The sequence below is a fragment of the Aegilops tauschii genome, chromosome 3, assembly GCF_002575655.3.
Source record: "Aegilops tauschii subsp. strangulata cultivar AL8/78 chromosome 3, Aet v6.0, whole genome shotgun sequence".
NCBI classification, from domain to species: domain Eukaryota; kingdom Viridiplantae; phylum Streptophyta; class Magnoliopsida; order Poales; family Poaceae; genus Aegilops; species Aegilops tauschii.
In genome coordinates, this window is record NC_053037.3 from 973,477 (window position 1) to 1,045,565 (window position 72,089).

The 72,089-nt window shown below is 46.8% G+C and overlaps 2 protein-coding genes and 1 non-coding gene across 3 annotated transcripts; all 3 read left to right on the forward strand.

Moving 5' to 3' along the window:
* Positions 1–16,803: 16,803 nt before the first annotated feature.
* LOC109776587 (transcription factor bHLH168-like) lies at positions 16,804–21,413 on the forward strand. The gene is made up of 4 exons (XM_020335247.4): positions 16,804–16,887; positions 16,970–17,155; positions 19,989–20,339; positions 21,220–21,413. Exons 1-4 carry the CDS (start codon positions 16,861–16,863, stop codon positions 21,283–21,285), a joined length of 630 nt encoding a protein of 209 aa, XP_020190836.2. The 5' UTR covers positions 16,804–16,860; the 3' UTR covers positions 21,286–21,413.
* A 1,216-nt stretch (positions 21,414–22,629) lies between these two features.
* Positions 22,630–22,766, forward strand: LOC120962218 (small nucleolar RNA Z247). Its single transcript, XR_005753060.1, has one exon. It is a non-coding gene; the product is annotated as a small nucleolar RNA Z247 (small nucleolar RNA).
* A 45,816-nt stretch (positions 22,767–68,582) lies between these two features.
* On the forward strand, positions 68,583–71,147 carry LOC109769324 (transcription factor bHLH168-like). The gene is made up of 3 exons (XM_020328076.3): positions 68,583–68,768; positions 69,987–70,379; positions 71,082–71,147. The coding sequence occupies exons 1-3, from the start codon at positions 68,583–68,585 to the stop codon at positions 71,145–71,147; spliced, it is 645 nt and encodes a 214-aa protein (XP_020183665.3).
* Positions 71,148–72,089: the final 942 nt, after the last annotated feature.

The following is a 72,089-nucleotide window of genomic DNA, read 5'->3' on the forward strand; positions in this document are numbered from 1 at the left end:
CCGCTGCTGCCATCGTCCCTCTTGCGGCCTTGTAGTCCCTATGTTCATTGATCTCTTTCTTTTTTTCCTCAAGCCACTTCTTTGCTTGCTCATCCAAAAAGCTTGTGTCTGCAAACCTTATCCTCGGATCCTTGATGTGTCGAGCAAGTTGCAATCTCTCCTTCTCAAGCTCTAAAGATAAAAAATTCCAGGCCTTCTCGAGCTCCCGTTTGAGAAACGCTTCTTTCTTCTCCAACTCTATCTTCTCCCTCTCAATTGCCAACTTGTTGCTCTCCATTTTTAACTTGTTGTTCACCCTCTCCCGATCCCAATACATCATTTCTTTTGGGGATCAAACATGAGCTTGTACAACTTATCTTTCCTTTTCTCCTTTGTGGAAAAAATGAACGTCCATATGGTGGACATTTTTGTCACCATGGCATCACGGGAGGCCCTAACGTTCTCCCACTTGTTTCCCATCACTTGCCGGTTATTCATTAGCATGGTGGATCTTTTTCATTCTTCCCTACAACTTCCCCCTCTTCGTCATCCAACCCAATTAATTGGAGGGGGCTTGAGCCCTCAATCTTCCTCTTGCCGTCTTCATATCTTTGAGAACTTAACCGCGTCCGTTGGAGCTGTGGTGAGTCACACACATCGTTGTCCACCGCCTGTGTTGGTTGCCTGAAATCCGTTTGGAATCGTCCTCGGTCGCAGGTGGTGTAGAAAGCGGCCACCTTTTCAGGGGCAGGATGGATGGGGCTGGGGCGACCAGGCGCAGCGACGGGGACACATCATTGTCAACTTCCACAACTTCTAACTCCCTGTGTTGTCGCTTACCTCTACAACGCCGCTTTGTATTGAAGGCGGTTCAGGGCGGATGCGACCTCTCACTACCAACGCCATTGAAGCGGCGCGTCGGCCGAGGGCGATGCCCGCTCCACATCCGGTTGAACACACCTCCTCGCCGCATTTAAACCTAAACCCACGAGGAAGCCGTGAAACCTACTCCGGCCACAACTCTATTCAGGAGCGGGTCGTAATTAAACGCAACGTCGGCCGAGCTCCTCCTGTCCTCCCTCTATTTAAACGAGGCCGGATGTCGTGCAAGAATTGCATCACTCCGCCGCTCCCCATCTCCTCCTTCCACCATTTTGTTCACCATTTCGATGGCATCCGACGAGTAGCAAGAGAAGTTCTCCGGCATAAAAGCTGGCATGGTGGCCCGCCGAGCCCAACGGATACGAGTGAGGCTGCTCGCTACTCAACCTCTGTCCCCGAGGCCAACCGAGCAAGTTGCCGACCCAATCCGGCGCATGGTTCAGCAACTCGCCGCTCCAAGCCAGCTCACGGAGGAGCGGTGAGTTGCTCTAGGCCGACATGGTGGGGAGCACGAAGGCGTGGGCATGGACGACGACGCTGCGTCGTACCACCCCTCTAGGGGCTACGACCGCGCAATCCACCGTCAACGCGCGCGTAGCCGCGCCATGAAGGCAGAGAAAGAAGCCGGGTGCGCGGAGGAGATCGACCAGTCAGTGGCCAACACATCCGCATCCTTTGGCAACTTCGAGGGAAAGTAGAACACGGGAGGCCGCCACCGCTTGGGTCCCAGGACGGTCACCGCTGGCGCGTCACCAGCTTGTAGAGCCAGTGACGGGCCCGGTTTCTTCTTTATCTTAAACCACCCTGTCTTGGGCATCCACGGAAGCACCTTTCCCCTCCGGCTGAAGCACCCTCTTCGCCACACTCCGTTGGATGGCGCAACCATACATAGGGAAGATACGGGGGAACAAAATGCCTTCAAGACTCCCAGCAGTCCGGTGACGAAGGAATCCGCCGCGGCCGGCTGTAAACTAGTGTAGTGTGTCCGTGTCGTGGGAGTTGAGCTCCGCATGACCGTACTTGGATATAGTTTTAACCTTTTTTTGTTAAAATGTCTCCAAAATGCAACCGTTTGCGTCCAGTTTGTATGAAATCCATCATGTTTGTATAAAATCCGGAGGAGTTTGCATGAAATCCGGCCATGTTTGCACAAATTTCATCCGGTTGGTTTGAGTTGTTGTGAAAATATATGCGACTAGCGTTGAATGGTTGCCTCCTTCATCCGTGTCTGCGGACTGATCTTCCTGTCCATGGACGTATGCGGGTGGTTTTCTGCGGGTTGCCCCTTATGGCCATCAGCATCAGGAGGTAGGCACCATAGCCATCGTCAAGCCCATCCAGTGTACTACTCTGTCCACGTGCTTCACCCTTAACAATCTGGTCTCACAAACGATGTACTTTAATGGTACAACCACGGAGCAGAATAAAAGTGGAGTATCAACTAGTTTTAAATCAAATCTACAAAATCTAATCAGACACATACAAGTAAAAAAAGTTTGAATACATATGGCTGCGCGTTATAAACGTAGCGGTTTTTGCCTATTTGAGATTTGTAACTGGTGTCGAATAAACATGCAATCATAGAGCAAACATAAATCGTCTGAAATTACAAAGACAAACCATCTGACTATACAAAAAAAATCTTGTCAATTGATTGGAAGGAAATCTGTTGAGAAAGAAGGGAATCCAAATTTTTAAGCTGGGCTAACTTTGACAAGCCTAGCTAATAATAGTAAAATAAAGTTCACGCTCCTACTGCAAACTCTTCATTTCCAAACAAGGAAAGAAACAAACTAAATGGGATGCATGGCCATTGCAGAGGCCCACTCTCCATAATATTTCCAAAAGTTGTAGTCGACATGCTAGCCAGCGGTCCTTGTTGGGTGGTCCAAGGCCAGCAAAAGATTTTCTATGGCGGTATCTTATCTAGTCGACATTCAAAATATGGTTTTGATATGCTTCTTATTATAGAACGTTGCCTTGAAAGAACAACAACAACAACAACAACAACAACAACAACAACAACAATAATAATAATAATAATAATAATAATAATAATAATATCCGAACTCATGAAGAGCTAGTTTATCTACATTGGTGTTGCCGCAGTGGACATCCACATTGTTTATAAGTAATTGCGACACATACTCTCTTGATGTGTTCTCCATAAACAAAAAATAAATCTATAATAATTAAGTTAAGTTCGCGCTTCGACTACAAATATCTGTTTTCACACAAGGAAACAAACATAAAAAAGGTTGCATCGAGGAGACACACCCTCCATGATAGTTCTAAATGTTGTAGTTGACATACTAATTAGCGGTCCTTGTTGAATGGGCCAAGGCTAGTGCATAATTTGTAGCAATCGTACCTCATATAATTGATGCTGTTTTTTTACCCTAGCTAGCAAAACTAATCCTATTGTGGAATATGGCCTTGAAAAGTAAAAAATATATATATCAAAAACCCCGTGCATATAGCTGAGTTATCTACAATGGCATTGCCTCCAATGGCATCCAATTAATTTAGAACTTATCGCGACACATACTCTTTCGATGCATTTTTTTTCTAAACATTGTCCTTTAGGACTACCCACATCTAGTTAGCATCACATTCTTGTGTAATTCTTTTGCCCTATAGCTAACTGCTTGGCTAGCTATCTCTTTCCATATATGACCAAATTTATAGTATTTGAGTAATTTCAATTAGTTGACATCAACTCCCTCGGGTCTAAAAGACAGTACATATGAATGGTTATTGCATCATCATAGGTATATATGTCTTGGCCGCCAACATTCAGCAAGCGTAGCAACCAACATCTATGAAAATTAAAGTTAATTCAAGTGGTGCAAGCAAAAAATATATCATTCCTCATTTTCAAAGTGGACAAAAGTAAGGCAGTTGTAAATATTATTCACATGACCATTTTTCTTATTACTAACTCAGTGCCTAGCCACTTATTCATAACTATCAAATCCAGATATATGAACTATAACAACCAAGTCTCGGCACACCATCCTAATGACATCACAGTAAAAAAACAAAATGATTTTTCTTTTCGTGGGATGGTCAAAAAGAAAATGTTGGCATTACTTTACGTTGGTGTGTCTTCAGGTTAGGTGCTTCCGATCTACGCTCCTCTTCGTTGGCGACGGTTGCTATTCTGCTGCGCTAGTCCTATGGAGCACGACGACTTCCCGACTGTCTACTACAACAAATTTTGCATGGTTCCGGCAAGGAAGGGGCGATGACGGCAACGCGTCTTCTGCTCGCTTCAGTGCTTATAGTCGTCGTTAGGTGGTCTACGAATCTGTATGTAATTTTTATTACTTTTGATTTGGTTATACTGTCATGATTGAAGTTGAATAGAAAAAAAGTTTTCTAACTCACACCATAAGAATCTTTTTTGCTCTCCAGCCAGCAATCCTTGTACGACTGGCTCGAGATCTTCTTTGCTAGCAGTAATTTTTATTCTGGAGAAGAGCAACCACTCCCACTTGCCCTCAATCATGCACGTCGTTCCTGTACCGCCCATGGCCGTAGAATTATACGCTGGATCGTGTTTTAACCAATAGATCCATACACACGCTGCTGTCACCTTTTTCACCGCATTGAATGCAGTGTCGTTGAAATTTCTCGATCGGTGCATGCACCCTCTCCAACCAATAGCATCTGGACGTACTGGAATCCACTACCCTGGCCACATATGCACACCTGTTATATACACGCATTTTCTTTGAGAAAATATGCATACATATATACTAGCATATTTACCGAAAATGCCAAACGGAGACCGAGCTTCATGAAGGCCTTTATTTGAAAACTTCAAAATTCAATCTTTTCAGTTTAAAAAATTTCTGAAAATAAATACACATATACCTAAATACATAATGTACATGCAAGGGGATGCAACTGTCGCAATATCAGTACCATATTGCAATGCTAATGCAGCTTGTGGCAATACATGCATTCAACTGCAACAAAATGAGTACCTAGCGCGATGAAACGAAACTATGGCAATATGTAGATCCTATTACCACGAACTGGAATTTTGTGGTAAGATAGCATTTTAGTGCAACAAAAGATAGCTGTAGCAATAAATTTTGTTGCAATAGACCGGAATCCTTGTAGTGTCTTTTTCAACAAATCGGATGAAATTCGTGCAAACAAGGTCGGTTTTCATATAAACATGACGGATTTCATATCAACATATCCGAATTTCATAAAAACATGACGGATTTCATTACATTTACATCAAAGCGGCACTAGTCCGGCTCTAGAGGTATAATTAATACCTAATCTAAATGGTCGCCAGCACCCGTCCCCCCGTGTCTGGCCATCAGCCCTGAGGACTGAAGCTTCACCATCTCGAGTTTCGCCTTGGTGCTCACCAGCTCCGCCTCCGGATGCCCGGGAAGTGAAGCTGCCCGCCTTCACATCGCAGCCAAGCGACTAATCGACTGAAGATGTTGAGACCACCAAGCTTAGCGTCGATGGGAGGGGAGGAGCGGTGGCCTTGCTGGGACACCAGCGGTGGCGACCAACCGTGCACTACTCTTCCTCGCTGCCCGCGTCGCTCTCGGACGTGCCGGCTTCATGGTCGTCGCGGTGGGGCGCGGACTCGATGATGTCCTCCTCCTGGTCGCCTGTCTCGCCCAACACCGCCTCGCCTGCGTCGTCGCTCTCCTTGTAGGCAGCCGCCACCGGGCGAGGCAGGTCTCGCGGGTGGAGCGGTAGGACTCCAGCAGTGCCTCCTACTCCGTCAGGTCCGCGTCCGGCGCGACAGCCCTGCTGGCGGCAAGTTTCTCCTCCGTCTGCACATGCTCCTGCAGGAGCTGGTGGTTGTAGGCGGCGGCCGCCTGCCCCTCCCAGAACTGCTCCTCCCGCTCCTCCCACACCATGTCCATGTAATGGGCACGGGCCTCGCCAATGGTCCTGGTGCAATGCACCGGCGAGGTTGGCGCGGAGAAGCAGGGTGGCGGCGGCAGCATCGTCCATTGGGATGTCGTCGTCCTCTGGGTGCCTGCTGGCCAGCCAGCCGGCAGCAATGGCGGACATCTCTTTCTTCTGGTCCGTCGTCAGCGCGTCCCAGAGAGCTTTGGCGGGGGAAGGATCCACGGTGGGAGTGGTGCGGAGAGGGATCAGAGGTGGATGACTGCGGCTATGGTCGGGGCAGTGGTTTATACAACAATGATGGGCGGTGGAGGGGTGGACGGGTGGCACCGGAGGAGACACCTCAGCAACCGCGTGCCATCAATGTGGGCGGCAGATGGACGGATGGGCAACTGTCATGTCGTTTGAACATGCGGCAGTTGCCTGCACCGGGAAGCGGCGCGGGCGGCGCTCTCTCGACTGGCGCGCTGCTTCAATGCCAGCACCACTGAGCTGTCGCGTCCGCTCTGCCCGGGCATGAATTCGGGAGTTGACGCTTTGGAGCGGCGCTGATCGAAAACGCACGGGAGGGGTGGACTTTTGGTGGGCCAGGGCGGTCAGAAGAGGGTTTGGGAGCGGTCCAGACTCCCGCAAAGCCCCACCACATTTGTTTCCGGTTTGTGGGTGAAATGGCGTCCTAGCCGGCTTGCGGACCGATACAGGACCGTGTTGGATGGCTTCCGCGGTTCAGACGGTTGCGGGAGGTTGATGCCCTAATACCAGAAAGACAAGTTTGTGTTGACTTTTACACGTGTCTATTATAGATAGATGGAAGAAATAGGCGGTAATAAACGTGAAAAAAGATAGAACATCAACAAAGTTACACATGCTAAACACCTGGCAAAACTAGATATGTCGACCAACTATATATGGCGAATGGATGGCGAGGCGGTACATTCACTGCAATTGTCTTCACCTATCTTCCGCTGCTGCAAAACCCCAATTATTGATACACAAATGTGTGTATACAACCAACAAAAGGCGGGCTAGGATCCAGATGGCTACCACCGGACCACACTAAGATAGCAAAGCTAGCTAGCTCACACATTTAATCAATTCAATTGAGCATGGTCCTTATTTTGTTCAGCACAGTAGATCGATGTGGATGCATTGGTACCTAGCGAGCGCTGTGGATGGATATTGCTTCGGCTTTTGTGTTAGTTGCATACTGATCTGGACTGCATGCATGTGCATATCTATCGGCCCTGTCTGGATTTCGTGACAGAGATACTCCTCGCTAACGCCGGTAGGATATCCATCCGTCCATATCCGTGACATCCAGCAGCTAGCGAGCTCCCACAAAAAATTGATCCAGTTTTTCGTGCTTCTTTCCGGGCCATGCATCCATCAGATATTTTTCATGCATGTGGTAGAAAACCATTCATTAATTGCACATTTTCCAATTGGGAAAATGATGACGCCAATATATATAAACCACCCATATTAAAATGCAAAGGGAAAAGATCATCCTTCTATTTTGATGACTAGCTAATGCGTGGGTTAGTTGAGTTTCCAAGAAATGAAATAAAATAATGACAAAGACACAATAGGTGCCAATTATATATGCGGCAAAAATTCATATCCAAAATTAAAACACAACTCATGAAACAAAAAAAATCTAACGACAAACAGTAAGAACTTCAGATTGGGCGGTCCATTCAGCCCACTAAAACACAATGACAATTTTTTTTTTGTTTCTCGAGCTATATATCGAGTTTGGTTTTGACATTTTGTTCTCGAAGGGCCCTTGGCCGATCTTTATTAGAAAGAAAAAAGAAGTACAGCGCGGTTAGCAGTCTAGGCGAACTAGAGCTGTAAACCAGAGTCCGACAAACCCCAAAATACAACGATTACTACACGGCAAAAATGCCAATGAACTCGCTAGGAACCAAGGTCCGCTATGCAGCCTGCTGAGCGCCATACTGTTATGTCCTCCCGTATCAAGTCTAGGACTCTTTCAGCACTGCTCGCCACTTGGTCAAAAACTCTGGAGTTCCTCTCTTTCCACAGCCTCCAGTGCAACAGAATTGTAATAGTGTCGAAGTTCCTGCACATTGGCTTGGGAATGCCTGCTCTCACGCGCAGCCACCACTCCTCCGTGCAGCCGTCAGAGTCATACGGTATAGCAAAATGTGCCCCAATCGAAGACCTGAACAGACACCAGAGGTGCTGGGTGAAACGGCAGTGAACGAATAGGTTTTGACATTTTGTTACATGCCAGATCATAGTATTAATATTTATTACATAATTTTGAGCAGCTATTAAATATATCAAAGAGGTGATTGCACAAATACACAATATTTTGGGTCAACGTAACAGGAAATCACAACCCTTTGGGATTTTAGCATTAATACTATCGCTTAGGATAAATTTGACATGTGGGTCCCATGTATTAAATGAATAGAGGAACAAATAGCCTAGCTGAGTAAGCTCTCTGACAAATTACAATATTGGAAGTTTCAAATAATCTAATTTTTTCCGAAACAAATCTGAAATTCTTAGGGTTTATAATAAATCAGTCCATCTTTGTTGACCAATCAGGGAAATTTCAGCACATTTGCTTAGCTGTTTTAAGGTTTCGACAGATCTTGTATGAAAAAAAGGGCGAGGCAAAACATGCTATAAATTTCCCAGATTGGTCGGCGGACAAGGTTTGAATTACTGGAATTTTCAGATTTTTTATTCGCATAAATCAAATTTATTTGAACTCTCAATATTTTAGTTTTGAAGGGGAGCCGTGTTGCATCGGTAAAGTTGTTGCCTTCTGACCATGAGGTCACGTGTTCGAGTTCTGAAAACAGTCTCTTGCAGAACTGTAGAGAAATATTGCGTACAAAACCCAAAGTGGCTGGGTCCTTTCCCGGACACTGCACAAGCAGGAGCTGCATGCACCAGACTACCTTTTTTCTCAATATTTTAGTTTTCTTGGATGAAAGCTTATGTGCATTAATTTGGGCAGGGACAATCTTTTCTTACTAAAAGAAGAAAGAACTACTAGACTTGCGTAGAGGATCTGGATCTTGGATACTAGTACTACAAAAGAAACCGATGGATTGGTACTGGTGGTGATCAACCGAAAGTACCACGAGAGGGCGAAGTTACATGAAGACAGACAGCCACGGAGGTCGATGGAGTCATGGAGAGCTCTCCTCTTGTTACAATGGCAGCAGAGAGGGCAGGACAAGGAGCAAAACACCAAAAGATGTTCAATGCGTGACTAGTGTACGTACGTACACTTGGTGTTGGTGGTGCATGCGTCACCCGTGCTCGCGTCACCAGCGCCTACGCACGCCGCCTGCTCTGCTTGCTTCTCCGGTGTCCCTGCCACGCCATCCAGTAGCTAGCCAGCTTCCTTCCGGAAAAAGATCGATCAAGTTGTCTATGATTCCTTGCGCGCCATGCACCCATCAGATACTCCCTCCTTTTTAAATACTCCCTCCGTTTTTTTAGTCTGCATACAACATTTGATCAAAGTCAAACTTTGTTAACTTTGACTAAGTTTATAGAAAAAATATCAAGATTCATAATATGAAATCAATATTGTTAGATGCATCATCAAATTAATTTTCATACCATATAGCTTTAGTATTGTAGTTGTTGATATTTTTATCTATAAAGTTGGTCAAACGTTATAAAGTTTGATCTTGACCAAATCTTACATGCAGAGTAAAAGAAAACGGAGGGGGTATTTACCAGAGGCAAGACAAACAGCAAATGGAAATACTATCTCAGAGAAGGATTGTGGGTTGCAGAATTAAGGACTATACAGAGCAAAGCTATCAAGATCAGACAGTGGATTGACCAAAACCTAGGACGGGAATAATTTAATCCTTTTTATGTTTCCTAGAGCTGGGATTGGTTGAGTTTTTCTTTTGATTTCTCTCTGTATAATCCCAGCTTGCATATATCGAGAGGCTGCTGCGGCCGGCAGGGAAAGAAACACAAGATACTTCTATCTACACATTCTTGTCCATGCGCGTGTGTGTATCCGTGTCGTTTTTCTTCAACGGACGGGTCGGCTGCAGAGCAAGACCAGCTTGTCGCACGCGCGCGCACACCAAAACTAGTTAAAGTGTGTGACTACCAGTGCAGACCTACGTCACCTTTGCTTGCGTCACCAGCGCTTACGTACGCATGCTGCTCTGCTTCTACCCACCAAAAGTACTCTCTTCACTTGCTGCAAAATCTTGATTTCCAAACAAAGAAACAAAATGATTGCATCGAGAAGGCCCACACTCTATGATATTCCATCCATTTTAAGACTACCCACAGTGGGAGTAACATAGGTAATAACATCACACATATCTAGGTTAAATAGATGATGTGACATGTAATAAATGAAGAAAGAGATGATAGTGGTAACATAGCTAGTTACTACTACTATGAATAACATCACACATATCAAGGCAAGATGTGTCTATAGCCTAATAAATGAAGTGCTCCATGTTACTACCCATTGTGGCTAGTCTAATTCAACCAAGTTTGCCGATAACAATCTAAACTTTCACAATACAGGGGTATGTGTGTGTGTGTGTGTGTATATATATATATATATATATATATATAGTATGAAAATATATCGAATGATGACTCTAATGGCATTGAATTGATATTCTGGATAATAATTCTTCTTTTTATAAACTTGGTCAAAGTCTAGAAAGTTTTACCCAAGATAAAGCTAAGATGTGGAGTACATAAAAACAGAGGGAGTACTTCCAACTGTCACAGTCGATATGCTAGCTAGCAATCCTTCTTGAATCGTCAAACGCTACAAATGATTTGCGGCAGGGGCATATCTTCCAACCGATGGCGGTCTATACACCCTTCAGCGCGCAGTGGCGGAGCCAAAAAATATGTATGAGGGGGGCCAAGTACTGTTAAAACAACTTGGGGGAGGGCCAAGCTATTGAAAAATGAAATTTTAGTAGGATATAGTGATCAGTTCTGGCACTGTTTCTTAAAAAATTGTTAGGGGGGCCATGGCCCTTGCTGCCCATGTCTCCGCAACTACGCATGGCTAGTGTCGTAGCATCGTGCATGGCCATTCACAACAATTCCATCTTTGCAGCATGCTAGGAGAAGCGGTCTTTGCCACTCGTGACATTTCGGCCCTCAGAACGACGCCCCAAAGAAATATGCCTTTTTCTTTCTAAGAGAAAAAAAATAGAACTACATGACATTAATAAGATCTTGAAAATAGATTGCTTCGCAGCAAATCCAAAAATATGAAGAAAAAAGAATCAAATCTCGATTTCACTAGTATGAAAGGAGAAAAAATATAAAGTTTGCACGGATCTCAATGTCTGCTCGACAGTTCTCGACATCGACTAAAACTTTAGAAACATATCATTGCCCCATGGCTTAGCAAATTGCTCTGAAATCTGTCACAATTTTTTTTTTGAAAAGGAGGTTCAAACACACAGCTTCTACATCACATATGCACATAGAAAAATTAATTATATTATTCAACAAATCATGACAAAATAATATATGTACGAACCCGAAGCCACCTTCGTGACGACATTTGTCGCTACACCTACAATCCCGATGAGGGAGTCCTGGATTAGGGGGTCCTCGGACAGCCGGACTATATCCTTTGGCCGGACTGTTGGACTATGAAGATACAAGATTGAAGACTTCGTCCCGTGTCCGGATGGGACTCTCCTTGGCGTGTAAGGCAAGCTTGGCAATACGGATATGTAGATCTCCTCCCTTATAACAGACTCTGTGTAACCCTAGCCCCCTCCGGTGTCTATATAAACCGGAGGGTTTAGTCCGTAGGAAACAACAATCATACCATAGGCTAGCTTCTAGGGTTTAGCCTCTACGATCTCGTGGTAGTTCAACTCTTGTAATACTCATATCATCAAGATCAATCCAGCAGGAAGTAGGGTATTACCTCCATCGAGAGGGCCCGAACCTAGGTAAACATTGTGTCCCCCGCCTTCTGTTACCATCCGCTTTAGACGCACAGTTCGGGATGCCCTACCCGAGATCCGCCGGTTTGACACCGACACCCGACAATGGGAGTGGCCAAGATACAGGTCATCGCCCTGACCTCACACCGAAGCCCCACCATCAAAATCTGAAGGCCTCACCAAGCCATCCACAGGCGAGCCGTGAGCAGAAACTGGACCAACACACTCTTAGCATGAACCGCATGTGTATGCTTCAATAGTCGCCGCCACCATTTTCTGCCGACCCGTCTTTAGGACAGGGGTGACAACATTGACCTTGACAGGCATGCCATTGATATCGCAAGGCGCCAGACAGCGCCACTGCCCTTCGCATTTCTATTATCCTACGTCCTCGGCCGAGACCCGCCGTCTTTGATGTGTTAGATGCCACACCACTCCACCTCATGACCCTTCTGACGCCTACCCCTAAACGACGCCAAGGGACAACGGTGCCGCGCGTCGTCATCCACGAGTACATTTTTCAACAAAGGGTGAATTTTATTGGCTCAAAATGAAGTATCAAGAGAATACAAACATAATGAACGCACACCTGGCGTCTGCATATATAGGTAGGACGCACACATCCAACACAAACAAACACACACACATAAAAAATGCCGGCAAATAGCAAAGTCATATAAGCGAACTGTAACAATGACCATATCTACAATGAGCGAGTACATGAGAGCTAGACGAGGCCTTGAACAGAGTTACTGTGCATAGAAGACGCCATCGTCCTCCAAGACCGACGTGTACATGAAAACTAGGCTTCTAAGAAAAGATTTGATATGAAAGGAACAGATGGGTACGCAGATCCACGCATGCATGCATCCACATCTAGCACACCACACGAGATTGGTACCGGTGGAGATTCACAGGCCTACTATTGCTTGGATCGATCGATGGAGAGGCTGCGGCAGGGAAAGGAAAGAGATATCTATCTGCGTCAAGACAGACAGCCACGTAGATCGATGAACAAGTGTCAGCGAGCGACCTGCTGCTTCTACGTCTGGCATGTGGCAGAACAACCAAAAGCAGTTAAATGTTTGACTGCTGCACTTTGTATATGGGCAGACGTCACCCTTGCCTGCGTCACCACCGCCTACGCATGCAGCTCTGCTTCTCTGTGTATATGGGCCGTCAGGAGCTAGCCAACCATAGACATCAAGCAAACCCACAGCATGCACTAATCTGTCCACGAGCTTGACCCCTAAAAATAAAAATCGTGCCTGACCGTTCATCAGTCCACTAGACTTTTCAAACACTTTCAGTCCACCCGAAACCCAAAGAGAAAAAGGTCGATTTCACAAATAAAAATTGCAGTTGCACATTATAACCTACAAAGACGATAGTTGCACATCTCTATAAGTGCAGTAGATATACGTTTGAAGTGCAACTGCAGCTGGGAATAAAAGAATTGACTAATCCGAGGGCAAATCTACAAAAAGAAAAGAGCATGTTAAATATTTTGAAATGTGCGAATGGTGTGGGATTCATGTGCAACCCTAGAGTAAATTATTCGCAAAAAAAACCCCGATAGTAGTAGATAGAACGTGTGAAATCGCTAAGGAATAATCAACTAGTAGCAACAACAAAAATTCCAGTCACCTAATAGAAAAAAATCTGTTAAAACATGGGGACATCAATCCTTTAAGCTACGAAGATCTTGAGAAGCGTAATAATGAAATTATGATAACATTTCACTACAAATTCTCCTTTGCAAACAAGGAAACAAACAAAAACTGTTGCATCGAGGGGACCCACCCTCCCTGGTACTTCCAAATGGTGTAGTTAACATGCTAGCTAGCGGTCCTTGTCGGATGGTCCAAGGCCAGCAAACGATTTGCAGCGGTGATACCTCATCTAGTTGATGGCAGTTTATCTACCATTCAATATGTAAGGAACATGCTGGGCTTGAAAAGGAAAATTAAATAAAAACTAAGCCCTCGTGATAGATACTCTCGGAATTTATAAGTTATTGTGATAGATACTTTCACAGTCTGTTCTCTCTAAACATTGTCCTTTAGCACTGACCACATCTAGTCAACATCAAGTTATTCTGTAATTCTTTTGTCATATAGCTATCTTCTCAGCTAGCTATTTCTCTCCAAATATGGCTACACATATAGGGTGGTGGCAATTACTATCTGATATTGATGCACTCGGCCCTATGAAAATTTATCGTTCCGCCTGCTAGCGAGCTAGGAATGTGATACCTTATATATAGATGTACTCCCTCCGTCCGGTGAAAAGTGTACACATAGAAATTTTAGGAAAAAATATGAAGTGAAGTAAAAAATACATTGGAAATGTGCAATCCACCATCTCTCTCCTTCTTAATAACCAACAACCAATTAGCTAAGTGCATGTAGAAACTAAGGAGGCCATATGTAGAATGTTATTGATCTTTATTACCGTGTGATGAGATAGAAGTATTTTCTTTTCTACTTCAAAGTGCATTGGGAGGATAGAAGTACACTTTTTTGTGGACAAATTTTAAAGACAAACGTACATCTTCGCCGGACAGAGGGAGTACATCATATCACCGTCTATATATGTGCCGGCTGTCAATTCACTTACTGATTTTGTCGTGTGGGTTGTCGGTTCCATTGTATGCATGTTGCTCCGGTTCGACCATGTTGGTTGTTATTTCCATTGGAAATAGACATCAATCAAGCCCATCCACGGTATTACTCTATTCACAGGCTTCACAGTTGTTATTTCATATGGAACAGTCGAGTACAAATATGCAACAGTCGAACCTCATGCCTAGCTAGGTTACTTACAAAGGCATTGCCTCCAAGACCATGCCTAGCTAGGTGTATTTTTCTGTAATCAATGTCCTTTAGCACTAACCACATCCAGTCAGCATCATGTTATTGTCTAATTCTATTGTTCTATAGCTTTCTGCTTGGCTAGCTATCCCTTTCAACTATATGGTTAGACTTACAGTACTCATATACATTACACTTGAGTTAGTAATTGACATCAACGCCATCCGTTCAAAACAATACAATGTTCGACCAGCTAGGTAGGAATATATATTTTTTAGAAAAGGAGGATGACCCCAGCCTCTGCATCTGGTGATGCATACGGCCACTTTATTAATTATTCTCACAAGACCTTACAAAGTCATACAACAGTAAGACTAAAGCCACCGTCTAAGCAACAACTGTCGCTACTCCTATCCAATTGATGAAGGGACGCTGATAGTCTGGGCCTAATACCAAACAGACATCACAGTCAAACCTAAACATCTAAGACCTGAGGTCCCAACCAGGACGCCTGCCGGGTATGGGGCACCTACAAGTCCTGCATACTCCTCAACCAGGACGCCTGCCGGTTATGAGGCCGCCACAGCCACCTGCCACCAATCCATCTTCAGTGTTGTACTGCCGCACCACCTTGCCCGGCGTCTCTGCCATCGACGCCACCACGACGGCTGATAACGTCACCCTCCTGCGCGAGTCCCTCGCCACACATCGGGCGCCGAGTCTCCACTGCGCCACGCCGCCGAGATACGCCACCATTAATGTGTAGGATGAATCACCGCTCCACCAAATATTCCGTCCACTGGTCCCTCGAGTCCGTGTACACCTCCAAGAATGACGCCACAAGAGGGAAACGACACAATAATGCCGCCGTCATCCGATCTACTGATCTAGGTTTTCCCCCGGAGGTAGCAGATAGTGGCCTGGAACATCTCAACAGCGATGCCTTCAACAAGGGAACGACACCGAATAGTGCCGCCATCGCCGGCCTCGGCAGCAGCCGCGAGCAGGTCTTCACCCAGATCTATTCCAATGGCCTCCATCAAGCGTCTTGTGCACGGATCGTCCACCACCGCGACCGCCGCGTCGCCCGTCGCGAGTCCACAGCCGCCGACACATCCTCCGCCGTCCGGGGCCGCCGCCCTGGGATCCAGCCCTCGCTGGCCGCCGGAACGAAGCCACCGAGCCCCATCGAGGGCGGCCAACGGGGGCGGAGAAGCTAGATCCGGCCAAGCCCGGCCAGGATCCGGCCTCTCCCCGCGCTGAAGCCACTCTTGCGGCCCTGCATCTCGCCCGCACCTGAGGCGATGCAGGCAGCGCCGCGCGCAACGCCATGGAGAGGGGGAAACGCCCCGCCGCCACCTTCCCTGGGGCGCACGCGGACTTTGCCGACGGCCCCTCCAGCGGCGGCGAAGCGAGGGAGGGGGCGAGGGGGACCGGGCGGTGGCGGCGCTAGGGTTCCCCCGAGTCGCCCAGGGCGAGGCGGGGGCGGGGGAATATAATGACAATATATATGAATGTACATCATACCATCATCCGTATATATGCCTTCGTTAAGGCAAGCCTTACACTTTTTTTTAGATCCTTTGTAATTACTGATACAATCCATAGCCTATCCCGGTGAAGCATAATACGCCATGTGTTCTTGGATCGATGGAACTAGAACTATTTTCTGCCTAGTTAACTACAAAAAATGGTAATAAAAAGATCGATAGTGGCACTCATCACCAGTTTGTGGGATCCTCGACGACATCATGATCTAATCTTGCGCTCCTTCAGGTTGGGACGAGCACGAGTATCTATTCATCATCGGCAAATCATTCTTGTGGTGAAGAGCAACAATGGCGAGGTACAAACGGCAGAAATCCCAGCTCCCACTTGCACTCAATCATGCATGTCGTTCGCGCAATGGCCGAGTTTCTTTATACGCTGGATCGTGGTTAACCAATGGATCGACGTCCACGCTGCTGTCACCCCTGTCACGGCATTGAATGCCGTGTCGCGCTGCCGACACACACGGAGCTCTGCATGTCCATTCTGCATTTGTACGTACGTATACTGCCACTATAATAGCAACAACACAGCGGCAGGCAAAGCCCCGTTGATATTTCTCCATCGGCCCCGCTTGAACCCTCTCCAGCCAATAGGATGTGTACGTACATCATCTCACTTCTCCAGCCACATATACCTCGTATATATATACACGCACACACATTTCGTTTAACATTTTCAAGCTCCCTATATATACACCTAGTAGTAGTAGAGTACTATTTCCCAAGCTCCCAGATGCACTTGTTCTTCTTTCTCCATTCTCATCCTGCCTAGCGAGAGCTGCCGCCATGAACCTAGTAGCCGCTTGCACCTCGGTATCTTCTTCTTATTCTTCACTTTTATTACATTTCGATCCAAGGCGCAGACATACTGATCAACCTCTACCCCCTGAGCTAGATGGAGGTGAAGGCGAAGCCGGCAAGGGGTGGGAAGAGGACCAGGGCAAGCGTCGGCACGGCCGGCGCGCCGACGGCAAAGGTACTGATGGAGAAGAAGGACTCGGAGAAGGAGAGGCGGCAGCGCATGAAGGGGCTCTGCGAGAAGCTCGCGTCCCTCATCCCCAATGAAGACAACCCCCACGCTGTAAGAACCAAGAACACACTTCTCTTCACATGTTCATTTTTTTTCTCATTACCTATAACTGAATAGTGCGATAGCTTGTGAGCTAGTTGTTCCTCTCCAATTCTCCATGTTTGTATCGTGATCTCATCCCGTCCAGAAAATAATAAGTTCATGAATTCTGAATATTTAAGTGGCGAATTGTAAATTTGTAAATAACACTGTTTGTTGAGCAAATAATTTTCACTTTACGTGCTACCTTACAGTATGCAGATCTAACTATAGCCTCATAAGTGAAAAACATTAAATTTAATGGCCACTAGTATTGCCTTTTTTTTTTGAAACGAGGCAAAAGATTTGCCATTTTCATTGATTAAGAAGAAGAGAGTTGCCCGGTTAATTAACGGGAACCCGGGCGAAAACCGTCACAACACGCCCATCAATAGGGCACACCGGCCGACCTGGCACCCACAAGACCGCACACACCGTCGAGGTTGCCTGCATTGTCGTCGTCGTCACCTCTCCCCGAGCAGGCGACTCCGACTTCACCGCTGACGACTCGTCAAGACCCCTCCGAACGAACGACACCCGAGGACCTCATCGGCCAAAGCCAAACAATCGGCCGAGACGTCGAAGACCGGCAGCTCCGATTTTGTGATGCGCTTAACGGAAGAAAGTTGCAAGTCTCGCACCGACCTAGTCCATCGCAGCCTCCGGAGAGCACCGTCCGCTGAATCCGCCCTCATGGAGTCATCGTTGCCGCAGGGCCCTGCCACACGCAGCTCCGATTTCTCTGTCACAGCGAGATGCAATCATAGGCACACCCATTGGCGCACCAGAACACCGACATCAGAAGGACCAGCCGCGACCCAGCTCCACGCGCCACCATCGTCGTTACCGCACAAGTCGCAATGCCAACACCTCGCATCACCGGTTGGGCACCAGCCAACCTTGATGCCGTGCACGTCCAGCCCATGGAAAGCGCGGAGGGGAACAAGTCTTCAAGACGACGCCCCCAAGGCGGGAAGCGACGCGGAAACGACGCCGTCGCCCGACATAGTCATAGGCTTTCACCCGAAGAAGAACCCTGAGGGTGGACAAGGCCAGAGGGCTCCACGACAACCCTTCAGGAAGGAAGAACGACGCCCACGGGCGCCGCGTCGTCGGCATCGGCAGAAGCCACGCAGGCAAACACCTGAAGCACTGGCCTCCACACCCCCACGCAACCAGCCACTGGCAGGGAGCCTGCAGCTGATCCGCAGATCCGCTGAACCGCACACCCCGTGGTGGCGCCACCACCATGCCGGAGCCATCCACCTCGCCGTCGGAAGACGCCGACGAGCCGAACCCGGCCAGGACGACAAGATCCGGCGACCCCCAGCTGCAGCATCGTCGCAGAGGCCACCCAAGGCCGGCAGCAGCCGGCCCGCGGACGGAGGAGACACCAAAGGCCGGAAGGGGGGCCGCCACCCCACCCCGACGGGCCGACAGGAGCACCGGGCCACAGCCCAGTAGCCCGACGACGCGGTCACGACGGCTGCCACCCGTCGGACATGCGGCCTTGAATTCTAGCCACCAAAGCCATCATGGCGCGCCGCCGAAGAGGGGCGAGCCTCCCTCCACCGCCCAGCCGCAGCCGCGCAGCACCAGATCCACCCGTGGCCGCGCCGCGCCAGATCCACCCGCGGCCGCGTCCGCCGTCGGAGCAGCGACGCCAGGGGAAAGACCGGCCGCCGCCAGAGCAGGCTCACCGCCGCCGGCACCGCACGGGCTTTGCCTGGCGGCGAACGCCGGCGGCGGCGGGGGAGGGGAGGGGGTGTGGGGTCGAGGGTTTGTAGGTTGGGGCGCCCCGGTGCCGCTCGGGAGCGGCACGGGAGCGAGAGCAACGGGTCTCTCTTGTAGTATTGCCCTTCTCATCACATGAAATATGGTACTCAACGGTAGCTAGCAATTCAGTTCTACAGGCAATAAGTTTTCTTGGAATGTGCTGCTTTCCTCGACCGAGTTCATTTTTCCTGCCATGCATACTCTGAAATGCAGCTCCAAGTTTTCAGGAAATAACTAACTGTCACGTTTGAAATACGAAGTCTATTATGGTCATCTTGCAATCTTGCAAAACTCCTGTAGCTCTGAATTCGCATGTCAACAAATAAGATAATGCATATAATATTGTTTTATGATGTGCATCGATGAGACGGAATGGCCCATGTGTCTGTTCATGCCAAACATTCTCAGCTAATAATTTTTTGAATGGAATTCTCAGCTAATAATAAGAGTACCTTCACTAAAGGGGCACGCTAGCTAATAATGAATCGACATTGTAGGACGACAACATTCAGAAAGTAAATATCAATTGACAATGTTGATGAAGATAGTATGCAGTAAGATCTTGTAGATAATTTAAGTTTTAAGTCACATCCCCAACATCAACTAAGGATGCACACAGATTGAAATATCATAGAGTAAGATAAGAAAGAGAGAACTGGAGGTATGTGAAAACATTGGCATTCATTAGCCCCATGTGGCGAAAATTGCCATCGAAACCATTTGTGGAGGTCAACCACTTTTGAACCTCATGGCATGTCGAGGTACGGTGGAAAAACAACTGCAAAGTACAAACAAATTGTGGATTAAAGAGAATCCACAATTGGTTTTACGTGTGATGATATGGGTAGTCTAGTTTTGAAATCCAATAGGTTTGTTATGTGTAATTGTATGCATCATTGTACATAGACCAGAAAAATACAACTCTTCCATGGTTTAGAAAAGGAACAGCTATCTAAGCCAAGGAAATCATGTCATCGAATATAAAAAGAGGTCCTCTGTTCACATTATTGTGCCTTAAATGTGTGTGTAGGATACAATGACGCAGCTAGGAAGCCTGGATGTGGCGGCAACATACATCAAGAAGCTCAAAGAGAGGGTCGATGAGCTACAACGTAAGAGGACCTCAACACCCACTACAACCACTACCACAAGCAGCGGAGCAAGGTCACCAGAAGGAGAAAAATATTTGGAGGCATCACCACCGGTAGTGGAGGTGCGACAACCTGATGATTCAAGCATGGAGGTGAGGCTGATATGCAGCACGGAGAGACCGATCAAGCTCCATGAGGTGATTACCATCCATGAAGAAGAAGGGGCCGACATTGTCAATGCCAATCACTCCGTTGCTGGCCACAAAATATTTTACACTATACACTCCCGGGTACGTACAAATATAGGTAAAGTCTTTTTCATTTGAAACTAGTTAATAAATCTGTTGCATAATGTAAGGCGCGCATGAGCCCTAGGATCCAAGTTTTGACAAATAATTAATTAGACCAATAAAGTATAGGTTATGTGGCATGAAAATTGTGTCACTAGATTCATAACTACAAGCATTAGTTTCCTGTATAGAATTATGTTTGTATCACTTTTTTTTTCATTTTTTGAACATTTGATCGATAGCCTTATAAAAATATGTGTTCTAATTTCAGGTACAGTTTGTTTCTAGTGCAGGATTAAACTGAGTTAATAAAATATATACAAGTAAAAGGCACAAAAGAAAACATGAGAGCATCCCTTAAAAATAAGAGGAAACTGCAGATCCATATATCCCTCTCTAATCATTTTCCTAGGCTCTAGAATCATAGCAAGAACATAAAAGTGGTGAAAAGCTAGAAAGGTTTGAAAACAACCTTAGATGTACACACTTGCCATGCACAACCTAATGCGTTTCTTTTGTCTTTTTCCTCCATACTGGCTTGAATGTACTTCCTCCAATCCATATTAATCAAGGCTGATTTAGTATAACTGGCTAGAATATACTCCCTTCAATCCATATTAGTTGTCACTGATTTATTTCAAAGTTGTACTAAATCAACAACAATTAATATGGATCTGAGGGAGTATGTGCTAAATTTAGTTAGATGCAGCAGGAAAAACATTTTTGAGAACTTTTACACCGTCGAAAACCATAACTAGTTCTTTGGTAAGCTATTGTAGAAAATCCTACTCCTATATATATATCTCAAATTATGATCTTATCTATTCTGCATCAAATTAAATTAAATAATCTCATTAATTCCTCTTTTGTTATTGTGCAGGCCTTCAGCACTAGAATTGGCATAGATGTTTCAAGAATTTCTGAACGACTAAGAGCACTGGTATGATAGTAAATCAATTTGTGTACACACAAAAACACACACTAAATTGTGTAAAATAAACATCCCATGGATGGTACATGATGTATATTTATTAGTTGACTATGACAGGGGACAGAAACGCCTTAACATGCTAGCTAGTGTCTTCTCCGTGTTAACTTCACAACGAGGTCGACATATGACGAATATGCCAATCAATCTTCGATCTATAATCACCTGCTATAATCTATACTGATAAGTTTTCGTAAAAGGATAAATTTTTAAATGTTTTCGATTTCATCTCTTCCTCCAATGTTCGGTATTGAATAAACCGAATAGGCTTGTTTTCTTAATTGAGATTGAAGTAGGCTTATTAGTTATAGCCCTAACAAATACAACTTATCTACTATATATCTAAATAGCAAGCCCCCACTACTATGAATTCTCCACCTCTTTAAGCCACATCATCCAAATTAATTTAGCTGTTCTATATAGTAGATAGTTCTCCAATAGCCATCTGATCTACATGTTAGAAGCAAGGTACATACAGTAAATGGTCCATGCATGCAGCAACTCATCCCTAAAGTGTGTTTTAATCCCGAAAGAGAACGGACGAATGCATGCAGCTCACACTCCCGTGCTCCATGAAACGATATACACAGTTTTTTTTAGGGGAAACGGATGTGTATACGTAATCTTGCTACATGATGAAATGTAAGACATTATCTAGTTGATTATTTCAGGGCAATTTTTGGTTCAAACAAATTCCTGTAGCAACACGTGGGGGCATTTGTCTACTATCTCAAGCCCTAGCACCGGCATTCCAAATCAATTTTCTTTCGCTAATTTGTATGGTATTGTATTAGAGCCGCCGGACCAATCTGAAAAAAACACCATGCATATCTCCTATGTTTGAACATTCTTGTGTTGTCCGGTCATCTAATCAATGTGAATCTCGACCTAAGGAAGTTTCTCCTATGGAAAACTCAGGTCATGCCATTCATGTGTAGTGATCGGGACCTTAGGTACGCCGATGGGACTAGCGCAGTTCCACCCAAGGAGCTTGTAACCAACAGGGATAAAGGAAAATTTAAGAAGGTGGTAAACCCCGAGTATGAATCTTGGGTCGAGCAGGACCATATGTTGAGTTCCCAGCTTGGGTTAATATCCCCAGATATGTTGGGACATGTGCCGGCCGTGCCAACCATGCTTGAGCCTTTCTCTACCTTGGGTTGCATGTTGTCCTCCCAATCCAATGCAAAGATTTTCCAGGTTCGTGGGAAATTGGCAAATCTGGGGAAGAACAACCTCTCGTCAAATAACTATTTTAGCAAAGTAAACGAGAATGCTGATACAATGGTTGTCGAAGGATCCCCTATCGCCGAAGAACATCTGGTATCATATGTGGCATCTGGCCTCGACTTTGACTACAACCCCATGTTGTCATTGATCATGACTCAAAACAAGTTGGTCACCCTTGGTGAGTTTTATTCACGTATTCTCTTTTGAAGACATATTGGAGAAGCAAAATATGTTCTTCCTACGAAAATATTCATCCAACCTTGATCCACGCGACCAACGTGTTGGTTATAATCGAGACAATGAACATGTAGGCCTCTGTGGCGACAACCACGACCAGCAGGGACAAAAAGGTGGCGACAATCATTGTCAATACTCAAATTGTGATAATGGTGAATGCTCGCGCTTCCGACGTTGCAGCAAGGTGGGCCCTATCTCCCTAAAGGGTTCGAAGTGCTTGGACCATACCCTCCAAGACAACGATAATCAGCGCCCCAGTTCTACAACAACCTACAGCATCGATACAAACTGGTATGTGGGCAAGGGAGCCGTGGATCACATCACAAGTGACCTAGATCAAGTCACTGTCCACAACTACTGCTAGGGCATCGAAGTACCAAGTGTACACAACCAACATGCGAGGTATGCACATTAGTCATGTTGACACTACATAATTTGTACATCCACCCATAACCGTCATCTCGATAATATCCTTCATGTTCCTAAGGTTGCATAAACCCTCTTTACGTTCGTTGACTCACTCTTGAAAATAATGCATTTTCTGGAGTTGATCAAGACTAGTTCTTTATAACGCACATCGAAGGAGGAGAACTTATTTGGGAAACATTGTCGATAAATTGCATGTCGTCCTAGGGCCAAGATCTTACAGCCGTGTCCACACCCTCTCCAGATACATGACATAGTCGAGTAGGCCATCCGACTATCCCATTGGTCCATTTTCACCATCTTAATGATCTTCCGTGTGTTTTTGGCTGTCAATAGGCAACAAGTCATCTTTTTTTTCTATCCTCTTGAACTTGTTTATTCTCATGTATGTGGACCCGCTCCCAAATATGTTGGGAGTCATCTTACTTTATAAGCTTTATGGATGATTATAGTAAGTTTAGTTGGCTATATCTTTTGGTACGCAAATATAAGGTTTCAAAAATCATAGCAAAATTCCAAACACATTAATTGGTTCCTGGGCATGGACATAATAATCATGCAAAGTATGCAATATAATTTTTTTAAAGAAATGATGAATGGTTGTGTTTGTTGGCCAGGAACATAATAGTCATGCAAACTGATTGGTTGCACTATAGAAAAAAAAACTTAATAACACATTTAACAACATAGGAATTTTGTCAGTGGATATGTGTATCTTCTCATGTAGGAACACCACATGGGCAGTCCAGACGTTTACGCCTTAACGAGTCTCGCACGACCTCAAGGTGTCGTGCGTCGAGCATCCAAGCGGGAATTGTCGTGGTTCTAAGACTGACAGTAGAATGGGGGGTAAGTATAAGGAGGCAAGATCCTAGCTATGGCGAAGTTGTACACGCGAGTTTTACGAGTTCAGGCCCTTCTCAGAGGAAGTAATAGCCCTACGTCTCGGTGCCCGGAGGCGGTCGACTAGATTATGCGTGTGTGTGTTACAGGGGTGCGAACCCTTGTGCCCGTGGAGGGGGGTGGCGTATATAGAGTGCGCCAGGACCCCAGCCAGCGCACGTTACAAGGAGTTCAATGTACATAAAGAGGGAGCGTTACAGGTAACGTCCGTAATAAAGTGCTATAAATGACTATTAAGTCTATGAGTAAACGCCCGACCGTTGCTGTGCAGAGTGACTTTAGACCTTCTGTCTGTCGAGTGGTTTCTGTTACGGTCGAGTGACAGTGATTCTTCCGAGTGGAATGTTTCTGGTCGAGTGGATGATGGTACCCTTCGAATGCTTCTGACTTTAGGGTGATGTCCTTGGGAAGGGTGTCTAGGTCAGGCCTATAACCCTACCCTAGCTACATAGCTTCATCATTAGCCCCCAAGTGGTTCAGGGTTTGACTGGAGAAGGAGTTGAAAATGCTTCCGAATCAACTTTCGCGCTTCGGAAGTGTCTTGTTGGGATCAATGAATCAACACGGTGACACCAACTTCTTTTTCAGTCGCCTTGATCCATTCTTGGTTTTGTCGAGTGAACTTTTACTGAAAAGCTTCAAGCGTTGATATGGAGAAAATCTTCCGTCTGACAGGTTGCTCTGTTGCCCGCGGATCTCGCGGGATTCGAATTTTAGGAAGCGCGCGGGGCGGAGGAGGCCGCAGTAATCGGGTTGGATTAGGCAGGGCCGCCTCGATTTCCGCGCCACCTTCTTCGCCACATATCGCGCGCGCGACTGTTGCGGGATTTGATAGGATCGCCCGGGTCCACAGGTCAGTCACTCGAAAGCAACCTCATATAAGGCGTAGGACTGGGGTTTTTGAACAGTGCGTTCCCATTCTTCCTCTTCCTTCTCCGTTTTCTCCACCGCATCCGCTCCTGCCCCGGCGCCGCTGCTCCGTTCGAGCTCCGTCCGCTGCGATGGGGAAGGAGAAGACGGTGGCTTTGGAGCGTGCGAAGAAGGCGACGGCGAAGGCGAAGGGGAAGAAGTCCAGCCGGGGCGGATCTTCGTCGAGGTCTGGTCTGCCGCGCGGCTGGATCCAGGGCGATTGGATCCGGTCGACGATTCGCCAGGACGACATCGATGAGCTGGCCGAGGAGGGATTGATCCCCCACGGATCCGCGCGGCTCCCGGAGGACGAGACTGAGCCTCAACCGCAGGAGGGCGAGTGCGTCCTCCTCGCCACTCACGTCGACCGCGGGTTTTCTTTGCCTCCTCATCCTTTTTTTCCGAGCTTTCTTGAACTTCTTTGGAGCACAACTTCATCACTTTTCCCCCAACACCATCGTGTATCTTGCCACTTTCGTGTCTATGTGCGAGAATTTCTTGGGTTGTCGACCACACTGGGGCCTCTTCAAGCACATTTTCACGTGTCGCTCCCAGTCGGTCAAAAAAGCTATTCCGAGTGACGAGAAGACAAAAGCGATCCAGATGTGTGGGGGTCTTGGGATTCAAATGAGGGGTAAGAGCTCTTTCCCAGCCATAATCCTTCCCGAGTCTGTCCGAGGGTGGCAGTCGACCTAGTTTTACTGCAAAGACCAGCCGACTCCAGGCCAGTCGACTGGACTTCCCCCCTTTTCTATGGCTCGCGTAGAGAAGCCCTCCGCCTTGAAAGTGACCCCGGGGGAGAAAGCGGAGGTGAAGGTGCTGGTTGAGCGAGTGGTCCAGCTCATCCGTGATAGCGTGACCGGCATGGATCTGTTGGAAGTCTTCCTCAGACAACGCATTCAGCCGCTTCAAGCCCGTGACCATCCGATGTGGATGTATTCGGGCATTGAAGATTCCACTCGGGTCCATCCAGAAGAAGTCGACGAGGATACGGTGGAGAAGTGGTTGAGGGGTATCACTGGCAACAAAGATAACCCCAGGGGGCCAAGAGAGTCCCTCCACTCGACAACTCGTACGAAACAGACAAGGTCCAACTCTGAATTGCCGAGTGTTATCTTGATTTATCATGTAACTGCTTGTAGTCAATCGACTGACTTTTGTCTTGCTTGTTGTCTTCTAGGCTCTTACTGAGATGTATTCGATGCCCAACGGAGAGCAGGAGCAGGACCCGGAGAGGGGGGCGAGCGGAGGCGAGAGCGGCGAGTGGCATTCTGATGGTGAAGAGGACGAGGATAGCGATGACCCGAGTGATGAAGAAGAGGTCGACTCACCTCCCCGTAGGGAAAGGCGATCCAAGCTCACTCACGATCCGGCAAGCGTCCGCGACAAAGCGACTGTTCAGACTGGGTAGTCGTCAAAGCGTCCTCGGACGTCTTCCCCAGCGCCGACTGAAAAGGCCCCAAAGCAGTCCAAGGTTGTGATGCAGAAGACTCGGAAGGCTCTGCCCAAAATCAAAATCGACATCCCTGTTGCCTCTGCGTGAGTGTTCTGTCTTCATTTTTACCCGAGGTTCTGTGTTATCTACTTTTTCCTTGGTTTGACCGGATGGATCTTGAAACTAAAAGTGCCGCTACCTCTGGGACTTCTGCTTAAAAAAACGAGGATGAGGACATGGAAGATGCGGTCACCTCCAACCCAGGTATAACCTTCGTAATCTTGTCTTTGTTTTGTCGACTGAACTGCGGTATAACCAACGAGGATGAATTTTTGGTGGCTGATCTTTTTACAGCTCCTCCCAGCGTCATTGATCTCCCAGACGACGACGAGGACGAGCCACTGAGGCCCTTGGGAAGAAGAAGCAGGAAAACGTCCACTGGCAAAACGCCTCAGTCGACGCCGGTGGCCGAACCGGTAATCCAGGAAGCCGGCGATGCCACTCGGACTTCTGTCACCTTCGCCATACCACTGTCGAGTGCTCAGCCTTCAGCGTCAGCCACGCAAACTCCAGCCAATCCACCTTCACTTTTTGCTGCACATCACGTCCCAGAGGACCAGGTGGGTGCTGCCAAAGAAGCTATACGCCAGGCTGGCATTATGATGGAGCAGATGAAGATGGTCCGGGAAGCCAGCCAAGCTGCTTATTACGCCAGCTCCGCTCTCCAGAGCAACGTCCAGGTTAGCAGATTGCTGACTAACTCTTTTAGCTTGTTCTGTTAGGATATGCTACCTGAAAACTTTCCTCGAGGAATCTTTGCATCTGTCTGTGTTTCACATTCGTACACACACTGGGTGTTTTGACTTGCCACTTAGCAAACTTGTATCTTGAGTCGACTAGGTTGTGTTGATTGGATCTTTGAACTAGTGGGGGCACGCTGAGTGCACCCACTGGGTGTAGTCCCCGAGACTATAGTTGACTGCAGGCAGTCAATTGTAGTCTTAGAATCAGAATTTCCTCACTCGGCCTGGTCGGACCATGTCGAGTGGAACCTGAACAAGTGGGGGCACGCTAAGTGCACCCACTGGGTGTAGTCCCCGAGACCGTGGTCGACTGTGGGCAGTCGACTATGGTCTGAGAACTCCCTTTTTTTGCACTCGGGCTGGACAGACCATGTCGAGTGAAAACTGGACCAGTGGGGGCACGCTAAGTGCACCCAGTGGGTGTAGTCCCCGAGACTATTGTTGGATGTTTGATTCGGCAGTCGTCTTAGAATTTGCTGAATTTATCAGATTATTGTTCTGAAGTAACCAACCCCTCCATCCGTCGATTGACCGTCCTTTGATTATAGAATACTGTGAACTTGGGGCTCGTTTCGCCGAACTGGAGAAGAAGCAGATTCAACTCAACCTTGATCTGGAGCTGGCCAGGACAAACCTGCAGAAGGCCAAGGATGAGGCCACTGGTAAGTAGAAATTGTCGACTGATTTGCTTCTGAATCTGGATGTTTTTTGCCCTTTCTGAATCTGGATGTTATTTGCCCTTTCTGAATCTGGATGTTAGAAACTCTGAACCAAGCTCTGGCCAAGAAAGATCAAGACCTTGCGGCCGCACAGAAGACAACTAAAGAGAAAACTGCCCTTGCTGAACAGAAGCTGGCTTCAGTCGGCGAGCTGGAGGAAGAGAATGCTAAGCTGAAAACTTCTCTTGATGAGGCCAACAAGGAGGCGACTCGTCTGAAGAAGGACAAGAATAACCTGACTGAAAATATGGAAGGCATTGCTCACAAGCGGAACGATCTGGAGGACTTTCTGGGGGGCCTTGCCAAGAAGTTGTTCACCATGCTTGAAGGTGCTTCCTTTTACTCGACTGACTTGTCACTGTCGACTCGTCATACCGCTACTGACTCGTCTTTGAATTGTGTGTGCAGAATTTTGTCAGAACTTCGAGGAAGAGACTGGCCGAGTTGAGACAAGCCTGGACCCCATCCTCTCTCCAGTGAAGGATGAAGCTGCCATGAACATACTCCGACTGGAGTCTCGCGTTGCTGGCGTTGTCAACTATCTTGCTCGACTGAAAGTCGTGATGTCACGGATCGACACAGCACTCTGGCCAAGGGCGACGCTCCAGAATGACCTCGAGTCTCTGATGACTCGACTTAACGAGATCCCCGGTCGAGTGCAAGAATGGAAGAAGTATTCGGCTCGGTGCGGTGCTGATGTGGCTCTGTCCTTGGTTCGTGTCCACTGCAAGGAAGTGCGAGAAGAGAAGCTGGCGGCGATCAAGGTTGCCAATACCAAGAAGCACGACTTCCAGTCTTTCATGGAAACCTTTATCGCTGCTGCCACTCGGATTGCTGACGGAATCGACCTCGACGAGTTCGTCGAGCCTGCTAGCCCTCCTCATGCGTAGTGAACAAACTTTACGCCTCACCTTAAATTTGCCTCGGAATGCCGAGTGATTTTGTAGCCATTAAACTCCTTCGGGCCGGATGCCCGAGTACTTTAATCCGTGGTCCGGAACCTTAGGATTTATCTGAACTTGGTTTATCTCTGGATATGCTTGTGTTTGCCTTCGAGTGGAGCTTGTTCTTTACTCGGAATAATCTTTGTACTTGAGATGCAGCTCTGAGGAGGAGGTTCCAGTCGACCTGCACTTCTCGTCCTTGCGGATAGGGATGGAGCACACGTTGTATTTGTGGCGTAGCTCCGAAGGGAAGGTTGCAGTCGACCTGCACCTCGTCGTCCTTGCGGATAGGGATAGAGCGCACATTATATTAATGCGTAGCTCCGAAGGGAAGGTTGGAGTCGACCTGCACCTCATCGTCCTTGCGGACGAAGATGGAGCATACGTTATACTTGTGGCGCAGCTCCGAGGAGAAGGTTCCAGTCGACCTGCACTTTGTCGTCCTTGCGGATAGGGATGAAGCGCACGATGTATTTGTGGCGTAGCACCGAGGAGAAGGTTGCAGTCGACCTGCCCCTCATCGTCCTTGTGGATACGGATGCGTTTTAAACTTAGGCGAGTACTGGACTGCAGCTAAGCCCCCGAGTGGGAGGGTTGCTCACCACTCAGTAGGATTTTTTAAACTTAGGCGAGTACTGGACTGCAACTAAGCCCCCGAGTGGGAGGGTTGCCCACCACTCGGTAGGATTTTTTAAACTTAGGCGAGTACTGGACTGCAGCTAAGCACCTGAGTGGGAGGGTTGCCCACCACTCGATAGGATTTTTTAAACTTAGGCGAGTACTGGACTGCAGCTAAGCCCCCGAGTGGGAGGGTTGCTCACCACTCGGTAGGATTTTTTAAACTTAGGCGAGTACTGGACTGCAGCTAAGCCCCCAAGTGAGAGGGTTGTTCACCACTCGATTGGATTTTTTAAACTTAGGCGAGTACTCGACTGCAGCTAAGCCCCAGAGTGGGAGGGTTGCTCACCACTCGGTAGGATTTTTCAAACATAGGCGAGTACTAGACTGCAGCTAAGCCCCCGAGTGGGAGGGTTGCTCACCACTCGGTAGGATTTTTTAAACTTAGGCGAGTACTGGACTGCAGCTAAGCCCCCAAGTGAGAGGGTTGTTCACCACTCGATTGGATTTTTTAAACTTAGGCGAGTACTCGACTGCAGCTAAGCCCCAGAGTGGGAGGGTTGCTCACCACTCGGTAGGATTTTTCAAACATAGGCGAGTACTAGACTGCAGCTAAGCCCCCGAGTGGGAGGGTTGCTCACCACTCGGTAGGATTTTTTAAACTTAGGCGAGTACTGGACTGCAGCTAAGCCCCCAAGTGAGAGGGTTGTTCACCACTCGATTGGATTTTTTAAACTTAGGCGAGTACTCGACTGCAGCTAAGCCCCAGAGTGGGAGGGTTGCTCACCACTCGGTAGGATTTTTCAAACATAGGCGAGTACTAGACTGCAGCTAAGCCCCCGAGTGGGAGGGTTGCTCACCACTCGGTAGGATTTTTTAAACTTAGGCGAGTACTGGACTGCAGCTAAACCCCCGAGTGGGAGGGTTGCTCACCACTCGGTAGGATTTTTTAAACTTAGGCGAGTACCGGACTGCAGCTAAACCCCCGAGTGGGAGGGTTGCTCACCACTCGGTAGGATTTTTCAAACTTAGGCGAGTACTGGACTTCAGCTAAGCCCCCGAGTGGGAGGGTTGCTCACCACTCGGTACGATTTTTTAAACTTAGGCGAGTACTGGACTGCAGCTAAGCCCCCGAGTGGGAGGATTGCTCACCACTCGGTAAGATTTTTCAAACTTAGGCGAGTACTGGACTGCAGCTAAGCCCCCGAGTGGGAGGGTTGCTCACCACTCGGTAGGATTTTTCAAACTTGGGCGAGTACTGGACTGCAGCTAAGCCCCCGAGTGGGAGGGTTGCTCACCACTAGGTAGGATTTTTTAAACTTAGGCGAGTACTCGACTGCAGCTAAGCCCCCGAGTGGGAGGGTTGCTCACCACACTACAAAAAAAGACACATCCGTGACATTTTGGGCCGAACGAATTTTTTTTCTGTCATACGTATGACACTTCTATGACGATAATTGTGACAAAACCCGGTATCATCATAGATGTGGTGGGCTCCTACTTCTATGACAAAAAATCATGACAGAAAATGGGCTTTTCGTCCTGGGCGGGCCGGAGACGCAGCTGCATGACATTCTTTGGGCTGTCCATGACGGAAAAAACCGTGGTAGAAGCGAGGGGGAGGAAAATTTCGGGGAGTTTCCGGTTACGGTGGGAGGTCGGGGGCCGAGCGATGCGCGTTTCTCTCGTACACGTACGCGCATGTGTGCGAGGCGTTGGCTCTAACTGAACCCGAGCGAGGCGTTGGGCTCTAACTGAACCCGAGCGATTGCACTGCAGGCTACGCGTTACTGAACCCGAGCGATCGATCGATGGCTGTTAACTGAACCCGATCGAGCGATTCCTTCGCTACTGCTGCTAACTGAAGCCGGTCGATTGGATGAACAGTGAGCAGTGGTGTTGCCTCTGGATGAACAGGACCCCGTGGTGTGGTGGAGGGTTGGATGAACAGTAGACGGTGGAGGGGTGCCCGTGGAGGGGTGGTTGAACAGGACCCCGTGGTGTGGAGGGCTGGATGAACACTAGACGGTGGAGGGGTGCCCGTGGAGGGGTGGTTGAACAGTAGCCGGTGGAGTAGCGTGCGGTGGAGGCTGGATGAACAGGAGCCCGTGGAGGCTGGAGGAGGTCAACGGTAGCCCGTGGAGGCTGGAGGAGGTCGACGGTGGAGATGAACAGTATCTCGTGGAGTCCCGTTTTGCGGTACGCCACACCCCTCCCGATGAACAGGACCCCCGTTTCGACCGTAGGAGGTCCGTTTTGCGGTACGCCACACCCCTCCCGATCAACAGGACCCCCGTTTCGATCGTAGGAGGTCCGTTTCGTCCGTTCTGCGGTACGCCACACCCCTCCCGATCAACAGGACCCCCGTTTCGACCGTAGGAGGTCCGTTTCGTCCGTTTTGCGGTACGCCACACCCCTCTCGATCGCCTGTTTCGTCCAAGCCCTCCCTATGAACACGACCACGCATTCCGTTCCGACCCAGCCGGTTGGCTCCCACGCGTTCCGTTGCCTCCCGATGAACACGACACATTCCGTTGCCTCCCGATGAACACGACGCATTCCGTTGCCTCCCCATGAACACGACGCATTCCATTGCCTCCCCATGAACACGACGCATTCCGTTGCCTCCCCATGAACACGACGACGGCGCTGTTTCTCCGTTCTGACCTAGCCATGTACACGAGCCCTGGTCGTACGTATGCGCGAGTAGGCGTTCGAGACCCTGCCCGTATGTACACATACGTGGCCGTATTTTCTTTCTTGCACCCTGGCCGCTGTCCGTACGTGTACATGCTACATGCGCGCCTCTACTACGACATGTGCGCGCCTGTACTACGACACGTGCGCGGCTCTACATCGACCAGTTTGTACGTACACGTTCGCAACCAGAATGACAACGCTACATACACTTCGACCAGGTGGGTCCCGACTGTCAGGCACTTCCTTGCCTGCGAAGATGTAGCTGGTGGGTCCCAGCAGTCAGGGGGGCGAATCGTTTTGCTTTTTTTTGCCCGGACGCACTTCCTTGCGTGCGAAGGTGTAGCTGCTGGGTCCCAGCAGTCACGGGGGCGAATTGTTTTTTTGCCCGGACGCACTTCCTTGCGTGCGAAGGTGTAGCTGGTGGGTCCCAGCAGTCGGGGGGCGAATCATTTTTTTTCGGACGCACTTCCTTGCGTGCGAAGATGTAGCTGGTGGGTCCCAGCAGTCAGGGGGCGAATCGTTTTTTTTCGGACGCACTTCCTTGTGTGCGAAGATGTAGCTCGTGGGTCCCAGCAGTCAGGGGGCGAATCATTTTTTTCGCGAAATACGGTAGCCCGTCCGGTGTTCCCCGCTGTCAGGTGGAGGAATAATTATTTTGCGCGTAATAAGGAGGCACTTCCTTGCGGCTGCCGTGGACCCAGCTGTCAGCCTCTCCACGTACAGTCCACGTCCGATGGAAGTCGTTCCTTAACCACGTTGACCACGCCGCGCCGAGAGCACCAGCGCGGTGGACGACGGCGAGGCCTAGGAAGGGGACGACGCGGAGCCGGGGAAGACGCGGCAATGGATGCACACGCGGAGAGGAGTACGAGAGTTCACTGGTTCGGCTGCGCTGCCGTCGCCGCAGAATAACAGGGGGTGTGGGTGAGTGGAGGGATGGCCTGGCCATCGGTGGGAGTAGTAGGGGGCGGTGAGGCCTCCGCGGCAACACAGCCGGCCACGGGAGGCAGGAGCAGGCGGCACGACCGGCGCTGCTTTGGGCGGCTGGAGCAAGAAGACCAGAGGTTGAAGAAGCACGACGGCCGTTGGATGGACATCGTACGGTCACTGCAGCTAGAATCGTTTATATTGACTAAGTTGACAAAGCCCTTGGTACGTCAACTTAGTAGGCCCACAGGTCAGCTTCCGAAACGGTGCGCCCCAGATGTCACGGGGAGGAATCATTTTTTGGGCAGGTGAAGCTAGAATATCCGAGATTGAAGAAGAAGCACGACATCCGTTGGATGGACATCCAATGGCCACTGCTGCTAGAACCGTGTGTTGACTATAAGTTGACAAAGCCTTGCATACGCGTCAACTCTGTTTTTTTAGGGGACGCGTCAACTTAGTAAGGCCAGAAGTGTATGGCAGAGAACTTATAGCCCATTTGAGATTTGTAAGAATGTGTAGCCCATTTTTGAATTCTAATGGAATTTACTACAACCCATTTACAGTTTGTTAAAAGTACAGCCCATTTCAACCAACCGTTCAAAACAGAATTCAATAAAATTTCCCACATTTTGATGGGATCCGAAATATTTTTATCCCGAAATTTCTAGTCAGATTAAATACAATTTCAATATAAATTTATATTACGTAAAAATCCAACGAAACATTGCGCTCGCAACAATTAATGAAATTAAAATTTTCAATATACAAAAATAATATTTTATAAAATAATCACGTGTTTGGTGCATTTTTTTATAGTTACTGCCCAGTTTTTATAATTACATCCCATTTATTATTTATTAAATCCCATTTTCTTGTTAAGTCTAATGTATCCCTCCTAGGAAAGATTTGCAGCCCAGCGGGGCGGAGAATAACAACTTGACCTTGCCTGGGTATTCCTAAAAAAAAGTACAGCTGGGCTAGCCATTTTCAACTTGAAAAAAGTTAATATCTGGGCTGGATATCTGGCCTCGGCTAGACGGGCCACAGCCCGCCCAGTTAATACCTGCAGCGATGTTTTCGTTGTTGTTCAGAGCAGAAAAATTAATATCTGGGCTAAAAATCGAAAAATTCTGCAGTGCTCACACCTCAAAAACACAAATACTGCTCGAGCTGCTTGGTCCCAGCTGTCGGCCGCTTCTTGTGCAATTCTCTCATTTATTGACTACTACATAGGTTGACAATGGTGTGGGACCGTTATGTCAGGAAACCAGGAGGAAGCAAAATAAATTTTATATATATATATATATATATATATAAAATAAGGAGGCACTTGCGTACGTGAGGCTATGGACCTGGTGGGTCCCCATTGTCATCCTCTCCAAGTAAAGTCATCTCCTCGCCCGCGTGCGCTTTCCGCCTGAAACAGTCAGCGCCGCCCGCCCCGCTTCCCGGTGCAGGCGATTGCTCCGCCTTCAAACAACACAAGTGTCGTCCGTCCGTCCATCTGCCGCCCACATTAATGATACACGGTTGCCGAGGCGGCTACTCAGGCGCCACACGTCCGTCCCTCCGCCCGCCCACCATTGCTATATAAACTGCTGCGCCGGCCATAGCCGCAGTCATCCGCATCCGTTCCCTTTCTCCTGGCCTCACCACTACTGCCCACCATGGCTTCCTCGTGCTCCAGCGCTCTTCGGGACGGGCGGACGATGGACCACAAGGAGATGGCAGCCATTGCTGCCGACCGGCTGGCCGGTAGGCAGCCGAAGGATGACGACGTCCCAATGGAGAACATGGTAGTCGACGATCCGGCGCCAACCCCCTCCTCCGCGCCATCCTCGCCGCTGCATTGCACCATGACCATCGGCGAGGCCCGTGCCCAATATATGGACAGGGTGAGGCAGATGCGTGAGGAGCAGTTCCGGGAGGCGCAGGCCGACGCCGCCTACAACCACCATCTCCTCCAGGAGCACCTGCAGGCAGAGGAGCAGATCGCCGCGGAGCGGGCGGAGCAGGAGGCGCTGCTCGACTCGTACCGCTCCGCCTGCAAGGGCCGCCTCGAGCGCTGGCGGTACCGCATGCGGGTGGCGGAGGCTGCGGCTGCCTACAAAGAGGCTAGCAAAGAGGGCGATGAAGCGGGCGAGGCGCTGTTTGGCGAGACCGAGGACGAGGCAGAGGACAATGCCGGCTCCGACGAGTCACCGCTCCGCTGGCGTCGATGAGGCCCTGCTCCGCCGAGGCCCCGCGGTGCCAACAACGAGGCAGAGGACACCGCCGGCTCCGCCGAGGCCCCGCCCCGCCAACAATGAGGCAGAGGACATCGCCGGCTCAGCCGAGGCCCCACCCTGCCGGCAACGTGGGGGAGGATTTCCACCGCTCCGCTGAGGCGCCGCCCGCCGGCAACGAGACAGAGGACATCGCCGGCTCCGCCGAGGCCCCGCCCCGCTGCCAACGAGGCCGCGCCACACAGAAAACGAGGAAGAGTAGAACACGGTAGGTCGCCGCCGCTCGGGTCCAAGTAAGGCCACCGCTGCTACCCTCCGGTTGAAGCCAAGCTAGGCGGGTTGACCATTGACGGCTGGTTAGCTTCTTGGCGGCAACGTGGAGTCGGAGAGCTGCGCTGGAGAAGAACGCTGCTTCTACTTAACTGCTGGTGCAGTTGGCTGACTGACACGTGGGCCCAACAGGCCACATGTCAGTTACGCAACTGCACCTGCAGTTAAGTCACTGAAGCTTCTGTTCGGCTCAGCGGGACACAGGTGGGTAGCTTCGGTTAATTAATTATACCTCCAGCGCACCCCTTTTTAGGTGAAGAATGTATGAAATGTAATGAAATCGGACATGTTTATATGAAATCCGACCGTGTATGAATGAATTTATTTCGATTAGTTCGAATTCCTGTATCACTGGCATTGGATGAACATGCAAAACAATACGTACTAGCATTATTCCCAGGGTGATCACCTCGTTTGCGGCAGTTTCACATGTACTCCCTCCGGTCCTTTCTAGTCGTGCATACAAGTTTTGTCTACAGTCAAAGTATCTCTACTTTGACCAATCTTATACAAAAAAGTATGCACTTTCACAATGTGCGAAGTAAAAAGTAACAGAAGGTGTACAAAGAGTTTGAGCAGCTTTTTAGTGTTTCTGTACATTGCAATCAAACACACAGGTCTGGCAATTCATAGAGAACATTCAAAACAATCGATGATTATGCATCTCAGCGACTCACATGTCAGAGGCAATATTTACTTCACAACTAAAGAATAAAGAAAAAATTGATCGACGCTGCTGACAGCAATGGGCGTCCCATTCGAAAATATCAAACGCATGTCTTGCTAAAATCAATGAGCAAAATTTGACAAGGTTGTCCCATTCCAAAATATCAAATGCCTACGATTGTGGAATGGGCAGGGTTTGCCATCAGTTCGGACATTGACATGGCACCTCGTGCTAAATAAACCAGTTGTTCTTTTTGTGCAGTTCCACCAAAATCAACCAAATTCGCGCGTAGCTTGTATGATTTCGCCCTTATATGTTGCAACGCCTTGAACTTATCGGCACCTCCATTCTTGTGGTGGAAATGAATGTATTGAAATCAAGCTGAGCACCCCTGTTTGCACAAATACAAAAAAGTGATTAGTATAAGGAAACTGTACTATGAATTGACAGTTTCAACAGGCACATACATGGTCCATGCAGAGCACACTTTTAGAAAAATGGAACTCACCAGAAAGAATCCTAGAACAACATTGTACTCACGCATCACAGCAAAAAAATGGAGATTTGTCAGTCCTTCTGAGCTGAAGTTAGTTTGGTCTTGTGGGGAGTAATGTAACCATCCTTCAACTGCTCCTTCTGATGAGAAGATAGACAGGGCTTCTTCATCCTGGCATAATCGAAACTAGTCACTTCACGTACTCCATATTCTTCTTCAGAGGAAGATGATCCTATTGTGCAAAGACAAGAGGAGTACTAAATGCTAGCATCCCTGTTTGCTCGAAAAAAAGGAAAGGAAATATTTAAAACAACACAGATGAAGCACTTCTCAAGGACAATACCACTTTTTCATGACAGTATCTAAACAGTAGCACAACACCAATAGAGATGACAAAGCTCAATCATATAGATGAAATCAGTTGGCGAGTACCAACCTTTGTCAGGAGGCTTATTGTGTAGAGCATACAGATGAAGCACTTCTCCGGAACCATCTGTTGCTATCTACGGTGGTGGCCATGCTTACTATATACTCCTCGATTAGTTTAATGTTTCCAACATCTTCTTGTGCAGTTCCACTAAAATATATGGTATCTTCAAAGAAGATCCCTGTTTGCACAAGTAGAGATAATTACATATTACATTAAGAGTGGCATCAAATCAGTGGCAAAACAATTTCTCGTTCCAGCCATAGCAATAAATTAAGATGCAAAACTATATCATTACTTGTGTAATCACAGTTCCAGTGCTTCATTACAGCACCGGGAGTTGATTTTTGTTTCTCTTTCGCTTGTTCTTCCCCTTCATCACTTGGTTCAATAAAGAAGACAAGCTTCGCCTTCAATGTAAGATTTGGCATGTCAATTAGGGAGCACAAGTATAGTACTAAACTTAATTTTCTGATGAAAGTGGCAAAATACAGGCCAGCAGTTGTGAAATATCCTTATCTTACCTCAGTGGGATATTACGGTGCACATACAGATTGGAAGTCTTGTCTCCATTTGTGCAGTTCACTAAAATCAAGCAACATTATCGTACAAGTAGCACAACATATGAAAGCACATTGCAGAATCATGTGAAAGAAGGCTAGTACTGACCTCTCATGATGTGGAATTCAAACAACTCACAAGAAGAAGATCTGAACCAAATTCGCCTTAACGGATAGGAAGTAAGATCTCCTCTTGTGCAGTTCCACTAAGATCAAGCAATCAAGCAACGTTATCGGTGTGACATTTGGTTGAACTGCACAAAACACTCTTAAAACAAAAGTGTTTTGTGCAGTGCAACAAAAGGTCACAATGGCAACGAGGTGAAGTAGATAACCCTGTTTACACAGAGGTGCAAAGGAAACAATTAGTGGTCAATAACGGTGGATGACACAGAAGCCAACAAAAAGAAGCATCTACCTTATCTAAATGGGAAAGAAAGCAAGACGGTAGCATTAGCATTTCTCAAACGGTGGCATTGATTAATATTAACATAGAGATTATATTAACAATAAAATTCGTTAAACATGTAATTTGCTTTTAACTGTGGCATTGCATCAATTTTCCAGCGGCATTATTAGAGGGTGTTTGTTTACAGGGACATTTTGGTGTAGGGACTAAAAAAACTCCGTGTCAGTCCCATCTAAACAAAACAGGAGGGACTTTTAGGGACTAAAAGTGGGCATTTGGGACTAAAGAAAGAAGACCCCGAGGGAGTCTTTTTGGGACTTTTTCCAACAGTTGCCCCTGCCACGCATCGCACCTTGTCTCTATTAGTTCATTACTAGGGGTAACATGGTCTTTTAGCATGTCATTTAATAACCTCTCGTCCATGTTTAGTCCCTGGAACCAAGCAGGTAGGGACTAGGGTGTTTTTAACCAAACAGAGCCTTCGATTAACAACAGCTAATGAGTTGCACGGGATAGTGGACGCACCAGCACCATGTGCATCTACCGATGTACTGTGGTCATGCACAGTCTGTTGCAACAAAGAACAAACAACCAAGGAGCATATTTGTGTTGGTCCCAGTTTTTTTATCTTTAGACACCTTTCCCTATGCGAGCGCAGCAAATCTAGTCCTGCTCAAACTCTACAGCCTTGTCCCTTCCTTTCCTTTTTGAACTAGTACTTTCGCCCCTTCCTTTCCTCTTTGAACCACGTCCTAGATTTATGCGATACAACTTTCCCCACTACTTTCCCCCATTCCTTTCCTCTTTCAACCACGTCCTAGATTCATGCTATACAACTTTCCCCCTTCATTTCCTCTTTGAACCACGTCCTAGATTCATGCTATATACAACTTTTCCCACTACTTTCCCCCACTCCTTTCCTCTTTGAACCACGTCCTAGATTCATGGTATACATGCAGCTAGAGCAATGCATGTGGAGTAAGTAAATTATACCTTAAGGTTCTTGGGGCGTGGTTCGGTGGGCGACGGGACGGCGGCGAAGAAGAAGGGGTCGGAGGCCCTCCCGCAGCGCCGCTGGGTGGAAAGTGAACAGCTGCACCGGTAGTCCCTCGCCGACGCCGACAGCGTTAAGCCTCCTCCCCTTCCCGGCGGACGGATCCTGCCGGCTCTTCGAGCAGCAGTGAGGGGAGAGAGGCCAACGAAGTCTTGTTTAGATCTGGAGAGGGCGAGAGAGTGTGAAGAGAGCAACTACAAGCACTGAGGCTCCAGCGGGAGAGGGCGAGAGAGTGTGAAGACAGCAACTACAAGCGCTGAGGCTCCAGCGTGTATATATATATACTGGAGAGAGAGTGTGAAGCGTGCAAACCCTAGAAAACATTTTGACCAGTCAAAGAATCCTCCTGGCACAAATTATGCTCAACTGTAGTTATCGAACCCAAGACCTCAAGTTTGATGAGCGAACAGGCTAACCAGCTACACAACCCTCCCGTTATGTTCAACGAGAGGGAAATAACCTTTTATACATTCCTGCATTCGTGTGACAAGCATGCCGTGTTTTTTTTCGGTGTGTGTGGGAGTCATTGGGATTTCAATCATAATCGTGTCATGTGGCTTTGGTGGTAAGACTATCCACAGTGGTGCAGAAATAATGCAGTCTTAGTCACCTTACCTCTCTCCACGTAGTACGTTGGGTCCCACCAGTCAGAGGGTGAAACAAACAAATTAATAAGAAAAATTAAAAGCGCCAGCGGTGTATCTTACCTCGCACATCTCGCTACTGCTCGGGAACACTGTCCAATTGATCCCTCTGTTCGCTCACGTACTATTTCAAGTGAATCCTTATTATAACATGCACACAAATTTTGGGCACTTGTATTCGACTTAAGTCAGTGTGCCACCGTATCTCGTATACTTACTACTCCCTCCGTCTAGGTGTAATAAGTCACGTTAGAAGGTGCAACGGGACCAAGGTGTGTGTGTGTGTGTGTGTGTGTTTAACAGGATGTGTGTGTTAGAGAGAGCGACAGATCGACCTACTCCTACAGAGAGATGTTGTGTAGTGTACGATTTTAGCCGTAAGAGTCGGTGCATCCTCTCGTTTCTGGGCGTGTCCGGTAGGGACATGCGGACAGCTACCATGCCCGCTCCTGACCAGCCTGGCCCACCCAAAGCCCCTCCATCGCCCGCGCGCGCTTCCCGCCCGAAACGGTCAGCGCCGCTCCAAAGAATCGGTGCCGCATTCATGCCCGGGCAGAGCGGACGCGACCTCTCACTGGCGCAAGAGTGATGGTTGCTTCGTCCGTCCAACTTACTGCTGGGTCTATGTGATTTGACGGCTCATTGGTCTTTATTACTGAGGTGGTAGGACTGCTGGATGTCCCACGCTTTCGGCGAAAGGAGGTACTACTACTAGATTACAATTTTCTCCATTCTTACAGCGGAGGCGTGCAAGAGCAGTGAAAACACGCAGGCTCATTGATTACATGGCCCACCTCACACTATCACCGTGCGACACCTAACTCTTTACATAGTACTCCCTCCGTTCCTAAACATTACTAGATGAGTCCCCGCGCGTTGCCGCGGAACAGCGGTATATCTCTCTGCGCAAAATTATCGATTTCATAGAACTAAAAAAACTCTATAACCGCATGACAAATGTGGTAGCCAAACTAAATAAACCCCCATTATCATTTAGATCATCCCACGTAAGGAAAAAAGATCAGCCAACTCCTACTGCATAATGGGATTATATTTTTCTTTTTGACATGTTAATGGGACTTAAAAGCTCACTTACATGCATGCTATCGGTGCATGCTTGCATGCAGACATGTTGATGTGATTTAAAACCCACTCACATGCATGTGCCACGTTATTTCTGCATGCTTGCATGTGGCTTAGTGCGGAGCCTCTCAACGTCTAGATCAGACGGCTATTATGGACTGATTTACTTCATCTAACGGCTACATCAATTTTGATGATGTGGCTCAAGGAGAGGATAGAGAATTCCTAGTAGTGGGGGCTAGCTATTACTAGTAGATAAGTCTTTGTAGAGATTCCACTACATACGGAATGAATGAATCTACACTTAAAATGCATCTATATACATCCGCATGTGGTTCATGGTGAAATCTCTACAAAGACTTATATTTAGGAACGGAGGAAGTACTAGTATAGTACGTACTGTAATTTATCAGCGAGATAAGTTTGTACAATGCAATTAAGCTTCCAGCTTCTGTTACATGTATCTTGCGTCCAAGGTTGCCCGTTGCAACATTTCATCAAATACAAAGGAGACTAACATGCATGCTATTGCATCTCAATGATTGACAGATCATAGCAAATATGTACTCCCTCCGTTCCAAAATAAGTGTCTCAACTTTGTGCAAACTTTAGTACAAAGTTGTACTACTACTAAAGTTGACACTTATTTTGGAATAGAGGCAGCTAAAGAAAAAAATGATCCATGCAGTCCCTAGCCCTTGAACCGTGAACCCTGACCAGGCTTCAATTTGCTGGCAACGTTCGAGCTTCCTAATAAATGAAGTTTGCAACCTTTTGACCATCGGATCATTTTGTGTAGTTTCACCAAAATCGAGATGAGCATCCCTGTGGCAAAGAAATTGAAGAAGCGTGATTAGAATAAGATTACTGGGACTAGTTGATGAGACATAAAATCATCACAAATACAGTACGTAGAAGCCAGTAGAGGTATGTGCGGGGCAAAGAAGTAGAGAAATATCCACAGGGAGTGATGTGGGCAGCTGGAGCAGTAGTGCAAGCCGGCTGTAAAGGGAGTTGTACCTGAGGGACGTAGCTCAACCTTGAGGAGGGCGGCGGGAGGCGGCAACTGCCCACGTCGCGGCAGTGAGCAAGGGACGAAGGCAACCTCACCGGCTTTGTGAGAGAGAACGGAGGGGATCCCTGTTCGGGACGTGCCGACAGTGGGTTTTCGCCGTCGGCGACGGCTACCGCATCTACACTAAGCATCCACCCCTTCCCCAAGCGGACGTGATCCGCCGGGATGTTAGAGATGTGGCCACAGTCGTTTTGTGCGGGAGAGTGTGAAGAGAGCAACCCCAGCAAGCAACCGTGTAGGGTGGCCCGTCCTAACTATGTATATACTGGAGCGGTTTCCTTTTCTCTCCATATGAACCTATCATATTGCGTACGTGCCACTGAAGAAAAAAACTTTATTCATAAATGACGCGGCACCTACTACTCGTTCTCCTATAACCTTGCGCTTGGCATCTCCAAGATATTAACCTTGCGATTGGCTCTTCGCCTCTTTGGGAAGTCGAGCAATAATGGTAGTGCAGTATATATCGTTCTGGCTATATGAGACCGAATGAATTGCTGCACGTCCACCACGTGGGCAAGGGTCGAGGGGCGAGGGAGAGTGCTACATACAGAGCAAAATGAGTGAATCTACACTCTAAAATACGTCTATATACATCAGTGTTTGGAGTATGTACTAGTAGTTCATATTGAAATCTACTAAAGGACATATATATTCCAAACAATATGATATAATCTCTACAACCAAGGTAGTAGGGACGAGGAGTAAACGGAGGGAGTAGTAAATTTTTCTCCTCGTCCTGCGAGCCACCGCGCGCAAGGGCGAGGGAGCGGGCGTAAGGCGGAGCAAGCTTCACCTCATCCTGCGAGCCACCGCGCCCGTGGGCGGGGGAGACGGCGTACTAAGCAAGCTTCTCCTCGTTCTGCGAGTTGACGGGACACATCAAAAGTACTCCAGTGTATAGAGCCTTGCCTCTAAGGTAGGCCCCACATGGTTTGCCTCTTTTTTTAACATAACACTTCAAGTCGCAATTTGTTTGTTCACCCGTGGTAGACGATCCTCCCTCCACCAAGTGGACAACCAGTACACGTGCCAAATTACCACGTGGGCTGCCTTTTTCATACAGAAATGAGCTCCACCGTGTACCCGCGCGGGTGTGGTTGGGAAAGAGACGGGAGTACGTGCGCCGTGCATGCACCTCTTCTCTTCGTGCACGTCCCCCACCTATGTGGGTGTGTGTGAGAGATACAAACCGCGTTCGTGAGTGTTTTTTGTTTTGGGGTGGGGGTGGGGTGGGGGTTTGATTTCGTGAATTATTTGTGGGAATATGTGTCGATGACATCTCAAACAAAATTTTGCATGCAATGTGTGTGAAATGGAGGCCTATCCATATCATACATAGAGGGTCGGGCAATCCACGAGAAGAGAGGGAGCGGTCATAGCTATCGATAGAGTCGAATAGAGGATCAAGTGGGTGGGTGCGAGATCGATGAAGAGAGCCATCGAAATTGTGTGTGTGTGCAAGTCAAAGATATAGGGCGACTGACCTACCGGAACGTTAGAGGGCACATGTCAAGTTTGTGTGTGGCAGGGAGACATAACTAGAGCACTCGATGTATCGGTGTGTGTGGGGGGGAGGGGGTGGGGGAGGGGTAGGCAGAGGCCTAACTATAGAGGTAGAATGACTCATATATGTGTTGAGAAGGAGAGACCCAGCTATGTCTTGAGGGAGATCGGTCGACATCCATACATAACTGAAGGACGGGAAATATGATGGGACAGAGAGAGAGAGGAGAGAGAGGGAGGGAGAGGGAGGGAGAGGGGTAGAGTGCTGGATGGGTGATGGAGTTGCTTCTCGAAGATGGTGGGAGAGGCCTACTAGACAAACTGAGGGTGGAACGGCAATGTTATCAATAAGAGTGGGGATGTGTTTCTGTGTGTGCCTGTGCGTGATAGATCTGTCGGGACGCATCCATGGATGATGAAGGGGAACCATGTGTTTGGTAAGCAAACCTAACTAGATTGGTAGATCAATTGTTGTTTGTCGGAGGAAGGGAGAGACACAACTAATGAGGTAGATCGATTGACGTGTGGGTAAAAACGAGTTATAAGGACCTAGCTAGCTATATGTATAGCGAGAGATCGGTCGGTGTACGTCCATTTGTTAGAGGCAAATAAGGCCCAATGAGACGGATAGACAGAGAGAATGGGGCTAGGAGGTGGTGCGAGAGGCCCAACTACTAGCTAGATAGGGGGAGGAGTGTGCGGTTGTGAGATCGATGAAAAGAGGGGCGAGAGTTTACACGTGTGTCTGACCGTATGAGAGACACGAGGCAAGGACACATAAAGGAGGAGATTGAAGGTGTGTGTGTATGTTGTAGGCAGGCATCGCTGGAGAGGTTTATCGATCGGTGTGTGTTGGAAAGGAGTTGTGGAGACTCTGGGAGAACGACCTAAAGAAAAAAATGAATGTGCCTGGTGGATAGAATGCCGAGGGAGGGGGAGGGCGAGGAGGGCATGTGCATGCACGAGAGAAAGTTAGTGGTAGCTACAAAGGTTAGAGGATTGTGTGGGTGTAAGAGACTAACAAAGATCATAATTTGATATGAAAGCGGATTCATATATTTGAATAGGAGATCATAGTGTTTAAACATTGCATGCATGAATACAGCGGTGATACACGTGTTGTGCACATGTTATACCATAATGTGATAATGCATGGCGTTTGCAACTCACAGCTAAATGCCGAACAATCTAAACCATACTATACATCAAACAATCTCACATTTTATTTGAATTTGTGATAATGTGTGGCGTTTGCAGCTTACAACTAAATATCGAACAATCTAAACAATACTATATATCGAACATTCTCACATTTTATTTGAATTTGTGGTAATGTGTGGTGTTTGCAACTCACATCTAAATACTTGTAGGCGTAGGGGGCGGGGCACCATACATAATGTGATAAACACATTATACATATGAGACATGGTTTAGATTATGAAGATCTAGCTAGAGCTAGAAATGTAATGTGATTTGAAATCAAAATAAAGTGGATTCAAAAAATCTAGTTCGAGTTCATATAGTACACATAGTTCATATATAACTCGAGACTAATCATGTGGTGTGCTGTGAAGATAATACACAAATGATGGTTTAACTTGACAATAATGATGATTGTAGATCTTATTAAAACAGAGAAACGAATTCAAATGCTTTGACTTCACAACAATCATTACTGTAGATCTTATTCAAATAGAGAAACGAATTCAAATTTAGTTCATATTGAAGCGGTAGTATATACGTTTGGAATGCACTAAAACGTTCATTTGAGTAGTAGGTTGCATGCATTATACACGTAGCGAAATATTTTAATTGAACATAACATGAATTCAAAGTTTTGAATGACATTTGTAGTGCGCATTGATTTGGTACAGTAAACGTTAGGCTTGTCCGGAAATTTCAACCCGTGCCTTGTTAGCCCGAAATATTTAAGATATATCTTTGTCTCGTTGTGCTCCGACAACTCCCTCCATCTCAACCCGCACCTTACTATTCCAAATTACAACGCGCGCGAAAAATCCCACCTCCTGTGAAATCCCGACACGCGAAATGCCCGTGGTACCCCTGAACCGAAAGAACAGCCTCAAATCGGTGGGGGTACTTTCATAACTTACCCCATATTTTGGACAAGCGCGTCTCTAAGCCATGGTTCCCCACTGCCATCCCATCCGCCCACCCATTCGTACACCGAGGCCGCGAAAACCTGCGACGAAACCCCACACCCTGCTCCGTCCGCCACCCAGCCGGAGCCTCTTCCCCGACGACGTCGTCCACAGCAACACCTCGACGTCCCTCATCCACCGTACCGTATGAGGATCCGTCGTCGATCTCATCGTCTCGCCGGCTCAGCCACCCCGTCCTCCACCTCCAAGGAGCTGCCCGACGTTCCCCTCGTCTTTCGCGCCACCTCCATTCCCACACCACCGTCTTCACCTGCACCACCGGAAGAGCATCATCATCACCGTTTCCTCGGATGAAGCTGCGGCCTAATCGGTGCCACCAAAGAGGTTGTACACTAATCGCCACATTTTCTTCTTGATTCGATCTCACGGTGCTGCCGGCGCTCGGTCCCGAGCCGACACGGCGCGGCTCAATCCACGGCGGCGTCGCCGGCCACTTCCTCCACGGCGTCGCTCCCTCGGCGGCGACGTCCACATCAGTAGGAGCTGTGCTGCTTTAGCTCTCGCTCGCGGTCCTGCTCTGCTCTTGCTCTCGGTCCCCCGCCTGGTCTGCTCTTGCTCGCGCTGCTGCTCTCGCTCTTGCTCTTGCTTGCGATGCTGCTCCGATTTAGCTACACTTCAGTCGACTGAATCGACTTTTGGGTCAGTCGATTTTCAGGGGGTGGGGGGGGGCTCGACGGGGTTAAGGAAGAACCAGCCGCAGCGGGGAGGGGGGCTCGCCGGAGAGGTACCCCCACTATCTATCTTAGGGTTCAGGATGGCGGCGGTGGTCGCCGGCGGTGGCGGGGCGTTGGCGGGGCAGTGGCGTGTGGATCGCCGGAGAAAAAGCTCGACAGGGGGGGGGCTAGAGGGATGGCCGGGGCGGCGGAGGACCGGCGGTGGGGAGTGTTTTCGGGGCGGGCGGGGCAGCGCACCGCCGGCCGCGGGCTGCTGTTTGGCCGGTGGTGGCTGGCGGCTCAGGGGGGGAGGTTGAAGATGAACCGCAGGCCCTTGATTTCGTATCCAACGTCTGCAAAATCGACTGACCAGAGATGAAAAAGTCAGTCGACCGACGTGTAGCCTCACCTTGCTAGTGCGTTCAGTTTCGACAGCAAAATTCAGTTTCGACAGCAAAATTCAGTTTCGACAGTTAAGTTCAGTTTCGACAGTTAAGTTCAGTTTCGACAGTTAAGTTCAGAGATGAGCGGCTGATGTATTTTACATCTAGCACTTTGTGGTTATGTATTTTACGTCATGTATTGGAGATGCTATTAGAATTCCACTCAGGTTAATGTTGTTCGTTGTCTCTCTTGTCCTGCTTCAGCCTCGGCGTCGTACAACTCACCGGAGCTGCTCCAACGACGAAACCCTCCATCACAGCGGAGTAGTACCTCGGGCTCCATCTCCAGACGCCTAAGATCTTCTTCCCCTCCTCCGACAGCAAAGTCAGCCGGAGCATCCTCACCGGCCAACCCAATCATGCTGAGATCGATAGCAAAGAGGTTGTACACTTGTTGCATCTCTTTTTTAGTCTACATGTTATATATATTGTCCACTGAGCACATAGATTTGTTCCTTTAGTGTCTCCTTGAAAGAAAAAACGTAGGAATTTTAATTTTCACTTGTCCTCCTTTTCAAATTCCTATTCATGAAGCACAAGACTAAGAGATAGTAGCATAATAGCATTATAACCGTACATTTTCTTGTGGTTTGACTTAATCTCACCATGCTTCTTTGCATCCTGTGATCTTCCAATTGTTGTGAATCAAACACCCAGATTGGCAGAAATCCTATGTTTTTAAATTCTCTGTTTTGCATGTGCATTCCTATCCTATTCCTATCGATTTCCTATCCCTGCATTGTTGGAATCCTCCAATTCAAACGAGCCCTTACAGAATTACCTCTCTTACAGATAGTTGTCAAGGAAAACCTTGCGTGGTTTGTCCCGCTCCTGCTGCGCCGTCGTCCACCCCAGCTCAGCTGCTCCAATGACAGAAGGGTCCAGCACAGCAGGGATCCGGCCTCCAGACTGTCTTTCCCCGCCTCAGATCTTCTTCCCCGCCGCTGGCAGCCATGAAAACTGCATTACCATCATCAACCGAGCAGATGACCTCGAGGACTACACGGGTCCGCAAGAGAGGTCGCACTCTTTCGTGTCTGCTTACGTTATGCATCGCTTAATATTACATGCTACTTTATCGTCCTCTTCACCGATTAGACTCTGAGTCAGCTCCAAACTAATGGTCAAACTTGAGTTTTTAAATGGTTGTGGGGTACATATCGGGGCCGCTATCAATAGTATCTATCTACTATCTGGTTAATCTCCGGTGTTTACTATGAGTTTCATGTTGGGTGGGAAACGAACAGTAAAGAAGCCATTATCTGTATTTTTTAACTGAAGCCATTATCTGCCTGCTATTATTGGTTTTGGGTCTATCCACAGGTTGCTACCATCACTCTGGATTTCTGCATGCACTCCTTACATAATCTCACTATGTTTTATTCCTATGCATGACAGTTATTGTAAACAATGGAACTGAACATGTAGAGCAAAAGAGACGAGCCTTGCGTGGCAATAAAATTTCATGCAGACGTCGCTCCATGGTAGGCGCAAAGGCAGCCCCCCTCCACGCATTTCGGATTGTAATCGAGAGGAAGATATCTGTTCTGAGGGGGATTCAGAAGGAGAAGACAACTCCTATTTACCACCTGAGGTCTTCGCTCTAACCTGGCATGCTGATGTTGGTTATATCATGCATATGGTGTCTTGCATTGCTTACTTTATACATCAAATATGTCATCTGCTTAGTTTAGACATCCTTTGTGCGAATGCCATCTGTTTAGTTTATTCATCGTTTATGTGAATTATGCAACACCATCTTGTTTAGCCAGGCATCATATATGTGAATTTTGCAATGCCATCCTGCTTAGCCAGTCATATTATATGTACATTATATCAGGCCATCCTTTTTTTTCGTTACATATTACATTTGTCAACAATGTTAGTACATTCAACTGCTCTTCGTGTGCATCAGCCATTTGACACGGTGATGGCAAATTCTAGAGTGAAAACAAGGTCTTCAGAGCAGACTATGCTATCTGACGAAGCGCATATCTCGCTGGTTACGGATAGCTCCTCAGAGGAGGATTCAGAGACAGATGACCAGTCCTATTCCCCCCCCCCCCCGAGGTGTATGCTCTAACTTGGCAGGGTTATGTTGCTCATATCGTGCGTATGGTGTCTTGCATTGCTATGTCATTTGATTAGTTTAGACATGCTTTGTGTGAATGCCACATGTTCAGTGTCTAATTACCATATATGTGAATTATGCATTGCCATCTTGTTGCAAGACATTATATATGTGAATTATACAATGCTATCTTGTTGCAAAGGCATTATATATGTGAATTATGCAATGCCATGCTGTTTAAATCATGTATGTGAATTATATCATGCTATCATTTTTTTTGTATTACGTGTTCCATTTGTCGACAATGTTTGTATATTCAACTACTCTTCCTGTGCATCAGCCATTTGAAGCGGTGATGGAAGTATCTGGAGTGAAAACAAGCTATTCAGAGCAGACAATGCTACCTGCTGAAGCAGACATCTTGCTGGTTACAGAGAGCTCCTCAGAGGAGGATTCAGAGACTGATGACCAGTCCTATTTCCCCCCTGAGGTCTATGCTCAAACTTGGCAGGGTTATATTATCCATGTCATGCATGTTGTCTTGCATTGCTTAGTTTTTACATCATATATGGACTGTCATCTGCTTACTTGCTTACTATATAAATCATATATTTGAATTATGTCATGCTATCATGTTTACATAGTACATACACATCATCTATCTGAATTATGGCATGGCAACCCATTTAATAAAGATATCATATAGTTATATCATCTCATCCTGTTTAGTGTTTACAGTCATCATATTTTGAATTATGGCATTCTATCCGTGAATGTATGCGAATTATGGCATGCCAACCTATTTAATAAACACATTATATAGTTATGTCATCTCATCCTGTTTACATAGTCTCATATTTTGAACTATGTCTTTCCATCTTTTTTAGTTAGTCATCATAATGTGAAATTGTGTCATGCTATCCTGTTTAGTTAGCCATCATATATGTGAAATTGTGTCATGCTATCCTGTTTGGTTAGACAACATAAATATGAATTATTTCATGCCCTCTTTTATTCCCCACTATCCATTGCACCTGTCTATCATACAATGTCTATACTTTCAATTACTTTTCTTGTTTATCAGCCATTTGAATTGGAGAGCATGATGGCAGTATCTAAGGGAGTAACAACACGGTCTTCAGAAAAGATAGTGGTACCAGTTGATGTAGATAGAACCACGGTTGTACTTGCCCAAGGACCAGATCCACCACACATAACCCAGACTCACGCAGATTGTACCCCTACCCAGTTGGACAGAGAACCAGCTACACCTCTTCTAACCCCAACCCCGGCAGATAGTAACCCAGTTCCAGTTGACACAACACCGTCTCCACCACAGAGCACCCAAACACGAGCAGTTAGTAAGGGAACTGCAGTGCCCAAAGCACGAGGACCACCACTCCGAATCCCAACTCAACGCTTACAGGAGAAGAAGATTTGTTCTCGGGTTAGGTTCTGTAGCTATGGTTCATACTCCTTTGCTCTTGCATTACTGTATTTACTCATACCAACTATTTTCAAATTTGAAGGATGGAATTGAAACTCCAATGTCGCAACAGGTATGTTTTTAACCTGTTTCTTTAACTGGTTTGCTGTTGTAACCTGCTCTATGTTGATTTCAGTTTCAATTGAATAAACAGTTATGTTCTCATGTCATGCACATTACAAGTGTTGTTATTGCTCTATAGTTACCCACACTTATATTTTGTCTATTCTGCTTTGTCTTGAACAAATATTATTTGAACTGTGTCTCTATCTTGATTTGGCAACAAAAACTAGAATGATATAGACCATAAAGTGACCATGGTACATAGATATATGTTTGTTCCGTGCTGTTATCCTGCGCACTTCACTACTGAACTCATTTACCAAAATGAGTTTCATATACAACATGGTAAACATGTGATGTGTCTGCTTGTTTCTCTTTTAGAATGCGGACAAAATATTGGAGAACAGTACCGTGTTATCCAATGGTAAAGGAAGTAATGCAGATAAGGTTCAAGATAGTGAGACATCCCTGTTGGTCTCCCAGAAAGCTGATAAAAACTATCTTGACGACAGTGAGGGAACCCAAAAGTCCTGTCTTGATGTAGTGTTCGAGTTACTGGCCACTACTGCTGGCACAAGCTCTTCGAACTCGCTGCCTGAATCAGTTCGTCTTCTTGAGTCTCAACTTCAAGTTGAAAGACATCGATCAGATGTGCTGCGACAGGAAGCTGAAGGACTGAGGAAGTCCCTGCAGAATTCAGATGCATATTTTCTGGTGCAACAGCAAGCGCTGGAGGATTTAAGCGCGAAACAAGAGAAAGTTAATAAGCTTGCTAAGCATCTTGCCAGCATTATGGGTACCCAGAATATTGTTTCTTGAGATCTTCTGAAGTGGTTTCAGTTCTAGATTTGTTTTGCTGCGGCGTTTATTTGCGCTGGTCACCAACTTTGACAACCAGTGTATATGATATGCTGCTTTGTTCCCTATATTTGCACTGGTGGCGAACTTTGATGCCCAGTGGATGTAATATGTGTAATAGCCGTGATAGCCTAGCGTTAGTTGCTTGCTTATTTATTTCCTTGTTGTCTTGTTTATTTGTTTGCTTGTAGTCATTGCAGTTCTTTTTCCGCGGTTAGCTAGTGGCTGCAATAACCTATTTTTTAAAACTAGGCCACAATAACCATGGGCTAATATTTACTGTAGTGACACTGGGCCTCCTACTGGCCGTAGAAACAATGGGCTTTCTACGGGCCGTAGAAACAATGGGCCCTCTGCGGGCCGTATCATCAAGGGGCCTTATACGGGTCGTATGATCGATTGGCCAAACATGGGCCAAACAGACCGCATTATGGCCGTAAACGGGCTAGAGTTGGAATCGTCCGTTCATGGGCCGACCATAACGGGCCATCGTTAATAGGCCGTATTTGGTGATGCTATGAAAATGGCCCAACAAACTAACGGTCCACAAACGGGCCTACTGTAACGACGGGCTGAATTTGGCCCACAAGCAGAAAATGACAGTAACGGGCCGTAAGTAACTGAATGCTGCAAATGAGCCCAAGAATAAATGGGCCCTCAGAAGGCCGAAAGTTAACTTGGGCTGGAAACGGCCCAACGGAATAACGGGCCGTTTATGGGTATAAAGTGATACACTGTTCATTACGGGCCAGTTTCACCACGGGCCGTTAATGGGTGTAAAGTAATACACTGTTCATTACGGGCCAGTTTCAGTATGGGCCGCTAATGGGCCAAGAGTTACAAAGGGCCTCATATGGGCCGAAAGACGTCATGGGCTATACATGGGCCAGAAGTGAAAACGGGCTGGAATCATATTGGATGGCCCAGATGACGCTACTGGGCCTAATTCGGATAGGGCGTAACGGGCCTTGGGTTAGCGGGCTGTAAATGGGCTATATGCGAACAGGCCGTTAACAGGCTTTCCATGGGCCGGCCCGCCAGCTTTTGACCAAGTCAAACAGGCCGGCCTTTTCACAGGAATGGGCCACTGTTGGGCCGTGCCACGTGTTGATGTATCATAGGCGCCTTCTGTCCAGTGAGTGGATGACATCTGTCCCAACGATGAGCCCACACGTGTTTCCTCTAGCCAATGATGACTTTACACGTGGAAAATCCCCATTGGTCGGGGCTGTTAACGGGTTATCGGATCCAAAACCCGACCCGATAGCTTAACGGCGTTCCGTTACGGTGGATGCCACGTGTCGGTCACCCTTGACGAAAGCACTTATGTGACGCGCGATTTATCGTCATGAAGTGGACACTTCCGTGATGATAATTTTGGTAATGTCATGGAACACTTCTACGACAGCACAGGTATGACTATCTTGATTCTGTCATAAATTTGTCATGGATGTACATGCATGACAAAAACGCGACCTACTGTGACAAACACGTATCATCACGGAAGTGTATTTTTTTTTAGTGCCACTTGGTAGGATTTTTTAAACTTAGGCGAGTACTGGACTGCAGCTAAGCCCCCGAGTGGGAGGGTTGCTCACCACTCGGTATGATTTTTCAAACTTAGGCGAGTACTGGACTGCAGCTAAGCCCCCGAGTGAGAGGGTTGCTCACCACTCAGTAGGATTTTTTAACCTTAGGCGAAGCGGATTCGCAACTAAGCCCCTGAGTAAGAGGCTTGCTCACCACTCGGTAGGATTTTTTTTAAACTTAGGCGAAACGGATTCGCAGCTAAGCCCCCGAGTGAGAGGCTTGCTCACCACTCGGTAGGATTTTTGAAACTTAGGCGGAAAAGATTCGCATCTAAGCCACCCACTGGGGGATTTAGAGAATAAAAAAGGAACAACAATCATTTATGAGATTGCAAAAAACTTTGCCTTTAATAATCAAACTAGAGGGTATTTCTTATTACATCTCAATAGTCTGAAAACTTAAGTGTAAAAGGGGCGGAGTAGCTCCGCATTCCAAGCGCGTGGCTCATCTTTCTCGTGTTCGACGTTATAGAGGCGATACGCTCCGTTGTGGAGTACTTTGGTGACGATGAAGGGACCTTCCCAAGTAGGAGCGAGCTTGTGTGGTTTCTGTTGATCCACTCGAAGAACCAAGTCTCCCTCTTGAAAAGCTCGACCCCTCACGTTTCTGGCGTGGAATCGGCGCAGGTCTTGCTGATAAATGGTCGACCGGATCAAGGCCATCTCTCTTTCCTCTTCCAGGAGATCAACTGCGTCTTCCCGAGCCTGTTCTGCTTCATCTTCTGAGAATAATTCGACTCGAGGTGCATTGTGAAGCAAGTCACTCGGAAGTACAGCCTTAGCTCCATAAACCAAGAAGAATGGAGTTCGACCAGTCGACCGATTAGGAGTTGTCCTCAGACCCCAAAGCACTGACGGAAGTTCATCGACCCAAGCGCATGTTGCATGCTTGAGGTCACGCATCAGTCGGGGCTTCAGTCCTTTGAGAATCAATCCGTTTGCTCTTTCAGCTTGTCCATTCGACTAGGGATGGGCGACTGAAGCATAGTCGACTCGAGTGCCTTGGGAAGCACAGAAATCTCTGAACTCATCAGAATCGAAGTTCGACCCGTTGTCAGTGATGATGCTGTGCGGAACGCCATATCTGAATGTTAACTCTTTGATGAAGCTGACAACAGTAGTGGCTTCAAGATTCTTGATAGGTTTGGCTTCAATCCATTTGGTGAACTTGTCGACTGCTACGAGCACATGAGTGAAGCCGCTCCTACCAGTTCTCAGAGGCCCAACCATATCCAATCCCCAAACAGCAAAGGGCCAGACGAGTGGGATGGTCTTCAGGGCTGATGCAGGTTTGTGCGACATGTTGGAGTAAAACTGGCAACCTTCACATTTGTCGACTATTTCTTTCGCCATTTCATTTGCTCGTGGCCAATAGAATCCCGCTCGGTATGCTTTGGCCACAATGGTCCGAGAGGACGCATGGTGACCACAGGTCCCCGAGTGGATGTCGTTGAGGATCACTCGACCTTCTTCTGGTGTTATGCATTTCTGGCTGACTCCAGTTATACTTTCTCTGAACAGCTGTCCTCTTATCACAGTAAAGGCTTTGGATCGAAGGACGATCTGTCGAGCCTCTTCTTCATCCTGTGGGAGTTATTTCCTAAGAATGTACGTGATGTATGGCACTGTCCAGTCGGGAGTGATGACCAAAACCTCCATGATCAAGTCGACCACAGCTGGGACCTCGACTTCAGTCGGATCAGTGGCGCTCTTTGGTTGTGGGGGCTCTTCGGTGAAAGGATCTTCCTAAACTGAAGGCGTGTGGATATGCTCCAAAAACACATTGCTGGGAATGGCCTCCCTTTTGGAACCTATCTTTGCCAAATCATCAGCTGCTTGATTTTTCAGTCGGGGTATGTGATGGAGCTCTAACCCTTCAAACTTCTTCTCTAACTTTCTCACTGCATTACAATAGCCAGTCATGGCTGGGCTTCTGACGTCCCACTCTTTCATTACTTGATTGACCACCAAATCCGAGTCACCGTAGACCATGAGGCGACGGACGCCGAGTGAAATGGCCATACGCAACCCGTACTGAAGTGCTTCATATTCAGCTTCGTTATTGGAGGAGTCAAAATGGATCTGGAGAACATAACTGAGTTTGTCACCTCAGGGGGATACTAATACCACCCCAGCACCGGAACCATTCAACATCTTGGATCCGTCGAAGAACATGGTCCAATGCTCTGAGTGAATCTGAGTCGGCAGTTGCTGTTCAACCCACTCGGCGAGGAAATCTGCTATTGCTTGGGACTTGATAGCTTTCTTTGCCTCAAACTTCATATCCAAGGGAAGGAGTTCAATCGCCCACTTTGCCACTCGACCAGTTGCATCTCTGTTGTTCAGAATCTCTGACAATGGTGCGTCGCTGACGACTGTAATGGAGTGACCAGAGAAATAGTGTGCAACCTTCTTCATGGTCATGTAAATCACATAAACAAGCTTCTGATAATGTGGATATCTTTGCTTGGATGGAGTCAGAACTTCAGAAATAGAGTATACTGGGCGCTGAACTTTATAGGATTTTCCTTCTTCTTCCCGCTCGACCGTGAGTACTGTACTGACAACTTGTCTAGTGGCTGCAATATAAAGCAGTAAAGGTTCTTTGCTGATTGGGGCAGCGAGCACCGGCTGGGTGGAAAGCAGGGCTTTGAGCTCTGCAAACGCTGCATTAGCTTCAGGAGTCCACTTGAACTTATCAAATTTCTTCATCAGTCGGTAAAGAGGCAATGCCTTTTCACCGAGGCGAGAAATGAATCGACTCAAGGCGGCAAACAACCAGTAAGCTTCTGGACATCATGCACACGCACAGGGCGTTTCATCCGGAGTATAGCACCAACTTTCTCTGGGTTAGCGTCGATCCCTCGTTCGGAAACGAGGAAACCGAGTAACTTTCCGCCAGGAACTCCGAATGTGCACTTTGATGGATTAAGCTTGATATCATACCTTCTGAGGTTGGCAAAAGTTTCAGCAAGGTCAGCCAGCAGGTCAGAACCTTTACGTGACTTGACCACAATGTCATCCATGTATGCTTCCACATTCTGACTGATTTGAGTGAGCAAACACTTCTGAATCATCCTCATGAATGTGGCTCCGGCGTTCTTCAGGCCGAATGGCATGGTGACATAACAGAAGCATCCGAATGGAGTGATGAAAGCCGTTTTTATCTCATCGGGTCCATACAGTCGGATCTGATGATACCCGGAATAGGCGTCCAGAAAAGACAATCGCTCACACCCCGCAGTCGAGTCGACGATTTGGTCGCTGCGGGGAAGAGGAAAATGATCCTTCGGGTAGGCCCGATTGATATGCTTGAAGTCAATGCACATGCGAAGTGAGTCGTCCTTCTTGGGGACCATGACAACATTGGCGAGCCACTCGGAGTGGTAAATCTCTCGGATGAACTCGGCTGCCAGAAGTCGAGCCACTTCCTCACCAATTGCTTTTCTCTTCTGTACGGGGGACCGTCGAAGATGTTCTTTTACTGGTTTTACTTTCGGGTCAACTCGCAAACAATGCTCAGCCAGTCCCCTGGGTACACCCGGCAAGTCAGAAGGTTTCCATGCAAAGATGTCCCAGTTCTCACGGAGGAACTGGATGAGCGCTTCTTCCTATTTGCTGTCGAGTGAAGTTGAAATATGAGTAGGGGCAGCACTAGGGTCGGTCGGGTGAATATGAATCGGCTTGGTTTCACCGGACGACTGAAATGCAGAATCAGTGGCAGGCTTCTTGGAGCGCAACAAATCACTCGGATCTGCGTTCTTCCGGTATTCTTGCATTTCGACTGCTGCCATTTGTGCATCGGCGATTTTTGAGCCCTTCTGGAAGCACTCTTCTGCCTTCTCCCGATTGCCAGTGATAGTGATCACTCCTCTGGGACCAGGCATTTTCAACTTGAGGTACACGTAACATGATCGAGCCATGAAACGTGCATAGGCAGGCCTACCCAGAACAGCATGATAAGCACTCTGAAAATCTACTACTTCAAATGTCAACTTCTCTTTGCGGTAATTCTTGGAATCACCGAAAACCACATCAAGGGTGATCTGGCCGAGTGATTCAGCCTTCTTGCGAGGTATAACGCCATGGAAACTCATATTGCTTTCACTAAGTATGGACATCGGAATGCCCATTCCCTTCAAGGTCTCAGCGTACAGGATATTCAGGCCACTACCACCATCCATCAGCACTTTAGTCAGTCGAGTGCCTTCAACAACTGGGTCGACCACCAGCGCTTGCCTCCCAGGGGTGGCTATACGTGCTGGATGGTCAGACTGGTCGAATGTGATGGCAGTCTCGGACCACTTCAAATAACTTGGTGTTGCCGGAGCAACTATGTTCACCTCTCTGTTGATAACTTTCAGTCGACTTTTGCTTTCAACATCAGTGAAAATCATCAAAGTGGAATTGACGTTGGGAAATCCATCATCATCTTCTTCCTTATCCTCACCCTTGTCCGACTCCTTTTCCTTCTCCTTAGGTTGTTTCTCTCGGAACTGCTGGATCAGGAGCCAACACTGTCGAGTGGTGTGTTTAGGGTAAATCAGATTACCCTCTTCATCCTTCTTGATGTGAATGTGACAGGGTAAATCTAACACATCATTTCCGTCTTGATCCTTCACCTTCTTGGGGTTCCGGGGCCCTTTGGGCTTCCCCTTGAACTTTCCTTGAGCCACAACTAAAGCCTCACCAGGAGCAGCTGGTTCGACCTTGCGCTTCTGCTTTCGATTGGAATTCCCTCCTCCGGTTTCCTGGGCGACTATTTTATGTTTGCCACTCCGGAGTCGGTCCTCCTCCTCTCCATTAGCATACTTGGTGGCAATCTCCATCATCCGAGTCAGGGACATATCTCCTGTCCGACCGAATTTCAGATTCAACTCTCGATACTTAACACCTTCCTTGAGTGCACAAACTGCTTGGTGATCTGACACATTCTCCACTGTATGGTGCAATGTGATCCATCTCTAGATGTAATCTCTCAAGGTCTTATTCGGTTTCTGCACGCAGGACTGCAATTCTATTAACCCTGCCGGCCGTTTGCAAGTACCTTCAAAAGTTCTAACAAACACTCGGGCAAGCTCTTCCCAACTGTATATGCTGCCAGGTGCTAACTGATTCAACCATGCTCTGGCCGAGCCTTCCAACATCAGAGGAAGGTACTTCATGGCCACTTCATCATTGCCGCCACCGATCTTTACAGCCACTCGGTAATCCTCAAGCCAAGTGTCAGGCTTGGACTCACCAGTGAACTTGCTGACTGCAGTCGCCAACCTGAAGTTGGGAGGAATCACCGCAGCCCTGATGGCTCTGCTGAAGCACTCTGGACCTGAAACATGCAGTCTGCTGCCAGTCGGGTGATCTCTGTCGTGACCCTCTCTATGTGCTCTGTTCCTGCCGACCAAACCTTGAACGAGAATAGATCTCGCATCAAAGCCCCGCTCCCTGGGGTCGACTGGAATTCTTCGCCCGCCACTGTGAAGGCGCCTGTCATCATGCTGCCGAGGCACATAAGACCCACTCCTCGGGGGAGGTGTGGGCACTCGACGACGGTCATCGTGGTCGAGTTAGTGATCATACTGCTCACGATTTCTGTACTGATCTCGCTGGTCCCCACGTCCCTCACGCCGCAGGGGCGATCTTGGGCTGTGAGCCGACTAAACTATGTCTGCCATCACAGACCTGCTATGAATTCTATTCCGCGACTGAGATACTGCTGTATTCTGCTCTCGTGCTGCCCGGAGTAAAGCCCGGATCTGCATCAAACCTCTGCCAGCTTCCGACTGGGAAGGCTGAATCGGCTCTACTATTCGGGCTGCAGTTGTGAGATTCTGAATCGGAGTTCGGTATACCTGAGTTTGAGGCGGAAAAAGTGGCCGTCGACTGGATTCAAGGATCCGCTGCCGAGCACGCTCGTCGAGTGCATGCTGGAGGTTCTCCAGTCGAGCGCGCTCAGCCAAGTTGGCCAGGTGCGCCTCCTCCAAGGCCCGGGCCTCAGGGGTTTCTCCAACGAGAGGAGTGTGAAGTGCATCCATATTGCGGCGGCGGAGCTCTTCCCTCTGCTGCGAAGAAAGAGGCTCGGGGCGGTACTCCTCATGAGCGCGCGATGGATCGCTACCGCCATCACCACCGTCGTCGCGGGGAAAGCCAGGAGGACTGCGTGGGCCATCGACCATCAAAACCTCCGCCGCAGGGTCACTGCTATTGCACTCGGATGCGGTCTCAACGGAGCCAGTCGAACAGGCCGTAGAGAGTTTCGTCGGGCTCGATTGCCGCGACTTGTGGGGTGGCCGACTGGCGGGCCACCGCGTGCCTCACCCACCACTGGAGCCGCGATCGACCGGAACGCTTGTGCCAGCGAACAGCAAGGAGCGAGGACGCCACTGGAGCCGACCGATACTGAGTCGACGGCTGCCGAAGAAGGACGCACGCGCGAAGGTGCATCGCCCCGCGGACGGGGAGCGCCTCGACGTCGAGTGGAGCCTCTTGAAGCCAGGCGGAGTCGTCCGCGACAAAAACGAGCGCGCCGAGACGGATCTCGCGGCCCTCAGCCATTCCTCCGCCGGAAACCATGACGATGGGAATCGGAAAAAACCGCAACTTCGCCAACAAGTCGCTAAGACACCTGCCCCACGGTGGGCGCCAACTGTCGTGGTTCTAAGACTGACAGTAGAATGGGGGGTAAGTATAAGGAGGCAAGATCCTAACTATGGCGAAGTTGTACACGCGAGTTTTACGAGTTCAGGCCCTTCTCAGAGGAAGTAATAGCCCTACGTCTCAGTGCCCGGAGGCGGTCAACTGGATTATGCGTGTGTGTGTGTGTGTTACAGGGGTGCGAACCCTTGTGCCTGTGGAGGGGGGTGGCTTATATAGAGTGCGCCAGGACCCCAGCCAGCCCACGTTACAAGGAGTTCAATGTACATAAAGAGGGAGCGTTACAGGTAACGTCTGTAATAAAGTGCTATAAATGACTATTAAGTCTATGAGTAAACGTCCGACCGTTGCTGTGCAGAGTGACTTTAGACCTTCTGTCTGTCGAGTGGTTTCTGTTACGGTCGAGTGACAGTGATTCTTCCGAGTGGAATGTTTCTGGTCGAGGATGATGGTACCCTTCAAATGCTTCTGACTTTAGGGTGATGTCCTTGGGGAGGGTGTCTAGGTCAGGCCTATAACCCTACCCTAGGTACATAGCTTCATCAGCAACCAATAGGTGGCAAGGTTGGGATCTCTGTATATCCAGGGATCTCCGGCGCATAGAGGATTCTTGATGAATATTTACAAGACTACCACTCCCGTATATAAATGGGGATAAGCCCTATAACACAATTTTAAAAACATGAATAAAAATTTAAAAACATTTTGGAGTTCCTTTTTTTACATAAAAAATGGAATTCCTGAAAATTTAAATTTGTTTTGAAATTCTAAACATTTTTCAAGAAATGTTTTTTTAATTATAAACTTTTTTTGAAAAAGTAAACACATTTTTAATTCCATTTATTTTTAAAATTTAAACAGATTTCGAAATTCTGAATTTTGTTTCGAACGTTTCAACCAATTTTGAAATTCTGAACATTTTCTGAAAATTTAAACTCATTTTGAAATTCTGAACTTTTTTGAGAATTTAAACAACATTTGAATATCTGAATATATATTTTTAGCAAAATTAAGAAAATTTGAAATTATGAACATTTTTTGAGAATTTAAACAAATTCTGAATTTCTAAACATTTTTTGAGGGTCGAGGCGAGCATGGCTGCCTCCATGCACCCTATCTGGGTGTGCTCAATGCGGTATGGCTGTAAGGCCATTTTACGTGAGATGAGCATAGTTATGGTGAGCCCATACACCCTACCAAACTGTCAAATGTGGATTCCTTAGGGTTGCCTAGGTGGCTATAACTTGCATTGCATGGGGGATCCTCGGTTTGCATGGCCTGGTTGAGCTAATGCAAGGATGAACTAAGATGTATGTTTGGTGGACTGTATGATATGGATGCACGACCGATGCTATATACAACAGATGTTGTTTGGTACATTGCATTTTAGATTAATTCTGAAATTTCTCTTCCAATTTTGATTGAATCTGACGCGTGCGAGAGAGAAAGAAAGGGAAGAGAGATACTGGATGCAGGCGCGGGCTTGGCTGAGAGAAACGGCTGATTGCTGCGTAAGAGAAAGCCTAGCTGGGAGACCTCTTTTGCATCTATCGGCCAGGCTGAGAAGGCCGCACAAGAAACCAAACACGCTCGATTTTGCATCTCGGGTGCGAGCCAGGTGCGACCCATGGAACCAAACACGCCCGTAAGGAACTTTTGAGCCATGCACCCTACTAAACACACCCACAGTGCATGAGGTAATTCACTGTAGTACATATTCATTCAATGCAACATTGCAAAGAGCAGTGTGACTTACGACAATTAATTAACTAAGCCGCCGCAATTTCGCAGTGACACTTCAGTATGAATTCCTTAGCTAGCTAGTGCTTCCGACCAGAACAAGGAGATTCAACCTCGTTCATGCATGAGTGTTTTTTCAGACTATATTATGCATTCCAAAAGTGAGAGTAAATTAACTGGCGATAGGAACAAATACCTTCATGATCCAGACATTGACAATTATGTTAATGATTCTTTGATAAAAAAGCGAATACTAGCTTGTTAGTTGATTAAACTTCGTGTGAAACTGTAGAAAAATATAAGTGTGGATGTCAGCCTGCATATAGTAAAAATATTGAATAAAAGTATGAATCGTGCGTGCATAACAAAATAGTAAACTAGTATGCAGTAAGGGTCAGCAAATATATTGCCTTTTCAGAAGAAAAGGGGATGAATGAAAGCGAGAGCTAGGCCAATGTCACTGTGTGCATGTAATAATATGCGATGGCCTTTTGGCCCATGCTACACTTCGCTTTCTCCCACTGTAGCCAGAGAGTGATTGATTGGGCGAGCTTCCAGTGGTGGGCCGAAAAGTCACACCCAAAGGAATCAATCCAACACGCCCATTTTATTATTTAGCACGCGGAAAGTGGTTGTTCACTAGTAGGCTAATAAACTGCGTAGTATCTCTCCAAAATTGCATCCACTTTTATGGCTTAATGCTTAAAACCTACGTTGCATAAAGCACTAGTCTAGTGAAAAAAAATTGGTTTGTAGTACTTACGTAAATATTTTATTATGTTACCGCAACGAAAACAACAATGACAAAACATGTTACCGCAAAAAAAAACATGTGGCAATATCGTTAATTTCTAAGAAAGGATTCTTGACAATGTTAACTTTTACTGAGTGGAATTCGACATGATATCACAATCAAAAGATCATGAGATCCTGACAAAAATTACCGGTTTATTTAATCTATGCACGAGGAGGTGGTGGGCTGATGAGTATGACTTTGCCAAAAATGCCGCACGTGATCGCTTAATTTAAATCATAATTATGTCACTCTCACCATGTTCTCACATGAAACCATAACACATTACTCCATGTTCCTCAAAATAATGAAATTGGTCTGGATCGTACCGGTGGAGATTGACCGAAAGTAAAGTACCACGAGAGGGCCATGTTACATGAAGACAGACAACTATAGAGATCGACCGATGAGTATGTACGTGTCGGAGTCACGATGGATGCAGAGACGTTAGGACAAGGAGCAACACACCAAAAGCAGTTCAATGCGTGACTAGTACGTACGTACACTTGGTGCTCGCGTCGCCAGCGCCTACTCTGCTTGCCGCTCGCTCTGCTTGCTTCTCTGGTGTCCCTGCCACGCCATCCACTAGCTAGCCAGCTTCCAGAAAAGATCGACAGGTTTTCTCTATGCTTCCTTGAGCGCCGTGCACCCATCAGATATTTTTCATGCATGTAACAAGTCAAGAACCATTCATTGCGCATTTTCTTGTGCATTTTTTCATGAGTTCTTTTACTGTACCCCAGAATTAATGTAGACCGTCTATTTTCGCTGATCCAACGGCTAACATAATTGGGTACTCCATCGGTAGCCCTGCGGAGTACCGACTTGAAAAGTCATGGAGTGCCCTGATCTAAGGGGCAACACCGTAATCAATCAACCATGTCATCATTTCTCGTTAGGGTATTTTGGTTTCTTGTTTACCAGGGCATTGACGGCAGATGAGTTCTTCATGTAGCAGCAAATTTAGTAATCATCCGATCAATTGCCATGCTACCACTTTCAGATCATCAAGATTTTATCAGCTATTTTTTTGCTGTGATAAAATCCAAAGGGGTCGACAGATCCTACTGTCCTCAAGAGGGGCAATGATGGAGGGACGTCGATCTCCAGCGGGCAGCGATGACTAGAAGTGATTCGCACAGGGGACGGCGAGGGCAGATCGGTATGATCGCTGTCGGGAGAGGTTTCGGGGTGGGGTGGGGGTGCGAGGAAGGGGGAAGGGGAGCGATCGTGGCGGTGTACAGCAGAAAATGGATCGGGATGAGGCGGCGCCGCCATTCGATCGAGATGCACAAAGAAACCGGGTCCTTGTTTTTTCTCCAGCATGGTAACCCTACTGGGAGAGCTCTTAGCCTCAGTCGGAAATAACAAAGTTGCCCTTCACCATGGACGGTCAGATCTGTTTGGTACTCCGGGGTATGTTCTGGGAGTACCAGGGTACTGTAAAAAAGCTCTTTTTTTAATGTAGGTAGACCCTAGAGATGTTCATTGCATAAATGTAGTGAGAATAAAGGTTTGACCCTTATCTCACAGACTCAGAAAATATTAGATTTACATGGATGTGAACGCCAGATTGTCCCAAGAAAAGAAACGGGCAGAACAGTTATTGCATCTACCGCGGGATACATGTATACACACACAAACTTATGCCTCGCGAAGTTGTCGCCGTAGGTGGCCGCCAAGCGCTGATCCTGATCTAGAGTCCGCGGTTGGTTGTGATGTTTCATGTAGATCGAATACCCTCGGTGAGGTGTGTGCGAGGGGCTGGGCGAAAGCTTAACGCCCGGAGGTTTCAAGTTTTAACTGGCAATGCCTTTGCTCCGACATCTTATGGGCTCCTTTGCATCTATCTTTTAGAAGAGACCACGTCTTCCCTTTGGCCTTGGTGCTTGCCGGCAGGGTCAACTCTCCTTCGTCTGGAGCGAGAGGGCGGTAGGTCCCCTTAGGCGGTGGTTTGATGGTGATGGCACGACAAAGTCCGGTAGTTTCTTCCATGTGGAACGTGTTCGCATGTCGTCGTCGGGCTTGGTTGCGTGTCGCAGAGTCGCGGTAGTCCGGCCTCTCCCGTGCTTCTTCGCGGCAGCTTAATGAAGGCGTCTAGTGGTGCACTCCGTGTTGAAATATTTTGCCCGCCTCTCTTCATCGGTGCGGACTTTTGGAAGAGTTGGCTAGCTCATGAATTCAATACTCTGGTGTTTGTTAGTGTGCTCGGGTTGTTTTGTCGTGTTTTTCTTTGACTAGGTCATAGGAGGATTTTCTTTACACCTTAGTGTGCGGTGTGGCTCCATTTACAGTGCCTTCTAAAGATGGAACAAGAACACGGACTTGTGTCACTGATCGAAGTTCGAAGCAGTCATGCATACAAACCCAGATAAACGTTTGACCACAACACTTGCTACATGCGTCACCGGCTTGCATATATCGAGAGGCTTCTGCGGCCGGCAGGGAAAGAAGACACAGGATACTTCTTGTCCATGCGCGTGTGTGTATGTGTATCGTTTGTCGGCTGCAGACCAACTTGTCGCACACCAAAACTAGTTAAAGCGTACACTTAGTGCAGACCTACGTCACGTTTGCTTGCGTCACCAGTGCCTACGTAGGCATGCTGCTCTGCTTCTGGCCACCAAAAGTACTCTCTTCACCTGTAATCACAAAGTTATGTTGGCATGTCGTGTACTAGTACGTACTGCAAACTCTTGATTTCCAAACAAAGAAACAAAAATCCACGCATGCATGCATCCACGTCTATCACACCACACGAGATTCACAGGCCTACTAATGCTTGGATCGATCGATGGAGAAGCTGCGGCCGGCAGGCAGAGATGGAGTATCTATCCATATGCGTCAAGACAGACAACCACGTAGATCGATGAACAAGTCCTACGTCTGGCTGGTGGCAGAGCAACCAAAAGCAGTTAAATGTTTGACTGCTGCACTTGTTGTGCAAACGTCACCCTTGCTTGCGTCACCTCCGCCTTCGTATATGGAGCTAGCCAACCATAGCTATCAACCAAATCCACGAGCTTGACCCCTATAAAAATAAAATTCTTCCCTGACCGTTCATCAGTCCACCGGACTTTTCAAAACCTTTCAGTCAACCCAAAACCCAAAAACAAAATTCGATTTCACAAATACAAATTAACCGAATACAATTGCACATTACAGCCTACAAATACAGTAGTTCCACTTCTCTATAACTGCAATAGTTGCAGGTTTAAACTTTAAAGTGCAACTGCAGCTCGGAATAAAAGAATTGACTAATTTGAGAGCAAATTTACAACAAAAAAATCAAACATAGAATGGTTTGGGATTCATGCGCAACCCTAGAGACAATAGAATGAGTATCGCTAAGGAATAGTCGACTAGCAACAACAAAAAATCAAGTCAACTAATAGAAAAAATTCTGTTAACACAGGGGGAAATCAAACCTTCAAGCTACATGGATCTTGAGAAGTCTAATAATGAACTTATCACGACATTTCACCGCAAATTCTCCTTTGCAAACAAGGAAACAAACAAACAAAAAGGTTGCATCGAGGGGAGCCACTCTCCCTGGTACTTCCAAAAGGTGTAGTTCACATGCTAGCTAGCGGTCCCTGTTGGGGGAAATACACTTTGGTTCCTGGTTGTATATGCACCCTATATGGGGATTTTTTTTTAATATTTTAATAAAAAGTCAAAATAGGTAAGAACTATTTTGACAAAACACTTGACTTACTTTTGCACTAATATATAAATGTCGACGAAAAAAAACAAAAGTTGACCTCACAGCAAAAAAGACAAAATTTATTTGCTATTATAGGTCACTATTCACACTATTTTAGCCAAAAAATTGTCTTTTTTGAAAAGAAGTCAAAAGGATTTTTTTTTTGTGGATTTTATTTCTCATGAGTACAATAGAAGGTCAAGTTTATTTCAACAATATTTTCAGGAATTTTTGACTTTTTGTTGAATTACTAAAAATTTTTTCCATATAGGGTGCATATGTCCCCATAGACCAAAAGTTCCCCTCCTCCTTGTTGGATGGTCCAAGGCCAGCAAACGATTTGCAGCGGTGATACCTCATCTAGTTGATGGCAGTTTATCTACCATTCAATATGCTGGCGGTACAACTCTTATTGAGGAACATGCTGGCCCTGAAAAGGAAAAAAAAACTAAGCTATCGTGATAGATACTCACATAATTTATAAGTTATTGTGATGGATACTCTCACAGTCTATTCTCTCTAAATATTGTCCTTTAGCAGCAACCACATCTAGTCGACATCAAATTATTCTGTAATTCTTTTGTCACATAGCTATCTTCTCATCTAGCTATTTCTCTCCACATATGGCTAGACAAATAGTATTGGGGTGGTGCCAATTAGTATCTGACATCGACGCGCTCAAACATAGGAAAATTTATCGTCTAGGCTGCTAGTGAGCTAGGAATGTGTACATTATATGTAGATGTACATCATCTCATCGTCTGTATATGTGCTGGTTGTCAATTCACTTACTGATTTTGTGGGGCTGGTTGTCGACCGGTTAAATTTTATGCATGTTGCTCCGGTTCGACCATGTTGGTGGTCATTTCCATTGGAGAGCTAGACATCAATCATGCCTATCCATGAAATTACTCTATCCACAAGATTCACCGTTACAAAATTGGCCCCACCATGCTACAGTTGACTTTTTAAAACCTTTCATCGACTCAAAACTAATAAGGGCATTGGTAAAAATTAGAACGAAATGAATGCATTTATATCCTACGAAAGAGATAGTTGCACATTTATAAAAGTAGCACTGGTTGTGGGTTGAAGTTACAACAAAGGAAGAAAATGAAGATTCGGCTAAATTTATATCAAACCCACAAAATAAAATCGAGCATACTGGTCAAATGTTCAAACAAACATAGTTAAGCATTACAAATATAGCAGTTATTTGATACGTGCAACTAGTATCAAATCAATATGCAACAATAGAGTACACAGATAAATCAGTTGAAATCGCTAAAATACTAGTCGGCTGGCAAGACCAGAAAATCATGCCGCTTTGTCAGAAGCAAATCCGTTAAAATAACGAAACAAAATTAAAATCTCTAAGCAGGCAGACCTTGAGGAGCCTAGCTAATAACAAAGTAAAGTTTACATTTGTACTGGATACTCTTGATTTTCAAACAAAGAAAGGGGAGGGGGTGCATCCAGGAGACCCACCCTCCTTGACACTTCAAAATGTTATAGCTGAGAGATGCTAGCTAGTGGTCCTTTGTTTTTGTTTTTTTGCAGCGGTGGTACATCTTCTTTTTCTTTTTAGAAGGACTACGTGCACCAGTGGTAGCTCTTTGAGAGTCTTGTTCAATTCTTTTTGGGTGTCCCTCAGGATAAAGTGGTTCCCGAGTCATCCTACCTCCTCTAGTCATTACTTTAACAGCATGATCATTGATATTCATCTACTCGATGACAGTTTATCTACCCTTCCATATGCCGATGTTACAATTCTTATTATGGAATATGGCCTTGAAAGTAAACAATTCATATCCGAACCTCATGACTAGCTAGGTTACCTACAATGGCATTGCCTCCACGGGCATGCAACACATACTCTCTAGGCGTGTTTTCTCTAAACATTGTCTTTAGCACTAACCACATCCAGTCAGCATCACATTATTGTTTAATTCTTTTGTTCTATAGCTCTCTGCTTGGCTAGCTGCAATTGCATTTCTACAAGTAAGTTTATTGTGGCTAGGTACAAACGGCAGAAATCCACTCCCACTTGCGCTCAATCATGCATACCGATCGCCCATGGCCGAGTGTCCGTTATACGCTGGATCTTGCTTAACCAATGGATCCACGGCCACGCTGCTGTCACCCCTGTCACGGCATTGAATGCCGTGTCGCGCTGCCGACGGGCACGGAGCTCTGCATGTCCATTCAGCATTTGTACGTACGTATACTGCCACTATAACAGCAACAACAAACACAGCGGCAGGCAAAGCTCCGTTGATATTTCTCCATCGCTGCTTGAACCCTCTCCAACCAATAGGATGTGTACGTACAGCATCTCACTTCTGCAGCCACATATACCTCGTATATATACACACGCACACACATTTTTTTAAATATTTTCAAGTTCCCTATATATACATGTAGTAGTAAGAGCAGGAGTACTTCCCAAGCTCTCATAGGCCACCTTGGCTGGCCCTTATCCGTACAAGTCCATTTAGACCACGCCACGCAAGCACTTGTTCTTCTTCCTCCATTCTCATCCTGCCGCCATGAAGCTAGCAGCTGCCTGCGCCTCGGTATCTTCTTCTTCTTCTTCTTCTTCTTCTTCTTCTTCTTCTTCACTTTTATTGCATTTCGATTCACACCCATTGACACAGACATCCTGATCAATCTCTACTCCCTGAGCTAGATGGAGGTGAAGGCAAAGCCGGCGAGGGGCGGGAAGAGGACCAGGGCAAGCGGCGGCACGGCTGGTGCGCCGACGGCAAAGGTACTGATGGAGAAGAAGGAGTCAGAGAAAGAGAGGCGGCAGCACATGAAGAGGCTCTGCGAGAAGCTCTCGTCCCTCATCCCCAAAGAAGACAACCCCCACGCTGTAAGAACCAAGAACATACTTCTCTTCACATGTTTATTTTTTTCTTATTACGTACTCCCTCCGTTCCAAATTACTCGTCATGGTTTTAGTTCAAATTTGAACTAAAACCACTACGAGTAATTTGGAACGGAGGGAGTATAACTGAATAGTGTGATAGCTTGTGAGATAGCTGTTCCTCTCCAGTTCTCCATGTTTATATTGTATATCTCATACCGTCCAGAAAGCAATAAGTTTATACTTATGTATTCTGCGTATTTAAGTGGCGAATGGTAATTCACTGTGTTTGTTGGACATTTATTTTCACTTTAGGTACGACATACAGTATGCAGATCTAGTTATACCCTCATAAGTGAAATGTTTAAATGTAATGGCCGCCAGTATTGTCCTTCTCATCACATGAAATATCGTACTCAATGGTAGCTAGCAATTGAGTTCTACAGGCATTAAGTTTTCTTGGAATGTACGTGCTGCTTTCCTCGATCGAGTTCAATTTTCCTGCCAAACTCTGAAAATGCAGCTCCAAATTTTCAGTAAATAACTAACTGTCACGTTTGAAATATGAAGTCTTTCCATCTGCAGTTTGCAAGAATTATTACGGTTATCTTGCAATCTTGCAAAACTCATCCAGCTCTGAATTCGCATATAATATTCGCATGATATAGTATTGCTTCATGCCAAATATTCTCAGCTAATAATAAGAGTAACTTCACTAAAGGGGCTCGCTAGCTAATAATGAATCGACACTGTAGGACGGCAACATTTAGAAAGTAAATATCAATTCGTAATGGAGAGGAAGATAGTATGCAGTAAGATCTTGAAGATAATTTACGAATTAAGTCACACCCCCAAAATCAACTAACGGTGCACACATTCATTAGCCCCGTGTGGCGGAAAGCGCCATCGAAACCATTCGTGGAGGTGAACCACTTTTGAAGCTCATGGCATGTCGAGGTATGGTGCGAAAAAAAACTGCAAAGTACAAACCAATTATGCATTAAAGCAAATCCGCAATTTGGTTAACGTGTGATGATTTGGATAATCTAGTTTTGAAATCCAAAACTGTGTGTATTTGTGTGCATCACAATACATAGACTAAAGTTACAACTCTTCCATTGTCTTGAAAAGGAGGGGCTATCTGAGCCAAGGAAATCATGCATCAAACTAAAAAAAGAACTCCCATAATATTTTCACATTATTGTGCGTTAAATGTGTTTGTAGGATACAATGACCCAACTAGGCAGCCTGGATGTGGCCGCATCATACATCAAGAAGCTCAAGGAGAGGGTCGATGAGCTGCAACGTAAGAAGACCTCTGTGCAAGCCATGGCTACCTTAGGGGGAGTTAGTGGCATCTCAACGCCCACTACCACCACAACCAAAAGCAGCGGTGCGGGGTCACTGGACGGAGAAAAATATTTGGAGGCATCACCAACAGTAGTGGAGGTGCGACAACCCGACGATTCAAGCATGGAGGTGCGGCTGATATGCAGCACGAAGAGACCGATCAAGCTCCATGAGGTGATCACCATCCATGAAGAAGAAGGGGCCGACATCGTCAACGCCAATCACTCTGTTGCTGGCCACAAAATACTTTACACTATACACTCCCGGGTACGTACATATATAGGTATAGTTACATATAGGTATAATCTTTATATTTACAACATATAAATACATCTATGCTCCAAAATGTAAGCCACGCATGAGTCCTTGGATCCAGGTTTCGATAAATAATTAATTAGACTAATAAATATGGGTTATGTGGCATTAAAATTGTATCATTGGATTCATATTTAAAAAGCATTAGTTTATGAAAGAAATGATTTTTGTGGCAAAAGTTTTTTATTCATTTTCGAACGCTGGCTCGATAGCCTTATGAAAATATGTGTTCAAATTTATTTGAAGAGTACGGTTTGTTCTAGTGTAGCATGACGCTGAATTAATGAAATATATACAAGAAAAAGGCACAAAATAAAATATGAGAGTGTTTCTGTGAAAAAATAAGAGGAAACTGCAGATCCCCAGATTCCTCTTTAATCTTTTTCCTAGGCTGTAGAAACATAGAAAGAAAATAAAATAAAGGAGGAAAGCTAGCCGAAAATTTGAAAACAACCTTAGATGTACACACTTGCCATGCAAATCTTAATAAAATTTCTTTCTTTTTCGTCCCTCCATACTGGCTAGAATGTGTGTGCTAAATTTAATTAGATGGGGCTGGATTTGTTTCCATCAAAATATAAAATTATAATGTTATCTATTTTGCATACAATTAAGTTAACTAATTTCATAAATTCCTCTTTTGTTATGGTGCAGGCCTTCAGCACCAGAATTGGCATAGATGTTTCAAGAATTAATGAACGATTGAGAGCATTGGTATGATAGTAAATCAATTTGTGCACACACAAAAATCCACACAGAACTGTATTAAAACATCCTATAGACGGTACATCATATCTATTTATTAATTGACTATGACAGAGGATGGAAACGCCTTAACTAGCTAGCTAGTGTCTTCTCCATGTTAATTTCACAACGAGATCGACATATGAAGAAAATTTTGATCATCCTTCGATCTATAATCACTTGCTATAATTTGCTATAACAAGTTTTAGGCTATTATAGCATGTCGTACACGTTAAAATATAAAATATTAAATGTGTTATATTTTATCTCTTACTCCAATATTCAGTGTTGTATAAACCGAATAGGCTTGTTTTCATTTTTGATTTTGAATAGACTTGTTAGTTATAGCCCAACAAAATACAACTTACATCTATTTTCTTTGGTGCAATACATTCATTGAGCCCTAGAACTGGCATCCCCAACCAATCTTCTATCGCTAATTTGTACGGTATCGTATTAAGGCCGCCTCTCCAATATGCACAAACACCATGCCTATCTCCTCCTTTTGAACATTCTTGTGTTGTCCGGTGATCTAATCAATGTGAAGCTCGACCTTAGCAATTTTTCTCCTATGGAAAACACAGGCGATGCCATGCATGTGTGATGCTCGAGTCATTGGGTACGCTAATGGGACTTGCGCGGCTCCACCCAAGGAGCTTGTAACCAACAGAGACAAAGGAAAAATTAATAAGGTGATAAACCTCGAGTATGAATCTTGTGTCAAGCAGGACCAAATGGTGAGTTCCCTGCTTGTGTCAATATCCCCAGATACGTTGGGGCATGTGCCGGCCATGACAGCCATGGCCGAGCCTGTCTCTACATTAGGTTGCATGTTCTCCTCTCAATCCAATGCAAATATCTTCCAGGTTCGTGGGCAATTGGCAAATATGAGGAAGAACGACCTCCCGGCAAATGACT

Coding starts and splice junctions, on each gene's coding strand:
- LOC109776587 (XM_020335247.4), top strand. CDS start 16,861: ATGAACCTAGTAGCCGCTTGCACCTCG. Junction 16,888..16,969: donor TAGTAGCCGCTTGCACCTCG/GTATCTTCTTCT, acceptor CCCCTGAGCTAG/ATGGAGGTGAAGGCGAAGCC. Junction 20,340..21,219: donor TTTACACTATACACTCCCGG/GTACGTACAAAT, acceptor GTTATTGTGCAG/GCCTTCAGCACTAGAATTGG.
- LOC109769324 (XM_020328076.3), top strand. CDS start 68,583: ATGGAGGTGAAGGCAAAGCCGGCGAGGGGCGGGAAGAGGACCAGGGCA. Junction 68,769..69,986: donor AAGAAGACAACCCCCACGCT/GTAAGAACCAAG, acceptor ATGTGTTTGTAG/GATACAATGACCCAACTAGG. Junction 70,380..71,081: donor TTTACACTATACACTCCCGG/GTACGTACATAT, acceptor GTTATGGTGCAG/GCCTTCAGCACCAGAATTGG.